The 72,089-nt window shown below is 43.6% G+C and overlaps 2 protein-coding genes across 2 annotated transcripts; both read left to right on the top strand.

Annotated features, from left to right (window-relative positions):
- The first annotated feature begins 10,502 nt into the window (after positions 1-10,502).
- ZBTB43 (zinc finger and BTB domain containing 43) lies at positions 10,503-17,736 on the top strand. Its single transcript, XM_015426070.1, has 3 exons — positions 10,503-10,650; positions 14,899-15,050; positions 15,990-17,736. Exon 3 carries the CDS (start codon positions 16,013-16,015, stop codon positions 17,408-17,410), a length of 1,398 nt encoding a protein of 465 aa, XP_015281556.1. The 5' UTR covers positions 10,503-10,650; positions 14,899-15,050; positions 15,990-16,012; the 3' UTR covers positions 17,411-17,736.
- Positions 17,737-40,434: 22,698 nt separating this feature from the next.
- Positions 40,435-50,379, top strand: ZBTB34 (zinc finger and BTB domain containing 34). The gene is made up of 2 exons (XM_015426071.1): positions 40,435-40,501; positions 48,502-50,379. The coding sequence occupies exon 2, from the start codon at positions 48,524-48,526 to the stop codon at positions 50,003-50,005; it is 1,482 nt and encodes a 493-aa protein (XP_015281557.1). The 5' UTR covers positions 40,435-40,501; positions 48,502-48,523; the 3' UTR covers positions 50,006-50,379.
- Positions 50,380-72,089: the final 21,710 nt, after the last annotated feature.

The following is a 72,089-nucleotide window of genomic DNA, read 5'->3' as shown; positions in this document are numbered from 1 at the left end:
AAAGGCTTGCTTTGAACTCTCCAAAAACAAGCCCGTGGCATTCCTTGATTACATTTGTGTGCCAGGATCTGTAGCAAGAGCTCTTTGCTCCATTATCAGTCAAGCTGGATTGCAGCTGATGCAGCTGAGCACAGCGGACCTCCAGTTGCGACAAACAGTGCTTGTCCTTACAGAAGTCAAAGCCAGCCCAGCAGCCAGGCACAAGTCTCAAATGTGAATAAGCAAATGCCATTTCTCTGCATGATAGAGAATTTCTGGACATGGGGGGGGGACACACAAGATAAGTTTCCTTGCATGGAGAGGATATTTACCGTATGTGGGGCTAAGCAGTTTAGGGGCTGAGCTACATACACAACCTGTCAGGTTATGTCAGATTCTGAATTCTTTTTTTGAAAAAAATATTTTTAACGTTTTATAGAAGAAGAAGAGGAAGAAGAGATTGGATTTGTTCCCCACCCTTCACTTGGAGTCTCAGAGTGACTTACAAACTCCTTTCCCTTCCCCTCCCCACAACAGACACCCTGTGAGGTGAGTGGGGCTGAGAGAACTCTGACACAAACTGCTCTTTCAGGAACAGCTGTGCCAGAGCTTGTGACTGACCCAAGGTCACATCAGCAGGTGCAAGTGGAGGAGTGGGGAATCAAACCCGGTTCTCCCAGATTAGAGTCCTCACACTTAACCACTACACCAAACTGGAATACAGAATAAAGAAAGGGGATAAAAGAAAAAGATAAGAAAATAAAATTATAAAAAACAACACAGATTTTCATGTAGATGAGCCTGCCAAAGACCATAGCTTTCAATTCTGACCCATGCCTTATTCTGAATTGGGGAAGCATATAAAAGTATGTATTTTAACTGCGCAGCATAATAATAATTTTGAAGTATTGGCAATCCTAATCTTCCCTATTTAGCTGGTCTATAGAGATAAAATAAATTCTTGTTCTCTTCTTGCTCCACAAAAATGAATTTAGCAATACTTGCCAGTGATCTAATTCTCTCTTAGATATTGCGATAAGTAAATTCTGGAATATGAATAAAAACTTGGGCAAAATAAATGACTTAATCGAGTTTAACTTTTCTAAAAATGTAACCATAATAGCAGTCCACTCTTGAAATGATTTTTTAATTTTAGTTATCAATGAGACATAATTACTACTGAACAGATTAGTCAAATTTATTGGTAACAATATCCCTAGATGTTTCCAGGTTTTCTCTACCCATTTAAAGGGAAATATGTTCTATCTCTGAGGGAACATATATCGGGTATATTTCTGTTTTTTCATAGTTTATACCTATTATAGCCCCTTCTTAAAACACACCTTAAATCTTTGGGATAAATTTAGGAAATCTTTAACTCCACCTTCTTCCCCAGTTATGACATTTCTGGGACAATCCGGGTTTGAGCCGGGACGCCCTGTAGAAGCCTTTTCAATCTGGAGGAAACATAATATCTATAGACTGACAGATATTAGTATCAATGATAAATTGGATACGAAAACTCAGCTGGAGAAGAAATATAAAATATCTCACCCGTGGTACCAATACTACCAACTACATAGTGCACTAGGTAAAGGTAAAGGTTCCCTTGCTCGAAAGCCAGTCGAATCCGACTCCAGGGTTGCGGTGCTCATCTCCGTTTCAAAGCCGAAGAGCCAGCGCTGTCCGAAGACGTTTCCGTGGTCATGTGGCCGGCATGACTAAACACCAAGGCGCACGGAACGCTGTTACCTTCCCACCGAAGTGGTCCCTATTTATCTACTTGCAATTTCTTGCTTTCGAACTGCTAGGTTGGCAGGAGCTGGAACTAGAGACAGGAGCTCACCCTGTCTTGCGGCACCCGGGTCTTGAACCACTGAACTACTGACCTTCCACAGCCTGCAGTTCAGCGTCTTAACCACTTGAGCCATCGCAGCTCCTACATAGTGCACTAGCTACTGTGTTATACCATATATGTTTAAAAATCATTCTTTAAATGCTTTTGAAGCCCTATTAAAAGACGGTAATTTCAATGTAAAAGGTGTAATCCCAATTATTTATTATTGTGTCAGAATCTATGGTCACAGTCTACTTCGATTCAAGACCAATGGCTAAAAGAGTGCCAGATAAAACTAACCGAACAACATTGGGACTCAATCTGGAACACTCCCTTGCTTAAATCTAGATCTACAGCTATCTGTTGGCAACAATATAAACTAATTACCAGGTGGTATTTAATGCCATACAAGTTGTAAAAAAGCAAATTAAGAACTAATTGGGAATGCTGGAAGAAATGTGGTGAAACTGGAACATTTCTCCACTGTTGGTAGGGTTGCAAATTAGTGTATGCATATTGAGAAAATATTATCAAAAAAAATTAAAGACATAACAGGAATTTTAATTCCAAATACACCAGAGTCTATTTTACTAAATCTGTCCCAAAGTTGAGGAAGGATCTATTAACTCATCTCCTATTAGCTGGTAAAATAATTTTGCCACAACAATGGAATACTAAGAATATACTGACTTTGGCACAGTAGTATGATAAAGTATGGGATTTGATAGTCCAGAATAAAATAATCTCACAATTAATACAAATTGAGAATCCTAATAGGAAAAATGTTTATAGAGACATGGTATACTTTTTTTGAGTATATGAATTAAACCACCTGCCAGAACTCCTCAATACCGAAGAAATACTTAGATTTTGTGGTTTTTTGTAGTTATAGGTTGTTTGATAGATAAAAATGAAAAATGACATTATTTGGGGAGGTAATAGATCTTGTATTAATGTAGCACGTGCATTGTTTTATATGTTAAATTAAAATATATTAAAAATTTAAAAACAACACAGAGGGCAATTTTTATAGATATTAAGGACAATCATTGATTTAAAAGTATATAAAAATATTTATATCATTGTGGCTTCGTAAACCACGATAACAACCTACTCAAAGTATTCTGCTATTGTCTCATAACATGTTTTCATTTTTGTCCTCTCTTATCAATTATAAAATAAAACATATGTAAATTCTTATTAACTTTATATATATAATTCTGTTGAAATAAAAACTGTGCAAATGATAATTTTCTTAATATTTCATATAAGACTTGACATTTATAAAGTAAACCATTCAAATATATAACTACAAAGATTGATTATAATAAACATAAAAAGCTCACCAATTGTTCTCAAATTCATCTTTCAGTCTCCGATTAATGTAATTTGTCAATCTTTTCACAACTGAATATTCTTGTATTTTGTCTATCCACTTCTCAAGAGCTGGACAACCCTGTCTTCCACTTTACTGCAAATACTACACTTGCTGCAGTTGATATGTATCTAAGCAAATCATACATTGTTCTATCTGTATTCACTGGTAAAATTCCTCATAACATAGTCTCTGGTAACATAGCAAATTTAATATTCAATAATTTTTTTAAAAAAATTCTGAGATTCTGGATTTTTACAGGATCCTGAGACCTCGATACTGGGTACTTGATAAAACTTGTCTTTACTGCTTGTGTTTATTTATTTAGGATATTTCTATGGTTCCTCTTCAGAGTCCGGCTCAAGGCAGCTTACTGTTAAAGCAACGTAGCGATATAAAAACAAGTCATTGGACATAAACATCTTTTTATTCAAGCCTTTCAAAGAAAGCAAATTAGCACCAGGTGAGCCTCAAGAGGAAGTGTGTTCCACAGGCAAGGTGCCACCCACCTCACCTCTAAAGGTGGGGGCATAGAGAACAGGACATGAGAGCAGAATTTAATTGGAGGGCTGAATAGTGGGGGAGGAGATGGCCCTTTAGGTACCCTGCCCCCAAGCCATTCAGGGCACCTTGAACTGTGCTTGGAAACAGATGGATAACCAATGCAGATCTTTCATCACAAGGGATACCGTTCCTGTAAACAACCCCGGACAATAACCTAGCCCTTGAATTTTAGACCAGTTGACGTTTCTGGACCACTTTCAAAGGCAGCCCCATGTCGAGCACATTACAGTAATCTACCTTGGATGTGATTAGAGCATGGATCACCTTTTTGAGGAACAGTTGTAGCTGTTTTGCTGGTTTACACTCCAATTGCTTAACTGTTTCCCTCCAGTCCTCTGCCTTAACAAGCATTATCTCCCATACCTAGTAGCCACCAGCCATCAAAGGCCATTGAGCCAGCACATTTGGACTTTTAATACTATAGCCCAGTGGGTTCATGATTTCCACCATTATGGCCGGGAGCTGACATGGAACAGCACAAAGGAGGGAGCTGGCTGCCTAGCAAAGGGCCCAGAGAGCCATCCCCAGGACTTGGAAAGAGGGGTGGGCAGGGTGTGGCCAGGGACCCATGCAGCTCAGCAGGGCTGACTGGAAGTAGCAGCAGTGATTGGTGGGGAGGGTGTTTCCTTAGGAGTGAGAAGGTCCTGGGGGAAGAAAGAAGGGGAGGACCAGACAGGAGCACTGGGGAGAGAGCTTGAAAGACCATAAACTGGCAGAGCCTAGGGTGGACGGAGGAGACAAGGAGCCCAAAGATGGGAGAAGAAAGTTGCCTCCTCAGCCTCCAGATTAAGGGTGTGGAAAGGCACAGCCTGTAAGTGAAGATGAAATAAAGAGGCATTAACTTTTCTTCAAGAGTCATGAAGTTCTTTGCGTAGGGAGGACAGCATGGAGTTCTGACCACCACCACCCAGTCTGCTGTGTGCCCCTACTCTACATGGAGCACCCCAACTGTGCCTATTTAAGAAACATGTTTATTTATTTGGCTACAAGCATGGACAGCTTCAAGAGGGAACTGGATAAACACATGGGGCAGAGGTCCATCGGTGGCTATTAGCCACAAGGTATAGATAGGAACTCACAGGCTGGGGCAGGTGATGCACTGTATTCTTGGTGCCCGGGGGGACAACAGTTGGAGTGCTTCTAGTGTCCTGGCCCCACTGCTGGACCTCCTGATGGCACCTGGTATTTTTGGCCACTGTGTGACACAGTGTTGGACTAGATGGGCCATTGGCCTGATCCAACATTGGCTTATGTTCTTATGCTCTTATTAGCTAGGCAAAAGTTAGGGGCAATTATCCCTTCACTTGACATAGCTGAATAGACTTACCACATGTCAGGATATGGTTCTGATGTGTTAATTCCATTTTTCTCACAATGAAGGCCTATAGGCAGCAGCAGTGCTGATGAGAAGTCTCAGCTGAAATGCTTGAACATAGACACATCCTAGAAAAAAACGTGGTTCCAAAAACATACAAAGATTTATTCACTGTCACTACCCCCCTTGTCTAAGGCACATTTGGAAACGGTATGGCCTTGAATGGTATGGAAACAGTATGGCCTCTTCAGTGGCTGCCCCATGTTTCTGGAATAGCTTTGCAGAACAGATCCGAGGTAGACCCTCTTCGTTTTCCAGCAAGGCTAAAAAAATTGAGCTATTCCAGAGAGCTTTTGGGACAGTGTGAGCAAACAGGAAGTACCCTGCTGATGGTGGCACAAGCGTTATTTAATTGGTTTTTAATGCTTTTATATCTGTTGCTTTAATGTTTGTTTTATCACATTATTTTTGTACGGTTGTTACCTGCCTTGGACACTGACATGCTCAGGAGAAAGGCAAGCACATAAATACTTTAAGTAAAAGAAATTTGAATTAATTCACTTGATGGCAAAATTTGTGGGATTTGGTGCAAAGATGTAACAACAACAACAATACTTAGTATTTGGATTTTTATGTCTTTGGCATTTTGGACTAGTGTGAATGGGCCAATCATTAGGTTTTTCCACTACAAACTTGATGCATGGGTTTAACAAAAGAAGCTAAATGGTCTTTAATGACCCACAATTTCTTCCTTAGCCTTTGGAATGCAATACTGATGAATTTGGGAGGATCGTGCCTTGGTGTTTAGTCATGCCGGCCACATGACCACGGAAACGTCTTCGGACAGCGCTGGCTCTTCGGCTTTGAAACGGAGATGAGCACCGCAACCCTAGAGTTGGATTCGACTGGCTTTTGAGCAAGGGAACCTTTACCTTTTTAAGAGACAGGTGGAAGAGGGTTGGTGGGGCTGCAGTGTGAATATGGACAGAGAGATAGTGAGCTTTTAACTGGCACTCTTTGAACTCTCTCCAACTGCAACTTGAGTGGACTGAAAATCTAGATATTAGTATTTAGTGGGATTGCCCCATCAGTCTACATACCCATTGTATTAACTTGGTTACGTATTTTATAGTATTACATACTTCCTGTGTGCAAGCTGCCCTGAACCTTGGTTGCAAAGAAGGGCGGCCTAAGAATTTAAATAAATAAATAAATATTAAGTAATCAAAATGATGAAAATGGAGGTATCTTAGGTAAGGTTGCCAGCCTCCAGGTGGGGCCTGGAGATTTCCTGGAATTACAATGGATCTCCAGATAACAGAGACCAGTGCCCACAGAGAAAGTGTCAGTTTTGGAGGGTGGATTCTCTGGCATTATACCCCACTGAGGTCCCTCACCTTCCCAAAACCCGCCCTCCCCAGGCTGCATCCCCCAAATCTCCAGGAATTTCCCAACTCAGACTTGACACCCCTAAATTCTTACAGGTATAATTATTCATTAGAAATCTGATGCAGCGACTGGCAAGAGAGAGAGGAGCGCTACAATGTCAGGGCAGGAAGACTTGCCTTCTGAGCCAGTTTGGTGTCGTGGTTAAATGCACGGACTCTAATCTGGGAGAACCGGGTTTGGTTCCCCACTCCTCCACTTGCACCTGGCTGGATGACCTTGGGCAAGCCGTAGTTCTGATGAGAGCTGTCCTTGAAAAAGAGCAGTTTCTGTAAAGAGCTCTCTCAGCCCCACCTACCTCCCAGGGTGTCTGTTGTGGGGAGAGGAAGGGAAAGGAGTTTGTGAGCCACTCTGAGAGACCTTTGGGTAGTGAAGGGCAGGTTATAAATCCAATTTCTTCTTCTTCTTCTATTACAAAGGAGGAGAGATTTAAAAGCCACCACTGAAAAGCTAACTGCCTTGAACATTCGATATAGATGGATAGGCGCTTTGAAACTACAAGTGTCGCTCAATGGGAGGAATTACTATGCATCTGATGCTGACAGTGGTCTCGGTTTCCTTCAAGCTTTAAAGATCAGTCTGCCTCGAGATGAAAATAGGCGGAACAAAGGAGGCTCGTCTCACGGCATGACATGGACCCCTCCATTTAAAGAGGCAGCGAAACAATGAAGGATCTTCACTGCAACTCTCCAACCACACAGGACACATGCACCAACAACATTATGACAGCCATCATATTATGGCAATTGGAAGCCTTTTTATTGCAAGTGCACACTATTATTGTTAAAACATCTGGTAACAGCAAACTGTTTATTCATGAGGTGTTATAAACCACTTAGGAACATAAATATTAGCTTATATACTATAAATGTTACCTTGTTATGACACGGTTATATAATTAATAATAAACATGGGGTATGTAATATACGGCTATATAGAACCATTATAATTTTCATATCAATTATACACCTTTTGAAAAACAAAACAAAAAAATCTGATGTAAGATTAACAGCTGTGTGGTCTGCCCTAGGAAACTGTTCCTCCTCCCCACAGTGAGCTCTGCGTGTATATTTGTGAATGAAAAGATAGTACAAAGATTCCATATGTTTTGTGAGCTCTCTTTCATCCAAAGGAGAATAAACTTGTGCCACTGCCATCAGATTTGTCATCCTTCTGGGATGGGTATTGCTATGTATTGGGACTGAACCATTCTAGGTATGTCACACCAGAGACTGGCTGAGCTTGAAGCACAAGAACAATAGCCTACCAGGACTTTGGAAGTAACCAATCTAGTAGTAATATTATGTAAACAGCCTATCATTGGGAGTGGGGTGTGTTTGGGTGTGGCAATTGCATGCTATTTAACAGAGCTGCGGCTCTGGGGTCTTGTCTTACTCTTGCTGAAATCACAAATAAAGTTGAGCTGATCACTGGACTCGAGCCTGCTCATCCATGGAACCCACGATTTAACAGGTATGAAGTCCTTAGTAATATGCAAAATTTTGAAATGTGGCTCATTAAAAATGAACAGGGGAAAAAACCAACAGTGAAGTCAGAAGGCAATGAAATACAAAAGCTAGAATCTGAGACATTTCTGTGCAAAGCTCAATTGTATATCATTGCCCAGTCACCATTTTCAGTGACTGGGATAGCAAAACCTTCCTAGACTTGTTAGGCTGACTTAACACCTGTAGTGTGGTAGGAATCCTTTGTCTTTAATCAGTCCCAACAAGACAATGTATATTTGTTCTTGAATTAATACAGTAATGCCATGCCAATTATTTATACGTGTACATAATGAAATATAATAGTGTAAGTTACTTTGAAGCTAGCTATTTCCTTGATGCTGAACACGTAAAGAACTCTTACAGACAGGCTACATTGTGCTACCTCTACAAACTGTTGTTCCAATGCAGTATAGTGAGTTCCTTCTGTTGGAAAAATTGGCAGAAATACTTAAATATTCAGAGTTTGCAATGGATCTTTGCTTCACTGGAGAGGAGGGAATCCTTTCTGTGTAAAAATCTTTATTTCTAAGGGAAAGGATACACAGGAAAAGCTACAAAATAAAAGAACTAAGGCTACATCTCTACAGCTTTACAGAACAGACTGACCACACAGTCTCACAACAACAACTGTAATGGAGATTATTATTATTATTGACTCCTAGAAGGAAATCACCTGAATATATTAACCCATGATTGTGAGTAAACTGATTTTGCAGGCTTTGTTTTCATTGGCTCTGAGTCAGGTTTCCCTTCCAGGTCAGTCTAAACAACAGAACACAAGGTAAACAGGTTAACCCTATAATGACTGAATTAGACCTTGCAACACACACACATTTCCAACACCACCTCTGCTCAGATGTGCCCTTTTTAGTGTTAACAATCAGAGGGATCCGACATTTTAAAGGTTTCTATTAATTTCTTAGTGTCAACAAAGCACTATATTTAATTCAGGTTCAGGTTTCAGTTTATTGTCTTTAGCCATAGGCCGTTACAATGACAGAACAATATAACAATAATATCTATATAAACTTCTAAAACCAGAAGAATTAAAAACTAAGTTAGGACACAATAAAGCATTATAATAATTCTCTCTCCCATCCAGACTTCCATTGGTAATCAAACTATGGTACACTATATTTAATTATTTATTATGTAGTCCTATCTCCCATGAAAATCAGGGACATATATGATGTACTTAAGTAGGCATTTGACCAGATGAAGACTTACATAGCTTCAATAAAGTTGCTATTACCTTAATAACATGGGATTTTAATTTAGCCACCTTTAAGAATTGTATTAAAAGTCATGTTTACATATTTTAATAACTATCATCCCTATGGTGACAAATTTTAATTACTACATGTTTTACAGAGTATAAAGCCTTACTATTTGCTGTTTTACCCATCATAGGTAACAGTCACTGATAGATCTCTCCTTCATTTTTCTAATCCCATTTAAAACATCAGGGCTGCAATCCTAAAAACACTTTCCTAGAGTAAGACAATTGAATAACATGGGACTTAGCTCTCAGTGGAGCTTCTTGGGATAGCTCCCCCCAGCTAGTAGCCATCACTAAATCTTACAGAAGTTATGTTTAGGGTGTATTTTGTACTCTGTGTTATGTTTAAGGAGTATTTTTTCTATCCTGATTGTACTGCCTGTAAATTGCATTAGATAACCTCACGTTTTGGTATTACGAGAGAGAAAAAGGAAATTTAATTTACACTTGCAAAACACATCTTTCTTCCTTTCTTTGCATGTTCTTTCGGCACAACGAGTTTACTTTCAGCTTTCCCTAAGCTTTTTCTTTAGAACGGCTCAGGCTACACCAGCCGAACGCTTGCATCTGAATGCCTGAAGGGAGGGGAGGGAGGCCGCACGGGGGACCGGACTTCACAGGCCTATTCCTAAATAAACACATTTACTTTATCGAATGTGAATTTTACTGTTTCACATTATCAGAATGTGAATCCATAAACTTAATAAAATATCCCCAAATTAAAAGTACTAAAGTTAACAAAATATAGACACAACAACAAAAGAGCGCTTTGAAATTTGCGGGAAAAACAAGAACCCTCGTTTCCTAAAATTAACAACGCGCCCTAACTGAAAAAGTGCTGAAATTAACAAAATGCTAATATTTTTTTTTAAAAAAAAACCTCGCTTTGGGCGGAAGAGATTTTATTTCATATTCTCTAAAACAAACAAAATGTAATTTTGTTTAACGGGTGCGTCTGCTTTGACCGGGGGGGGGAGAGAATAAAAGGACAGCAAACCCCCCTCTAAATAATAATATTTGGCTGTTTTGGCGGACTCTTCCTTCCGCGACGGTGCGAACACTCTGGTTTCTACCGACTCTATTCTCCTCCTCCTGAAAGTGTTCCAGTTCAAGGCGCTCTGTTCCCTTGCTTTGCCTCCTACTCTATTTGCCGTCACTTGACCCGGAAGCGGAAGCTCGGTGGAGGACGACGACGAGAGGGAGGAAGGGCTCACATTTCCGCCTCCCGCTTGCTTGTTTGCTGCCTGCCTGAAGACTGGTTTTGGTGCTGGGATAGAGGCGACGCTGGTGGCCCGGGCTGGGGCTGCGTGTGCCGTGTGAAGAAAGACCCCCTTGCTCCATCATCAGGTGAGGGGTCGCCCTTACTCGCCCTCCTGCCCACGAGGCCTGCGTGGAGTTTCCTGGGCTGGGGGACAAGTTAATGATAGCCGTATGCAGGTTCCATATCTAGAGGCAGTCTACCTCTGAATTCCAGGTCGCTGGGGCAAACAGCAGGGGAGAGTTGTTGCGTTTATCCCTTGATTGTGGGCTTCCTGGAAGCAACTGGTTGCTGTACTAAGTCAGGTCTTATCGTGGATCGGTTGACTTTGGTAGTTAAATGGGACGTCCATCTGTAGAGGGAGTTTGCCTCCGAATGTGAATTGCTGCCCTGGGAGCCTTTTTTGTGCCTTCATGCCTTTTTTGTGAGTTTCCTGGAGGCATCTGGGCTGCTGTAAGCAGCTGGACTAATGGATCTTTATCCTGATGCAGCACCACAATTCTGATTAAAAAATTGAAGTACCTGTAATGTGTGTGTCAGAAGCTATTAACTATGAGTATTAAGAATGGGATGTCCACATGCCAAGACAGCATAGATTTGAAAAGTAGGTTGGGTTACAGGATACTGGATTTCCTTCATGCTCTGTTTATAAACTCCCTGGAAACTTCTGATTGTTAAAAATAGGGTGGAGGACTAGATGGACCTTTGGCCTGATCCAGCAAGGTGATTCTTGTCTTGTTGTAAGGCTTGAGTTGCTTTCCTTGTAAACTTGTTTCTCAGCAAGTATTAATAATGAGATCTAATAATGGCGCCTCCATGCACAGAGGCAGTTTACCCCTGAGTTCAGGGTGCTAGAAATAGTCAGGTGTTGCTTTCCTGTCCTGCTTGTGGAATCATGGCTGGTAGGATGCTACACTAGATGGGTTCTTGGACTGATTTAGCCAGGATTTTCTTAACAATGATCTTGAGCAGGTCCCAGTGCTATGGGAGAGGAAAAGGGGAGAGAAGGGAGGGAAGTTATTAGTGATTATAATTAAATGTTGTTCTTGCTTTGGTGCTTACCTTCTCCTTTATTTTGGTCCACTGTTTAAAAAACAACAACCCAGGATGCTGTGCTATGTAGATGTTTGTTTCATCAAGAAGGGCTGTCCTTACATTACAATAATAAATTTTCATATAGTGTATTTTAAAAGTTCTGTGTCATTTGTGTGTATGTGTGTTAACTTAATTATTCTTACTATGACCCTGTAAGGTAGGTCAGAATACCTAGTCAATATTGCATGCGAGGGTGACGGAGAGAAAGGGGGAAAGTGTTTTGCTAGATTCATAGTAGAAGGGAGACTTAACCCAGGGACTTCTGGTTCACAGCTCAGTCTGTTACCTGTTATGCTGTGGCAGCACATTAATTGAGGAGGAAACCCAAGCTTGAATTTTCAGACCTTTTGACTTGTTGATCCCATTTGGTGGGGGAAGGGTGGAGATAATAGAGGACCACGATGTGTTCTGATTGCAGTCTTGCATTCATCTCCCTCTATTTATTATGTATTGATTACGTTTATATTCTGCCTCTCTTCGTTGAAGTCAGGGTGACGTGCCTAATAGTCCCAAGTGGTCTGTCGTTCAGCTGCTGATCAGATTTAGACTTGCTTTGCTTCATGTACCTTACAGCTATTCCTCTGACTTCTTTGTGTTCTTCTACCCAACTATGGAGCCTTCCTGAAGTGCATCCCTGTGATTCCCATCCTCCCCTGCCTAGAAATCATGGCATGTCTGTGACAGACAGAAGGCTGAACTGCCTCTGAAGGAAAAAACAGCCACTCACTTGAGCCTATGGGGGTGCTGCTCCAGCATCCAGTCACCTCTTGGGGGGGGGGGGGGAAAGTTGGAGGGAAACACCACAGGAGTTGAGTTTAGTTCTGCCTCAGGGATTGAGCAGTGAGAGGTCAGGTCTGGCTCAGGGAGAGAGCAGACAGAGTAAAGAGTAGCTCTGCTTGGTAGTGTGGCAGAGTGGTTTGGCCCTGCTTCTGACAGGGAATAGTGGACCCGATTGTTACGCATGTCTCTGCCAATGAGCAGACCTTTTGCAGTTTAGTCTGACTCTTGGGAGAAGACAGCCTGGTGTGGGTGGAATCCTATGTGGTTGTTGAAATCTAGTCTAGTGGCTAATCGGTAAAAGCCTGTTTATGCTTGGAAGTATTAAAGAAAGTTGAAACTACTCTCTACATTGATGCGCCTCAGCGAGCTTTCTCTTTTGTCTGTCTGCAGACCTCTGCTGCTGATCTGTTCCTTGAAACCTACTTGTAAATAAATAAATCTTCTTTGTTGTTCATATATAATTCCTACCTCAGTGACCTCCATACTGTGCACCACAGAACTTATCTCACAGCAGTAAACCCAAAGCCCTAGATGCTTGCTACGTTTAGAACCCCTGCCATCTGAGGGGAAGATTTATAATTTGAAATAAGTCTCTAACATAAATTGTTCTTTGGGGGCTTCACATATTTATCAGTTTGAAGAATCAGAAGGCTCTTACTTAACGCTCCTGAAAATCTTTTTTAGAACTCCTCACTGTATTTCATTGTGGGGGAGGGGGGTCCCTGTTTTGTTCCTAGAGGCGGTGCTTAATTATTATTAATGCTTTAAAAGTTCTTGCAGAAGAGTTTGCAGTCAGCAGGCCTCCATTTCACATGAGAAGCACTGAATCAAAAAGGTGCTAAAGACTTTTATTAGTACAGTCTGAGATGTTAACTCTTACATGTTATTGGAAAGGATAGTCTTCTCGTTCTGTGCTGCAGGCAGCTCTTGTTAGAGGTTGTGGAGGATATGGTAGATTCATAAGGGAATTAGATAAGCATATGGAGCAGAGGTCCATCAGTGGCTATTAGCCACAAGGTATAGATAGGGGCTCTGGGGCAAGTGATGCTCTGTCTTCTTGATGCTGGGGGGGGGTCAACAGTGGGAGGGCTTCTGATGTCCTGGCCCCACTGCTGGACCTTCTGATGGCACCTGGTATTTCTGACCACTGTGTGACACAGGGTGTTGGACTGGATGGGCCTTTGGCCTGATCCAACATTGGTGTCTCTTATGTTCTTATAATTATGCTACCAGTTTCTCTGAGCCTGTGGGATAGGGTGGACTATAACCACAAACAAAGCATCAAACAGTAACTGAACAAGAAATGCATCTACAAAATACTGTATGCTTCAATCAGCAAAAGGGTAGCCACTCCAGGAAGATGTAGATTTCTCAACCAAGTGTTCAAAAGGATTTAAAGAGCCAGCCTTTAGTCAGCACTGGAAGAGACTTCCATATTCCTCAGTATCTACATCACATTTGTTGATACTTGGGGGAGCCAGGCAGGTGGGGATTTTTCCAGCCCTTATCTGGGCGGTCCTGAATAACTGCAGGATACAAACAACCCAGTATCAGAAGAACATCCCAAAACATCCACACAAAGAAAGCAGTTCGACTCTCTGGTTCCTTTCTCTTAAGAACAGTGATCCAACAACATCCTTACTTTTGCCCTATGAAGCATTAATGATATTTACAAAGCACTGCAGTCAACGCTCAGTATAATGGGTGTGAGTCACACTCACACACACTTGCAAGAATCTGAGGCCAGTCAGACTAGAATTAAATTTATGTATATCAGAACAAGCTGATTTCAGCTATAGGTTGAGCATGTCCCGGTCTGAAATAGCTCAAAGGATAAAAAAGGGAAACCCCAGTTGGTCTGCACACTAAAGCCCAGGTTGCACCTAAGGTACATGCACAGATCCAAAAATAGCATACCTTAGGAACCTCCTAGTTTGAACAAAAATATCGTATAGTCCCTCCAGGTTTGGCAAGTGCCCAGGAGAAGACATTTTTTCCAAGATTGACTTCAGGTGCCTGACTGGGTCCCTGAGTGTGTTTGTGTACCTGACTGAATGTGGAAATTGTTCCCTATCAGCCTTAATGGCTGTGGTGGAGGAAATCTCTTTGGTATGAAGAACTTGGTCTGTTTAGAGCTTTGTACATTTCCACCAACACTTTGGATAGCAGTCTTGGAGGCTGTATGACACCTGTGTGTGCGTATGGATGTTACCTGATGACCCAGCATTTTAGAAAGGGGGCTGCGATGTTGTGTACCATTTGAAGCTCCTGAACGATCATCACCTTGCATGTGAATCTAACTGCAACCATCACTAAGGGCTGCAACACGGAACAGGAAACTGATGGAAGAGGCAAAGCCAGTTGGGGTGCAGGCTAAGGCTCTGTCATGGTTTAGAGGTTTCTCAAGTTGAGCAGTAGCAACTATGATGTGCTGACCCTTTTCCCACCTCTCTTTCTCCTAGGTTCAGGAAGCAGAGCTGCAAGAGCTGCACCGTCAAGCTGCCCAGCCATTTCTTCTGCCTGTTCCCCTCCCAAGACCATCTGATCAGTCGTAGCCCAAACATGGGCATCTTCAGCAGTGGCGTCATCCCTGTGGAACAGCCTTCCAGAGGAGGTTAGGAGGGTGCCCGCCTCAGCAGACGGCAAGAAGCACTGCAGAGCAGTATTGTTTGGGAGGGGCCATTGGTGTCTGTTCTAGGGAGTTGTGCTCTATGAGCTGTTTAGTTACTATTCTGTTTTTAAGAGCCAGTTTGGTGTCGTGGTTAAGTGCACGGACTCTAATCTGGGAGAACCTCCACTTGCACCTGGCTGGATGACCCTGGGCAAGCCATAGTTCTGGCACAGCCGTTCTTGGAGAGCACTTTCTGTCAGAGCTCTCTCACAGGGTGTCTGTTGTGGGGAGGGGAAGGGAAAGGAGTTTGTAAGCCGCTCTGAGACACCTTTGGGTAGTGAACGGCGGGGTTTAAATCCATTCTCTTCTCTTCTTCTTTTAACTGGTCTTGCATTGTGCCTGTTTCAATTATGTATACTGTTTAGATTTCGTAGATATATATTTAGATATGTTTTATTAAATTAAACTGACAAACATAGAGTAGACTTGCAGATGTATCACCTGATCCGAACTCTGCTTCAGATATGTAAGTAGCCACTTGCCTGCAGTGAGGCATTACGGCCTCTGGGCAAGCAGGCGAGGCCTCCCTGCATATGCCAGAACAGGGTTGCTCCTTCCCCTTCCCTCTCATTTATGGGGTGCCATCAGGAACTAATAACAGTCCCCCCCCCACCCTAAGTCTGTGATTTTTACTTTTTTGTTTTCCGCGCTTTGGTTTCCCTTTTTCTGTTGAGGTGCTCAAAGCGGTTTAGTTTTCAGTTCTAAAGCAATAAACAGTAATACATGTTGAGGCCACTGGTCTCTTCAGGAGCTGGTCTCATGAGCATTCTGGCCTGGGTGTTGTCCTCCTTGGGGCATGTGGGTCTTATCAAGGTCCCCCGCTTTCTTGGCAAAGCTGGCCTACTTCCATGCCATGACATGCCGTTTTCTCTTCTCCTGCAGTGCACTGCTAAAGCTGTGATGAGATGGAGCCCGGGACAAATTCTTTCCGAGTGGAGTTCCCCGACTTCTCTAGCACCATTCTGCAGAAACTGAATCAGCAGCGCCAGCAAGGGCAGCTCTGCGATGTTTCTATCGTAGTCCAGGGTCATCTCTTCCGTGCTCATAAAGCTGTCCTGGCAGCCAGCTCCCCTTACTTCTGTGACCAGGTGCTCTTGAAAAACAGCCGCCGAATCGTCCTGCCCGATGTCATGAATCCCAGAGTGTTTGAGAACATCCTTCTGTCATCTTACACGGGGAGGTTAGTGATGCCGGCTCCGGAGATTGTCAGCTATCTGACGGCCGCGAGCTTCCTGCAGATGTGGCACGTAGTGGACAAGTGCACAGAGGTGTTGGAGGGAAATCCGTCCGTCCTTTGTCAAAAGCTGAATCGCAGCAACGACCACCAGTCTCCAAGCAGCAGCAGTTACAATGGCCTCGTTGAGAGCTTTGAGCTGGGAACTGCAGGGCAAGCAGACTTCCACAAATCCCAGGAACTGAGGGATGGTGAAAATGAAGAGGAGAACTCTAAAGATGAGCTGTCGTCTCAGCTAACAGAACATGAGTATCTTCCCAGCAACTCTTCTACGGAACATGACCGGCTGAGCACGGGGATGACCAGCCAAGACGGGGAAGAAGGAGCCAGCGACAGTGCGGAATATCAGTACACCAGGCCCGTCTATAGCAAGCCCAGCATAATGTCTCACAAGCGGTGGGTCCACGTGAAACCCGAGAGATTCGTGCAGGACTGCGAAGGGGTGGAGGTGCACACGGCTTACGATGAGCACCAGGTCTCCGAGTCCATGAACGCCGTACAGGTGGACCACTCGATCCAGACTTCCAGCTCCGAAGACTTCCATGTCTCTGTGAAAAAAGTTGAAACCGAGTTTGAGCAAGCCGATGAAAGCAACTACGATGAGCAAGTTGACTTCTACGGCTCTTCCATGGAAGAATTCTCTGGGGAAAGAACCGACGGGAATCTAAGCAGCCACAGGCACGAAGCTGCAGCCACTGCAGGTTATGGAGAAAGCCTTGATGTGCCCTCAGGAATCAAAGAAGAAAATGCCCTTTCTGGGTTTTCTACAGCTGATAAGCTCTACCCTTGCCAGTGTGGGAAAAGTTTCACACACAAGAGCCAGAGGGACCGCCATATGAGCATGCACCTCGGCCTCCGGCCTTATGGGTGTGGCGTGTGTGGTAAGAAGTTCAAAATGAAGCATCACCTGGTTGGCCACATGAAAATCCACACAGGCATCAAGCCTTACGAGTGTAACATATGTGGGAAAAGGTTTATGTGGAGGGATAGTTTTCATCGGCATGTAACGTCTTGCACCAAGTCGTACCAGGCCTGTAAGGTGGAACAGAACACTACTGAAATGAACTGAAAGGGAGAGCGCATGCAGAGTTGTTCAATAGAGTTGACAGAATGGATACATTGCACAGAGCAGCCCAGGACTTGCTATTCAGAATGGTTCGGTTTAAAATAATTTCTGTGGCATAGATGGGAACACCCATAGAAGTGAGCGGGGATGTCAGCCTCCAAGGCAGGCTTATAGGGCCCGCTGCCAAGACTGCAGATTGCAAAGCCAGCTGGAGCGATGGTACTTTAATGTGGTTATAAATGTTGCTATTTATTGTTTGCGTTTCAATAGCACTTGGGCACTCTCTTCGAAGGGATGCTTGGGACACTGAAGGTTCGCAGAGGCGATGTGTGCGCAGATACTTTGAACACCAGAATTCCACAGCTGGGTGGAAAGTTCATGAATTGCGCTGCTTGGATCAGCCATCCATGATACTTGCATTGAGTTGGCAAAATAGGTGTGTGAAAACAGGTACCTGTCTAGAACCAAAAGGCCGATTAGGTATCTGAAACATGAGCTGCTGAGCGACTTTCAGGTGCCGACAGCTTTAATGAGTCACTGCTCTTTGATCGGTTGAACTTTGAGTTCCATTGATTATCTCTGTTTGTCTTGGCACAGAAGGTCTGCTTCCTAGTTTCTAAAAACTTTTTGTATAGCACTTGGGCTACATTGTGATGAACACTAGGGGACGGAATAAAACATATGCTCATGATTCACCACCTCCCCCTCCCCCCCCCGCCGCTCCCTGTCCCGGTAGTGCCTAATGCAATAGTCAGTCAAGTTTAGCCGTTGCTTTTGGCTGCTACAATAGCAGGTATCATATTTGTTCCCATATAGGCACAAATTTACTTTTGTGGCACTTGAGGGTTAAAGCAGACCTTAGTCTGGTTTAGATTTTTATGCTGTTTAGGGAATCTGCTAACTCGTGGTTCATTTGCCAGTACTTCAGAAAGAGAATCTGTCTACTGATTCTGCCCCAGGGTTTGCAGAATAAGCTAGGGGGAGTACTAAAGTCCTTGCTCCTTTCTCAGAGTTGGAGCCACACGTGGCCTGTTTGTCAGATCTGGGGGATCTACTTGTTGATCAGAAATCAAAATGGCTTTTGCTGGATCCTCCTTGGCGGTGCTGTGCAGACATCTCTGATCCTGAGAGCAGTTCCCGAGCATGGCACTTATCCTCTGCAGAGGATACATTTTAAGCACTGGATTCTTTTTATAACCAGATATGGTTGCACATCTTTGTTTTTTGTGAACTGCAGAGGCTTTTCACTCCCTCTCCCTTTCCCTATCCTTGCCCCAGTTATAGGCTGAATTCACAAGATGGAGGCAAGCTGGTATAGTTAAAGCTTTTAATGCTGCTATTTGATTTGGAAGAAATCTCCCCCCTCCCCTGCCTTTGTTGTGGACAAAAGTGCCATGGGTGGCATCAGCTATGTACATTACCTGGCAGAGCAGTGTGGCTGCTTCCTTAGCAGAATAATTAGCCCGTGCCAAGGGGCCCATCCAGCACCAAGCATGACTTATCTTTCCAATCTGCAGCTTGTATACTGTGAATGGGAGAAATTCAGCGGACCTTTGCATTTTCAAGCTATGTGCATACACCGAGGCAAACAAATGTTTCTGAGGTTGTCATCCTTTTAGCTCAGCTCCCCAGGTTTTAACTGTCTTTTTGCAGATATGCCGTGTCTACAGTATCGAACACCTGACACAAATAGGGGTTTGCCGGAGAAAGATGCTGCAGCTTTCCTTTTGGTGCTTTGCTTGCAGGTTTTGGATTTTGTCCGAGTCTTAAAAGCTCCTCCAGATTGACCAGTATACCAATACTGAAGATATTTTCCTGCCCCTTGGAAGGCAGCTCCCTTAATTTGTCTGCTTCCTTTGCACAACGAATTCCGTTGCTGGCAGTGGGAACTCACACACAGTCAATTGGCAGCACGGTGCTCTTGTCCCCCCTGCCCTGAACTCGGCAGTAGGCCAAGGAGGAAGGGGCAGTTGCTGAGTTAGCCCTGGTGATCAGGGTATCTCAGCACAGGGGTTCTACTTGCTAACACTGTAACCTGCTAAATGTATAGAAGCACTTTGTATTTAAAGACAAATAACAAAGAACCTTTATAAATGTTTTTTTTAATGTAAAAAACAAAAGCTTTATCTATATATATATTCCCTCTGGCTTGTCTTATTCTTGTTGTCTGCTCAAGTTTTGTTTTGAATCTTGGAATTTTAAACCATAAGGGGCTCTTGGTTTACATGAGCATCGAGGTGGAGGGAGCTCTGCTCACAAGGGATGACGTCTGATTTTTAAAACTCCTGCCTGCCTTAGTGTCCCGAGAGGCTGGGTTTTTTGCAAACTTTGGGCTCTGCTGGGGGGGGGGGGATAGGGTTCTTATTTCCGCAGTAATTCCCAACTGTGGCCTCGCATAAGCTTTCCTACACTGCCAGTCTAATGCTAACAAAAAAGAGGCTCATCTCACCCCATTCCGAGTGCCAGCTTTTTAAAGAGAACCTCACTAGCTCTGCACTTGTGCCTTTTAACAGTTGGCAGGAATGTAGAATTTAAGCTGCTGAAGCTTGTTTCTTGCCAGGAAGTGGGAATGACTGGGGAAGGGGAGGGACTTTAAATCCAGTGTGTCAGGTATCTGTCAGAGATGCAGGAGCAGAGCCAGTGGTAACACTGTTACCTTAAGCCTCAGTTCCTCAAAGCCTGCCTCTGAAGACCTTGGGAACAACCCCGGGGGGATTGCTAGCCAAACCAGCTCAGTGCCCTCTTCGAAAAGGACATAAAAAAGTTTTCATTGAAAACTTGAAAATATAGTTAAGGTTGGTTCAGGTGGGTAGCCGTGTTGGTCTGAAGCAGCAGAACAAAGATTGAGTCCAGCGGCACCTTTAAGACGAACAAAGTTTAATTCTGGGTATAAGCTTCCGTGTACAAGTGCACTTCTTCAGATACAGTGAAACAGTTTCCTCAGCCATTGCATATAGGAAGAGAGGGGGGGTGTTAGTTGCCAGGAAGGGCTAGTTAGAGTCAAGATGCGTAAGTAACTCTGCAATTATAGCTGAGATTTGGTTAAAGCGATTGTTAAGGTCTGTGAATGGCAGTAAATTAACATACAAATACAAGCGTTAACAAACAGATGTAAGAATGAAGTTTGAGTCCAGTGGCACCTCCAAGACTAACAAAATTCAATTCTTGGTATAAGCGAGAACTGAGACACGTAGCATGTGTAGATGCACACTCCAGATACAGGGAAACATTTCCTCAAATGTTACATATAGGTGGAGGGGTTTAGTTGTCATGAAGGGCTAATTAGAGTCAAGATGCATAAGTAACTGAGCAATAAATACAGCTAAGATTGGAATAACACATTTGATAAAATGTGAAAGCCACATATTGGCATACAGGTAATAAAGGAGTTAACAACAGATGTGAGAACTAAGTTTGAATCCAGTAGCACCTTTAAGACCAACAAAGTTTAATTTCTGGGTATGTGAGAACTGAATGACTTAGCATGTGTACTGAGATAAGGCGGTATCTCTGTTAAACTCTGGGGTCCTGAGTGTTGTAATAACTTGTAATTCAGCAATCTCCCATTCCAGTGTGTTTCTGAAATTCCTTTGCAATAAAACCTTGATGTTCCCCACTGAGTGCGCTGGGAGGTTGACATGTTCTATAGGTTTCTCAGTTTTGTGATTCTTGATGTCAGATTTGTGTCCCTTTATCCTTTGGCATAGGGTTTGACCTGTTTATCCTATCTAGAGAACTGAAGGGCATTGTTGGCATTTAATGGCACATACAGTGTTAGGAAATGAGCAACTGAATAAGCCTGAGATGGTGTAGTTGAAGTTGTTAGGTCCAGTGATTGTGTTGTCTGGGTGTATATGGCAGCAAAGTTGGCATCTGGGTTTATTGCTAGCTCTTGTACCAGTGTCCATGTTCAAATTAGATGTTGTATTATTGTGGATGAGGAGTTATTTGAGATTGGGGGGCTGTCTGTGCGCAAGAAAAAGTCCCCCCCCCCATACTTGTGAAAGACAGCTGTCATTATCTGGTAGATAGATCCAGGTGGGTAGCCATGGTGGTTCTAAAGCAGTAGAACAAAGTTTGGGTTCAGTAGCACCTTTAAGACCAACAAAGTTTGATTCAAGGTGTGAGCTTTCGTATGCATGCACACTTCTTCAGTTCACACCTTGAATAAAACTTTGTTGGTCTTAAAGGTGCCACTGAACCCAAACTTTGTTCTACATTATCCAGAAGAGGTTGCCTTCCTGGCAACTAACCCTCCCTACCTATATGTAACATTTGAGGAAATCTGTTTCATTGTGTCTGTAGGAGTATGCCTCTACACATGCTAAGTCTCTTGGTTCTTGCTTATACTCAGACTAGCAGTAAAGCCCGTTGTGGAAATAAATACAACGGGATCTAGAAAGAGGCTCTGGGGGAGTGCTCTGGCTTTGGGCAAACAGTGTCATTTTGCTGTGGTGACCTCAGCAGGGTATAATGGCAGAGTTCACTGTTTTCTCCAGAGGAACTGATCTCTGCTCCCTGAAGAGCAGTTGTAATTTTGAGTGATCTGTAGCCCTCACCTGGAAATTGGCAACAATTGTTACCCAGGACGAAATGGCTGGTTTGGAGGGTGGAGTCTATGGCATTCTACCTGTCTGATGTCCCACCCCTCCGCAAACCCCACCCTCTCCAGGCTCCACCCCTCAAATCCCCAGGAATTTGCCAGCCTGGAGTTGGCAACCCCATCTCCTTCGCAGCTAACCATCAACCTACCATTATCTGCCCCTTTGACTTCAGCTGACTTCCGCCCTCCCTTCTGCAGAGCAATTGTAATTTTGAGTGGTCTCCAGCCCTCACCTGGAGATTGGCAACAATGGTTCCCCATGAGGGACTGAGTGGTTTGGAGGGTGGAGTCTATGGCATTGTACCTGTCTGAGGTCCCACCCCTCCTCAAACCTCACCCTCTTCAGGCTCCATCCCTCAAATCTCCAGGAATTTCCCATCGGGAGTTGGCAACCCTATCAGGATTGGCCCCAATATGTTTTCTCCCAAAGGCCAAAGTAGGTGACTGGACCAAACTAAGTTGCCTACCATCAGGCACTGAGGGGAAAGTAGGGTTGCCAGCTATAAGGAGGGAAATACCGGGAGTTTTGGGGGGTGGATTCTGTAGAGGGCAGCATGGGGGGGGCGGGGGCGGAAGGACTCAGCAGGTATAATGTCATAGGGTCTACCCTCCAAAGCAGCCATTTTCTCCAGGGGAAACTGATCTCTGTCATCTGGAGATCAATTGTAGCAGTGGGAGATCTCCAGGTCCCACCTGGAGATTGGCAACCCTAGGGGAAAGTCAGCTGCACAGCAGGGGGTTGAAGAGAATGGTTTGATGGGTGCTGGGCCAAGATTGGCAACAATAGTTCCCCAGGAGCAAATAGCTGGGTTGGAGGGTGGAGTCTATGGCACTGTAACCTGTCTGATGTCCCCCTCTCCGGCCTCCACTCCTCAAATCTCCAGGATTTTCCATACCTAAAGCTGGCAACTTTATCTCCTCCCCTCTCAGTAGCCTCTTATTTTGCCTTAAATTGGTTTTGATGCCAGCAGAGTGAGAAAATGCCAGAGGCTCTGGGTGGGTGCCTCATCGTAAATGCACCAAACAATTCCTAAAGATTTGCCAAAACACTACTCTGTCGACAAATTGCAGCACTTTGAATTAGCACCAGAGCTTTAAGAGCTCTCCAGCTGTCACCTGGAGACTGGCAACAGCTTGTTTGGAGGGTGGGGAGTATGGCATTGTATCTGTCTGAGGTCCTCCTCTTTCTCTTCCTCCTCCGGGGGAGTATGAGGTGTGGAATGGAGTGAAGTCCAGCTTCCATATGCAAAAGACCTTGAAGGTTCCATATGCAACTGACATTCCAACTGCCTTGCGGGGAGGGGGGTGAGTTTGAGGTGTGGAATGCAGTGAAGTCCAATCAGCTTCCATATGCAAAAGACCTTGAAACGCTGGGCGGGACTGCACAAAGCAGCCAGTCAACCCAGCCAGCGTCTTCTGACTGACAGTTCAAGCGTCCATACACTAAAGGGGCCAAATTTAGAATGTTCATATAGAATGTTCTTACTCAATTATATATAAGGAGAGATTTGACCTTTGTTGGTCTCGAAGGTGCCCCTGGACTCAAACTTTGGTCTCACACCTGTTTAACTCTTGTATTTGTATGCTAATTTACTGCCCTTCACAGGTCTTACCAACTGCTTTAATCTAATCTCAGCTATACTTATCTCACCCAGTTATTTATGTATCTGGACTCTAATTGGTCTTTCCTGGCAACTAACCTCCCCCCATATGTAATAGTTGAGGAAATTCTGGTTTACAAAAGCTTATACCTTGAATAAAACGTTGTTGGTCTTAAAGGTACCACTGGACTCAAAACTTTGTTCTGTGGTTAATGTAATAAGGGGATCTCACAGGAATGGAAGATATAAAAGGGGAAAAACCCTCTGGAATATGGATGCTTGTACCACACTCTTATACCTTTTGGCCACACTCATGTCATGCCCTGTATTCTCTAGCAACACTTCCAAGCAGATTTACTTGTCTGTGGTCGCCAGGCCTGAAGAATCGTGTTCTCTTGTCTTGTGTGAATAAGACAAGTGGGGAGCTGCTACAGTGAAAGTATGAGTCTCAAAGTCTGGAGTGCACACATACGTTGCTTTTACCATGGGGCCTAGCATCATGGCTTTTGTGTTGGGGGGGGGGGTTCCATTTATCAATAAGGGAGTGCAAAAGTTGCTAGCCATGAGTTTTTACTAGATGGACTGGCTACCTTTCCATAATGATCTCTGTCTGCGGCCTACAAAAAGCAGCTTTTGCAAAGTTTTCAACCACTGGGTACGTGAAGGCACTTGGAACATAGTTACACAGTGTGCTTGCAGCACTTCCTACTCAGTGTGCACTTAGATTTGTGATTGAGTATCTCATGAGCTGCGGTGGCTCAAGTGGTTAAGACGCTGAACTGCAGGCTGTGGAAGGTCGGTAGTTCAGTGGTTCAAGACCCGGGTGCCGCAAGACGGAGTGAGCTCCCATCTCTAGTTCCAGCTCCTGCCAACCTAGCAGTTCGAAAGCAAGAAATTGCAAGTAGATAAATAGGTACCACTTTGGTGGGAAGGTAACAGCGTTCCGTGCGCCTTGGTGTTTAGTCATGCCGGCCACATGACCATGGAAACGTCTTCGGACAGCGCTGGCTCTTCGGCTTTGAAACGGAGATGAGCACCGCAACCCTAGAGTCGGATTCGACTGGCTTTCGAGCAAGGGAACCTTTACCTTTACCTTATCTCATGATGCAAGGGTGACTTTAAGGTCATTTTTGATCTTAAATCCGTAGGGAATGACTTGGAGTGAGACCATATTCTTCTCTAAAACTTTGAGAGCAGGTGAGACAGCCTTCCTGGAACTGCAATACCTTTGATTCAGAGCTAAAGCATGGAAAAGTGGGTGCTGGCTGTTGTATAAGGTCAACCCTACCCAAGTGTACAAGTGGCCAAAAGTTACTCTAGGGTGAAAAGAAGGAAGCTGTTGGGTTGTGAAGACTGATGTAATGTCTCCTTGTTTGAGTTTCCCTTTTTCCCAACCATTCATTCTAGTATTCTAGTATTACATTGCCATGTCAATGTATATGCTATGGAAGAGAACTTCCAGTTTGGTGTACTGGTTAAGAACAGTGGACTCTAATCTGGAGAACCGGGTTTGATTCCCAACTCCTCCACATGAAGCCAGCTGGGTGACCTTGGGCCAGTTGCAGTTCTCTCAGAGCCATTCTCTCGGGAGCTGTTCTCTCAGTCCCACCTACCTCACAGGGTGTCTGATGTGGGGAGAGGAAGGGAAGGAGATTCTAAGCCACTCTGAGACTCTGACTGAAGGGCGGGGTATAAATCCAACTCTTTTTCTAACCATTGTATGCCCCCCCCAATAGTCAAGAAGCTGCTAGCTTCTCAACATTTTCTCTCTGGAATGCCAAACTACTTCAGTTCAATAGGACTAAACTTCCTCAGTGTGACTGGTGTTAAGACGTCTCCTCCAGACCTTAACGGGTTTACAGCTACACTGTATAAAGAATTGCAGATGAGAAGTATCTGGCTTGTTAATGTCAGCAGCCAGGAACCAAAGAACCAGTCAGTTCATTCTGTGAGCCCAAGAAGAAGTTAAAAGAAACACTCCTAAACAGGGGTCTTGTTGTAGAAAAAGAGCTGCCGGAGCTCATTAGCATAACTCATTAGCATAACTTATTTGCATATGCCACGCCCCCTGACATCACCGGAAGTGACAGAAGGCCACACCCCCTGACATCACCGGAAGTGTGTCAGAAGGCCCGGCTACTTACCCTCCTGCTTCATCCTCATTCCCAAACGGAATGAGGATCGAAGCAGAGGGCGGGGTAAAGAAGGGGGCGGGGCTTCACCCCGTGACCGCCCCGCCCCCTAGAGGTTCTCTTCCGGAGCTCCGTACCTGAGAGCTCCCCCCCGACTAGAGCCCTGCTCCTAAAAATATCCCCATGCCATTAAGCAAATCACTCTTGAAGTTCAAGGGACCTTCAAACGCAGATTTTGGTATGGCCTAGGGCTTTGCTCTTCGTACCAGAAGTGAGATTCAGGTGGGTAGCCCTGTTGGTCTGAAGCAACAGAACAAAGTTTGGGTCCAGCAGCACCTTGAAGACCAACAAAGGTTGATTCCGGGTATAAGCTTTCATGTCTATCTGGGAAGGGTGCATGCACATGAAAGCTTATACCCAGAATCAAACTTTGTTGGTCTTAAAGGTGTCAAATTTTGTTCCACAGCAGAAGTGGTTCAACATCTCACTGGGGTATGTCCAAGCCTGGATGCTGGCCATTACTATGACATCAGGCTGCCTTACACTGAGGCAGACTATTGGTCTATCAAGGACGGTATTGTCTAATCTGACTGGCAGTGGCTCATAGGCAAAGATCGTTCCCATCATCTACTACCTGGTCCTTAAAAACAAAAACTGGAGATGCCAGAGAACTTGGGGCCTTTTGTGTGCCAAGCAGATGCTTTACCACTGAGCCTCAGGCCTGCTCCCCCCCCCCCCATTGCTGTCTGGCGCTATATTCATACTGAACTGTGCAGATACAACTGTTTTTGGAAACTGATTTCCAGCTCCTTCAGGGATTTTAGAGGAGGTGGTCACAGACCTATGAGAGTTCAACAAGCAACTGGTTAACGTGTGGCTAACACAGCATGCTCAACGAGTCAGAACATTAGGTTACATCCAACCAGCCCTAGGGATGATGAAAAATTAAAATAAAACATTTAATTTGACTGTCCAAAATGGCTAAGCAGGGAATCACGAGGCCTGCATGGACAGCAGCCATGTGGGACAGAAGAAAAGAGCACAAGCTGGCTGGTTCTGACTTGGCACCTTCTGTGTTTTTAAATGGGAAAACAAAGGTCCATGCAAACAGGGTGCTTCAGAATATGTTTTTCCTAAACCTGAGATCCTATTTTTCTTAAGTACTTGTTAGAGCTAGGGAGCAGAACACGAGCATTTTATAACGGTCCAGAATCCCTCCTCCACTCTCTAATACTTCAGTACTACTTACTTTGGATATAGTCTTTCAGGGCCTCGACCACACAGTCAGGAAAATGCGGGGGGGGGGGAGGCGTGGCTGTTTGCCCCGGAGCAAACTAACGCACGACTGCGCAATCAGGCATCGGGTTGAGGTCCCGTCGAGCTCCCGTGGTTAGGGGGGAGGTGCCGATCACATGACGCGGCAAAGAAGCGGAGCAGTGCGGCAAACAGGGTTGTTTTTTTAAAAACTGAAATGTGCGCATTCTCCGTTGGGTGCTTGTAAGCATCTGTGAAGACTTGGGGGGAGGGGAACCTTTTTGCGAGGGAATATGGGCGGCCGCCGGAACTACCACTGGAAACGCGATCAGACGCCCGCCCTTGCCCTGCGGTTTCCGGAAACTAGTACCTCCGAGGTACTAGTTTTTTACCCCGCATCTTTGGCGGGAAGCCTCGGGTGCGCCACGGGAGCTCTACGCTTCCCAGATGTGGCGGTGAGATCGAGCCCAGAAAATCCGCCTATCTTCCGTCTCTCTAGCGTGCCTAATGCTCCCAGGTCTAGTTATTGGAACCTCTGAAAGCGGGAAACTGGAAAAGTTAATTTCATGTATTTTTCACGTGATGATGCTTGAGGGCTGCATCCTAAGTCAGCGACTTCTCCTTTCCCCTTTTGAGTTCCATTACATTTCTGCTATAAATGCAATCAGTTTATGCGAGTCAGGCGAACATTCCTTATTCTGCTATGAAGTTTTCCCAAACAAGCATTGTCTTGTTCATATTACAGTTCCTATCTTACTGACTTGCTGCGAGGTATTATGCCTATATCGCAAAGGCTGAATAATTTCTTAGCACTATAAGATTGCTGCCGTGATCATGTACAGCATTGGCTTTATGTGATGTTAAGATTTCATTCTTTTCTTCTTATAGAAGAGTTCCACGATCTTTTGTATAACATGTTTTAATAAATGTTATCTGTCATTTTTTTCCTCTGGATATTTTCTTTTCAGTTCCCTGAAAATGCCAATGTATTTGATGTTAGACATGCCCTCTTTAAAACAGCAACACACACACACACACCAAGTTCACCTGCCAAAGCTTGTACCAAAAAGGCACAGGGATTCCTAAGGTTCTATAGCTACCATTTCCTTCTCTTACCTAACCCAAAGGTTGGGTGGAAAAAACGTAAGCTTGCAGAGAAATGTAGACATGCTGTTTCTAGGCTCCACTTATTTATTTATTTATTTATTTCTTGATTCACTTGGATCTACTTGATTCACTTGGATCTACCGTAATTGTCTGGAGAGGTCCTGCTTTGAGTGCCACCATTATTGGAGGTTTGGCAGGCTGTGGCACGTGATGGTGTCTTCTTGGAGTACTGTCCCTTTTAGCATTCAGGAAGGCTGCTAAACCATATGTGTTTTACCAAGTTTAAGGCAGATTTAGTGCCACCGCATCTCTCCAGCTGTTAAGTTGCTGGTTTTGTTTTTTATTGTGTGCGTATAGTAATGGGTTTTTGTATTGTTGTGTATCGGGGTTTTTTTTGGGGGGGGCATTGTGTGCCAAACAGCAGAAGGGAAATGTTGCAATAAACTATCTCCTTGGTTTTTACCCTTAAATTCAGGAACACCTTCTACGGCTGTTTTTTAAAAAGCACACAGAGCCACCAGTTCACCTATGCAGCAATACTGTCAACTTTTCTTCACACAATACCCATTTATGCTTGTCATCTGCCTTGTCTGTTGATCAGTGCATGGGATTGTAGTGATTAAAAGAATTCATGCATTTCAATCTGTGTGCATCTCAAGGGGAGTTTTGGTAATGCTGCTTCGTGTTGCTGCTTTCCCGATTTGCCTGCTTAGTATTACATACATCAAGTAACTGGAGCCACTGTGGACTAGTGCTTAGTGTTGTGGATGAGAGCAGGGAAATCTGCTTTGCCTTAGCAAGGGATGGTGTTTATGGAGATAAACTGGTTGGATGGAAACAGCTAAACTGTGAATATCTTGCGGGGACAATAATGAATCCCTCTGATGTGAGGAGCACCTTGACCACTGGCTGCTGCTGTCTGATGGATTCCAGCAGTCAGCATTTCAGCACCCAGATTGGCCCATGATCTTGGATGCACCTGGGGAAGGGAAGATGAAAAACAGCTATTCGGGGGGGGGGGGCCCTCCAGAGAGCTCCCTCTCCACATACACCTGTTTGCTGCAGCCCAGGATTGGGGGCGGGGGGAGAATGCCAAGGTGACTGCAGTTTTCCTAGTTAGATTAGGACCAGAGTTAGTGTGAGCTAGCTCACAGTTTTGTAGCCTCCGGCTCACACATTTTTGTCTTAGCTCAGGATGGATGGCTCCAAAGCAAACTAATTTATGCAGTAGCCAAATCGCTCGCTCACAACTTTATTGCCAGTAGCTCACAAAGTAGAATTTTTCCTCACAAGACTCGATGGCTTACTCTTTCTGTTTTTATTTCCTTAGAACCTGCGCCCTCGTTGCTGTGGCCTGTGAACTTTTCTAGAGTTGATAGTGGAATAAAGATTTGTATGGTTCAAGGGCTAAGGAGACTGCCTTGATTCCTACCCACATGCCTTGCCCGTGTTACCCAACAGCCCTGTTTGATGATGGTCCTGGCATCAAAGCAATGAGAGGGGTATACTCCAGGAGGTGGGGGGTGGGTATCAATGGAAAAGCTGCCAAAACTTTTCAGAGAGTTGGGGAGCATTGAGGGATTCTCACAGGGAGGGCTGGGTTTTCCTCCAGGTGTCACCCTAGGATCTGGGAAGTTTGTTGGGTGACCTTGGGCCGGTGACACACCCTTTCAGCCTCACCTAGCTCACAGGGTGGTTTGTGAGACTAAGAGGGGAGGAGAATAATGTAAGCTGCTTCAGCTCCCCATTAGGAAGAAAGGCAGGGTAAAAATGCCAAATTGTCAAGCAGAACATAATCTTCTTGATGCCCATATAAGAGCAAGCAGTTACTCCAACATGTCCAGTTCAGGACCTTCTGATAGTCAGCATCCTCCCAGCCTGATTGGACATAAGTCCCTTTGATTTCAGAGGGAAATACTGCCTCATATTTGTTCATGAGATTGCAGTCTTTGGGTGATTTAACTGGCGAGAGCCAGTTTGGTGTAGTGGTTAAGTGCGCGGACTCTAATCTGGGAGAACCAGGTTTGATTCCCCACTCCTCCACTTGCACCTGGCTGGATGACCTTGGGCAAGCCATAGTTCTGATAAGAGCTGTTCTTGAAAAAGAGCAGTTTCTGTCAAGAGCTCTCTCAGCCCCACCTACCTCACAGGGTGTCTGTTGTGGGGAGGGGAAGGGAAAGGAGATTGTAATCCACTCTGAGACTCCTTCCGGTAGTGAAGGGCGGGGTATCAATCCAATCTCTTCTTCTTCTCCTCTAAAGCTGCCATTTTCTCCCAAGCAATTGATCTCTGTTGCCTGGAGATGAGTTGTGATTCCAGGAGAACTCCAGCCCTCACCTAGAGGTTGACAACCCTGCTAGAGAAGTATTTCTTGACAGCAAAATTTTGTGCAGTCCCACCTGGTTATAGTTTTGTCTTCTAGGTGCACATCAATGTGTTGTCAATAGAGAGACTTCTAAAAACCTGCAGGGGTTAATGTTCAACGACTATGAAATGTTCACTTTTATAATAAAACATTAACAGAACTTGCTAATTGGAGCACTCGATGCTTTGTAAAAATGCACTGACCTTTTCCCATTTGTCTAATAATAAGCATGGTGCTTTATATAGAACAAGAAAATGGGTCCCTGCGCTAAGGAGCTTACAATCTAAAATGTCAGACATGGGAGACCATGGAGGGAGATGCAGATAAATGTGAATAATACATTCATTCCAATTAAACCTTCTCTGATACAGTAGATCAAGATAGGTAGCCGCATAAGTCTGTCTGTAGTAACAGAAAAGAGTAAGTGTCCAGTAGCACCTTAAAGCCTAACAAAATTCGTGGTAGGGTATGAGCTGGACTCTTCTCTTATATAGTTTCAGAATGGAAGGGATTGTTCTTCTGAGGGCTTCATATGCAAGGCATGTCTTGAGAATGGATCTGGAGAAAGGGTGTGAGAGACCAACATGGGTGGCATGGGAGAAAGGGGGTAGAGTTGGAATCGAGACTGCTTTGGATAGCTGCGGGTAGTGGAAACAGGATGTGGGCAAACCAGAGGTCAGTTTCTGCAAAATAAAGCAGGGAGGACGAAAACTAGATGTCTGCTCTCTATCTGCACAAGAATGCTGTCTGGTGCCAATACTGCGAATAACATGGAAACTGACTCTACAGATGTCTGTTTTCATCCAGTCACACTGAGTTGGAACATGGAAAAAAGCATTAGGCTTGGTGGGGTCCAGCATTTTATTATAAGAGTGTAAAAGAGAAGTAATTTAAGCCTGGAACCACAACAGAAGGAATTCAATTGCCCCCTTTTGACTGGAGTATCCAAACTCCAAACAAAATTTCTTCTGAAAACAAAAAAATTGATCCGGCTTCAACATATTTGCCCTCAGTACAGCTGTCACAACTGATACTTGTTGCTCCAGACCTGGGAGCTTGTTTGCTTTCCAAACAAAGAGTTAATGTTCTTCACTTTAAATCAGGTCGTTTTGCTAAATCCCCAGAAAATTCGATATTCACACATAAGATCCTCCTCCTTTCTTTGAGGATTCCAACCTACATTAGCAATGCTGATTACAGCTTTTCTCAATGTGTTTTTCAGCTAGTTTTACTATCAGATTGTCTAATAGGGAACACATAGATTAAACTGTGGCTTATTCAGAAATGGAAGACAGCCACTGAACTCATGTGTCAAACCATTCAGCCCAACACAGATCAAACTCCAGAATTAGTAGTAGTTCAGCTGTTGTTGAAATTATGCAAATTCAAATACCTATTGTTAAATGCTTGGCTTTTTTCATCTTTGACCCATCTATGACATTTCATGTTTTGTTTCATTGCATCGACCTGTTAACATGCCAAATTTCATTTTTATTAAATATATTGCCGGATAATATACAGAAATGTGATAAATATCTGATTATTCATTTGTTAACTGTAGCAAGGATGGTACTGGCAAAATTTTGGAAGAAAGAAGAGCTGCCAAGGAAGCAAGATTTTATTAACAAAATTACTGAAGTGGCTGAAATGGACAATTTAACCCAAAAACTTTGTGGAAAAGATGATGTTTTTCAGAAAATATGGTCAAAGTTATACATTTGGTTAGATAAGAACGGTTACGATGAATAGTTGAGCACTGAGGTGTGTCATCAAATTTTTGTTACAAGGCTTAGGATTCATTGTATGTTTCCTGTTTGTTTGTCAGATGCTCGTTTGTTGGAAAAATTAATTTAAAAAAAACATGCCAAAGTTCAGGGGCAGGAAGAGGTAAAATATAGGATTTGGTTCTTAGCCAAAAGAGTTCATGGCTGAATTTAGTAGTGCACATTAGGGTATAGATCAGGTTGTTCCTGACATAATGCCGCTGTTATAAGTGTATGTGTGTTTTATACTAGGAAGCTACCAATTCAAATGCTACCTCATCTAGGGTTGTCAAACTCCAGGTGGGTCTCCATACTACAGAGATCAGTTCCCCTGGAGAAAGTGGCTGATTTGGAGGGTGGTCTCTGACATTATCCCCCCCCCGAGATCTCTCTCCAGGCTACACCCCCCCAAATCTCCTGGAATTTCCCAACCCAGACTTGGCAACTCTATACCTTGCCCCCATACTCACTGGTGTGGTTTGTTAGTATGTGAAAAAAAGTCCAGGTGACTCGAGCTTGTGTAATAAAACACTTCTGCTTTTGTGGAAAACTATATTTTGTCATTACATATCAAGCACTGGTTAAGATTTGTCTCTTCCCTCTAAGCCAGAGGTAAACTCCAGTTAGGGATCCTAGTTTGAAAAGCCAATCAGTTTCTGAGTCAGATGTAATGATGAACTACAAATCACTGTGCTGAATTATCAAGTCTCATTCAAGGGAGGCCTCCCCCCCCCACTCTATCTCATGTAACAACTAATTGGTTTACTGCTATGTCTGAGCTGAGCAACTGACAGTACAGTCCTAAACAGAGTTACACCTTTTCAGATCTGTTGACTTCGATGGACTTGGAAGGGTGTAGCCATTTAGAAATGCACTGTGAATGGTCTTATGCAGTAGCCACTATTCTCCCAGTTCTCCGTTCGCAGTAAGAGGATGATGATACTCATCTGCCTTACAGTTAGTTTAAAGGTAAAGGTTCCCTCACTCGAAAGCCAGTCGAATTCAACTCTAGGGTTGCGGTGCTCATCTCCGTTTCAAAGCCGAAGAGCCAGCGCTGTCTGAAGACATTTCCATGGTCATGTGGCCGGCATGACTAAACACCAAGGCGCACGGAACGCTGTTACCTTCCCACCGAAGTGGTACCTATTTATCTACTTGCAATGTCTTGCTTTCCAACTGCTAGGTTGGCAGGAGCTGGAACTAGAGGCGGGAGCTCACTCCGTCATGTGGCAACTCGGGTCTCGAACTGCTTAACCACCCAAATTCGTTTACGGAGTACAGAAAGGAAAAAAGTGATTACACAGTATAGGATGTCGAATGAACAATCCAATAGAACTTGGAATACAAAAATTGAAAGACAGTGTGAGCAACAATGTGACCAGGCAGTATACAAAGAATAATGTCTTGCTTTCCAACTGCTAGGTTGGCAGGAGCTGGAACTAGAGGCGGGAGCTCACTCCGTCATGTGGCAACTCGGGTCTCGAACTGCTTAACCACCCCAATTCGTTTACGGAGTACAGAAAGGAAAAAAGTGATTACACAGTATAGGATGTCGAATGAACAATCCAATAGAACTTGGAATACAAAAATTGAAAGACAGTGTGAGCAACAATGTGACCAGGCAGTATACAAAGAATAATGCCGCAGGAATACAAAATTGAATGACAGTGTGAACCAGCAAAGTGCCCAGGCTGGCATAGTGGAATGCAGGCAATGCAGAATGTGGGATTATGAAGGTACGAGCCAAAGCAGTATCCATTCCCTTCTCCTACATGAAGGCTGTCTCCTGGACCATTCTGTCCCACTACAGATCTAATTCCATTACAAGAACGCCCCCCCGGAATATTCCTGTTTGGCACATTTTGTGGAATGACAGGACTGTGGGAGCCTTCCTGGGGCTCTCAAGCATTGCTGATTTAATTCATGTGAATCTGAAACAGTAAAGTGCAAGACAAATGCTTGGTTTTGTGGTTACAGCGGCAAACATTTGACATAGAATTTTCCCAGTTATATGAATACCTATATGAAATACTAGTAACCCCCTCATATTCTTACCATTGGCCTTCCTCTCCTTTGCTAACTTGGTCTCTAGAAACATTGTGTTTCTTCTTATTGTTGCCACATGGTTAAACCTGAGCAGTGTGAAAAGTTCGCTTTACACTCCATAATAATGTTTGTTACTGATGTGCTTTAGACTGTTCTGGCACCTTGCCCTATACAGCAGTTGTTAACATTATTTATATACAGTTCACGGTTTTTAAAATAGAGGAATTTCTAAAACTTGCAAAGACATATTTTACCCTTCGTGCCAGCTGTAATCAATGCTCCCTCTAAGCTGTGGAGCCTTGTGAGCAAACATTCTACTTGGTGAGCTACCAGCATTAAAGTTGTGAGCGGGCGATTTGGCTACTGCATAAATTAGTTTGCTCTGGAGCCATCCTTCCTGAGCTAAGACAAAAATCTGTGAGCCGGAGGCGAAAAAACAGTGAGCTAGCTCACACTAACTCAGAGGAAACACTGGCTGTAATAGGAAGGCAGTGTATTTTATTCCTTTGTTCCCGAAGGTGGGAAGAAATCTGCATCACTGAGACCCACAATGTAAACACTTTCAGAGGTATTAATTGTTAAGTATACATCAAGCCAGAATGAGTGGTGATCTTTACTAACCTCATGTCCCCTGAGACACTATTGAGACATGATGAGTTTATGATAAGAATCTGATGCTGTGCTGAATCAGTTCCTAAACTTTTGACCTAGTCAGTAGAAACCAGTGGTAGAGAGGGAGGAGAAACACAGTTTAACATGGCAACAGCAGTCCTAAATATTTACGCCTGGAATGCTGTGTGTTTATGGAATTAGCTTAGCTTATCCTCATTGGTGCTACCGTGATAGTAGGCACTTCTTGGAAATTCATCCCAATACAAGATACCAGTAGGGTTGCCAGCTCCAGATTGGGAAATACCTGGAGGTTTTGGGGGTGGAGCCTGAGGAGGGGTGGGCTTTGGGGAGGGGAGGTTCCTCAGTGGGATATAATGCCATAGAATCCACCTTCCAAAGCTGCCATTTTCTCCAGGTGAACTGATCTGTCACCTGGGAATCAGCCGCCACCTGGAGGCTGGCAACCCTAGATATCATAGAGTTGCAGTTTTTGCTCTCTCTACTGTTTACAGGTGTAGCCTATGAAATGTAAAGGGCCGATTCACACATGCCAGCCCCCCCCCCTGCCAATTCTCAGAGCCAATGGGGTGATCATAATTTGTATGCTTCATGCTGAGATAGGGTTGCTGGGGATCTCCCAGAACTACAAGTGATCAGTGGGACTTACTTCCAAGTAAATGTACAGATTACAGCCTTTGATTTAAACTGCCCTTATCTACATTTTCTTGCATTTGGTCAATGTCAAAATGTGACTATAGTGATAGTAAAGTTTATTGTGTAGCCATTAGCCATTACAATTTTTAAAAATGTACAAATTAGACAACTTACAACCTCTAAAAATCTGCTCATTCAGTATTTAAATTAATTAAAATCTTAAATATAGATACCCATCTCCAGAAACAAATACACAGCCTCAAACATTGCCGTTTTACATCGCCGTTTTACAGTTGAATTTCATTTTACTATGTTCTTGGCCCTGATTTTACTAGCCGCTAAGGCGAAGAGTGCTACCCTATAGGAAACTGTAGGGTCTGCGTCTGAGAGCAGAAATATTAATTTATCGATGTCAGAAAAATTCTGCAATTGATCTATTATTGCAGTCAAGAATGTACATCTCGGTTCCCAGTACAATGGGCAGACCATGACATAATAAAAAAGATCCTCCACGGAAGTTTTACAGATACAAATACGTTGTTCCTGGGGTATTTTTAAATATCGTCCCAGGAGTAGTTTTGTTGGCATAGTCTGGAAATGCAATGCTGTAAAAGCTGATCTAAGCTTGTATGCAGTAATATTTATCAGGTATGCTGCTTTTAAATGATCTTTCTTTATGTCTTTGTACCAGGGAGCAAATTTTGACTGAATGATTAAAGAATAATCTATTATGGCATCTCCATTAAACACCCATTGCCTCAAATTGCGACTCTTCAGGGTCTTCTCCAGTGAGTGCTCCCTTCTCATTTGGTGGCCAAAGTATTTGAGCTTCAGTTTCATTATCTTTACTTAATTACAAACAATAGCTAAGTTTACCAAGAGATTCAGTTTGCATCAATTGGTATTTCTTCCATGATTTTAATACAGCTAGATGAGTGCAAGCCCTGATTGAGGGGAGGCCAAGTTCTGCCCTTAATAGGGCTGCTGGTGTCCCTTTTGGAAGTGCCAAGATACGCCTTAAAGTGTGACTAGGACAATAGTTGGGATTTATGCCACTTCCTTCTACAACCTCTAGTGCCCTGGCCTGGCTGATCGCGGAAGCTAAGCACCGTCAGCCCTGGCTAGTATTTGGATGGGCAACCTCCAAGGAATACCAGGGTCGTCATGCAGAAACAGGCAATAGCAAACCACCTCTGAAATATCTTTTCCTTTAAAAACAAGTCTAGCTCACCACCTAGTGGTGCATAATGCTAAAGACCTAGAACATCTGGCTGCTGAACAATCTTCAGATCTCCTGGCTATACTACACACACTGCAATACCATCATTAATCAAATAACAACCTCTGGCAAGTCTCTTCCCAAGCAGCTGTGGCTGCAGTCCTTTAAAAAGACTTACTAGCTTCATTGAGATTGGTAAGTATTCATTTGATGTTTCTAGGTCAGTATTTCTATTTCTAATCCATTTATATTCTCGAAGGGGGGCTCAGGACAGCTGACACAGGCTTCCCAGGTCTTGCAGCCCAATTTCGACCAGACACACAATAGTGTTTCTTATGTTATTAACCGTATCTTATTTCCACAGCTATTTACGTGGACCTTGCAGTAGTATTTTTATCAGGTCCTTCTTCTAGTTATACTTTTCTATTTCATCATTATTTATGCCATGTTTTTATACTCTTATCAACTCAACTGCTTTAAAAAAAAAAAAAGATCAATAGCCTCCAACGCTCTTTTCGTCCTTTTTACACGAAAGGAGATTCAAAGGTGGGGGAAAGAAGCGGCAAACTGTCATTGGCCGTGAGGAGGAGGAGGAGCGCGCGCCTCTCCCACCCGGCCACGCAGGCTCGAGGGCCGCAGGGGACAAGAGTGGGCGTGGCCGAAGTGCCGAGAGGGCGTGGCCGAAGAGGGCCTCCCGCTGCCTTCCAGCCCCACCCGCCGCCTATGGCCCCGGTAGCGGAAGTGGCTCTTGGAAAGAGAAGGAGTCGCTTCCGGGCGCTGCTGGCTGAGGGGCTGCAGCGGAGGCGCCGGAGGGAAGGTGGCACTCGGGACGGGCCGAGCTCCCTCCGGCGGACCCGCCATGTGAGGAGGCCCCCAAGCCCTGCAGGTGAGGGAAGGAAGGAAGGCGGGGGGGGGGGGGGGGCACGTTTTCACTTTTTCGGCTCCCCCCCGCCGCGCCCCCCCCCCCAATCTTGGGAGCACCCGAAGTCCCAAAGGACGAGGGGGAAGGCGGGCGTCTTCTCGGGCCGGAGCAGGAGTGGCTTTCTGTTTAAGCACAGGGGTTGCCTCTTTTTCTGGGTGGTCAGTGTGGCTCTTTGCCTAGTTTGGTCGCCGAAGTGGATGTGGGCGTCTGGATAGGAATAACTCCCCTGGTCTCAGTTAGCGACAGCCCCGTTCGCATCTGGCGAAGTCGCCTGCGTTAATCGTCCCCCAGGAAGGTTAGTGTAAAAACTGCCACTGTGGATTTCCTTCAGATCGGTGACGCCTCGTCTGAGTCTCAGGGAAGAGGTGTTTTGTGAACGATCCTCGCTTGATATCAGCGTGTCAGGAAAGCTCCTCGCCGTTTTTCATGACTGGTGAACGACGCAAGACGTTTTGTGCCGGCATGGCGATGCTGAGCAGAAAGTGGAAGGGACGGGGGAGGCTTAAGGGACGAAGCTTTTTTGCTGCGGTGTATAATATTGGAGGGTTGTCAAACATACCCCGTGAAGGTTTGAAGAGGGGTATTGAGAAGGGGAAACATTAATATGTGTTGTATGTAAAGTAGTACCCGAGCGGGGCTGTGTCTTAGCACGTGCCTTGTTGTGTGGGAGATCCCAGATTTTGGAATCTCTAGTTAAAAGGTGGACGGTATTGAGCCACTGCCAGAGTTAAACAGTCTGGAGGGATAATGATCTGATTTTGTGTAAGGCAGCCTTTTGCTTTTCAGTTGCTGGTTTGACAATAAAATGTCAGGTGTTTTTTAATTTACACAACTTCTCTGCATATATACATATATGTGGTGCTTTGCAGACCATAAGGGGGAGAGGCTTCCTTTCCCAAATTTACAATCTGCATTTTGCTGTTGAGAGAGGTGGCAGAGGAGGGAAGCTTTGTACCTGTAGGAAACAACGGCACCTGGGAAGAAGGAACAGATGTGAAGAGATGTAGTTACAGGCATGTAAGTTGAATTTCTGTTGATGCTGAGGGATTGGGGCAGCTAAGCCAAAGGCTTTATCAAAGGAGAGGATTTTAGTGAAGGATTTGGAGGAAGAGGTGGCTCTGCACATATAGTCTCAGGGGCTGAAGTCTGCCTCCGGTTTGCATCATCTGCCCTTTGCCTCCCCCCTGACTCTCGAAGTATGGTGGCTGTGGTGACTTGATGGTGCAGGAATGGAACACACTTTCTTCATAGATGCTCCATATTTTCAGCTTTCTTTTCTGTGCTCTAGGACTGTTGCTTACCTTTTAATTGAAACCTGGCTGAAAGGGATATGGAGGCTGTTTGGATTACAGCAGAAGCTTTTTGTTTAGTTGAAAGAAGATTGTGCTGCTAAGCGGTGATCTTTGAAAAACGTTTATTATTAGGGTAGTAGTGCCTTCGATAGGATTCAGTGCTCTTTCATATGCCAGTTGTGCATGAGGGAAGGGTTGTGTGAATGTGCTATGTGCTGCATTCTGTGAGGGACTCTTGTCTTGGGAGGCAGATGGGTGTTCTAAGGTAAAGGTTGCTCAAAAGCTAGTCGAATCCGACTCTAGGGGGTGGTGCTCATCTCCATTTCCAAGCCGAAGAGCCAGCGCTGTCCAAAGATGTCTCTGTGGTCATGTGGCCAGCATGACTAAATGCTGAGGCGCACTGAATGCTGTTACCTTCCCACCGAAGCAGTACCTATTTATCTACTTGCAGTTTGTTGCTTTTGAACTGCTAGGTTGGGCCAGAGACGGGAGCTCACTCTGTCATGCGGCACACTTGGGTCTCGAACTACCGACCTTCCAGCCTGCAGCTCAGCGTCTTAACCTCTGAGCCACCACGACTCCAGAATGGGTGTTCTGCCCCCCTGCAGTCTGCTGTTTTGTAGAGATAATTGTCATTTCTTGAAGACCCTTTCCTTTTTCAAGTGAAGGGTATTGTGGTTATTACCATAGCTTAGTGCCAGAGCACATACATTGTGTGTAGAGCAGTCCCTAACTGCTCCAAGCTTACCCCTTGAGTTTTATAGGGATTTGAACCTTGGTGTGCTTAGTACTGATACAGCATTGTAACCACGATACCACTGTGCCTCTTAGTTAAAGTACTTCTGATAGGAGTGCTTTGAAAGATTCTAGCTGGAGAGTTTGGAGGACTTCTGCCAGTCAGATTGCACAGTAGTGGGTTAAAAGGTCTGACAGTATAAGGTAAAGGTAAAGGTTCCCTTGCTCGAAAGCCAGTCGAATCAGACTCTAGGGTTGCGGTGCTCATCGTTTCAAAGCCGAAGAGACAGCGCTGTCCGAAGACATTTCCATGGTCATGTGGCCGGCATGACTAAACACCAAGGCGCACGGAACGCTGTTACCTTCCCACTGAAGTGGTACCTATTTATCTACTTGCAATCTCTTGCTTTCAAACTGCTAGGTTGGCTGGAGCTGGAACTAGAGACAGGAGCTCACACCGTCTTGCGGCACCCGGGTCTTGAACTGCTGAACTACTGACCTTCCACAGCCTGCAGTTCAGCGTCTTAACCACTTGAGCCACCGCAGCTCCTCTAGTATAAGGTAGCTTCATATATTTACAGGGAGCACGTTTTTAGGTAGATAGGCGGCAGATGATTGCTGAAGAAGGGACATATTTTATGGATGCCATGATCTGTAGTTGTAGGGAAGAACAGTATTATTGTAGCTTGATATTTTAAAAAAGTAATAAAGCTCTTTTTTCTCTCCAGGCCACGAATACATTATTAACAGACTTAGTGAAGCTGTGCCTGGCTGAACTGTGCTCAAGAAGTGAGTTTTTCATTGCTTTTGGCTTCCCAAACCTGTTGGGTGAAGTATACCTTTGCAGCTATTTGATTTTACTCTTGTGCTCTCTTTCTTCCTAGTAAAGGGAGGATGTTGACTGGGGATGGGGTAAGGGGTTGAGCTTGTCAGTAACAGGGATAGATGTAAATCCCTGGGCAGAGCCTGCCAAATGAACTAGCAAATGAGTCTGCAAGTCAGCTCTCGCCACAGTGCAATTAATTGTACTCCCATTGCTAGTGACCTCACAAATACCCACTGAGACCTCTCTTGTGCTAAATCCATACCTGCATCTTTTCCTGCCCTCCTAAAACATTTAGTCTATAATTTCATTTTGTGTACTTAGTCTTAATTTTGACCTGTGAAGTGGGAAGGAAGTTGAGGTAAAAATGAGCAAACCTGATTTATATATAGCAAATCTTTGAGTGCGTCTGTTGGGTTATTTTCATAAGGCTCCCCGAAGGTTTCCTGCATATTTATAGTAACCCAAAATGTTCAGTGTACCCATGTTTTGAGTACATTGTTTAGAACATTTGCAACTGACTTTATACCTTTACAATCCAAAGAAACTGTGTCATGATACGGTCCATGACTTAAATATAACCATGTCTGTGTCATTAGCAGGAGCTGGGAGGGGCCTGTGCAGTCAGTTTTGTTTGATGTTTTTCCTGATGTGGTTTTCCCTGCCATAGAGACAAGCTCCCTTTTGAACTGAATATCCAACACCACAGGGAAGACCAGGCTGGCATTTTACCTTTTTGCTTAAATGAACTTTTGTTCATTTGTAAATTGTAAAAAAACGAGTTACCCGTGCAGCCCCTCTAGTTCATTTAGAACCATTCCTTACCTGATCAAAATGACTGAGCAAGTTGCTGCTTGCAAATTTGATGTTGGGGGCTGTTTCACTCAGCACTGATATCTGGATGTTCAATAGTCTCTCTAATCTATAGACACATTTAGAAGTCATGTTTACTGACTTTTAGAATGTAGTTTCCTTCTAGCTATGTCAGAAGAGTAGAGTCAGAACCAGGAGGCCTCCATCCACAGTTGTTTTCTTCACTATCTATATTTATTTCTTATAGTCCTGATGATGCCACTACACACAGCTTTGGAAAGTGTTGATATCTGCTCCAGAGCTGTGAGGCTTGTTGTGGAGGTGTGAGCATGTCTGTTCCTATAACAAATGTTGCTCTGGTGATAAGGCAGACAGAATTATGTGGGATTAACAGTTCTGATCATTTCTAGCTGCACCCACATAAGGCAAGATGAGAGACTTGAATCCAAGTGCCTTAAAATGCTTTGCTACCAGTTCATGCATTCACTGGGTGGCAGTGCAGCAGCAGTCCTGACCCATTCACTACATGGCTGCTTGTGTGATGACTTCCCCATGTGAATGGTTGATTGCATGCAGGCCCTGCTTGTGTGCTCCCCCCCCCCCCCCCGCTTTTCTCACAGGGGAATGAGTTGTGCATCTTGAGACTCTCTGTATTCAGTTGTTTATGTGGAGATCTTTGGTTACACAGACAGTTTTATCTGACTGGAGGAGGGAAGGGTGCTTGCTATTCTTCTGCCATGTTGTTCCATCAGAGTTTTGCAATGTGTTGTAGGGAGATAAAAACTCACTGCTGTTTTGAAGTTAAAATATAAATGTCAGCACTTTTTAGAAGAGGGCCCTTAACTCTGTGGTAGAGCACATCCTTTGCTTGTTGATGGTTCAATCCCTGCCATCTCCAGTTAACAGCAGGACTGTTTACTGGGCTAGGAAAGCCTGCATGAAATGTTAGAGGCTGGTGCCAGCTGGAATAAACAGCATCTGGCTAGATGGATCAGTGGTATGACTTGGTATAAAGTAGGTACGTGTATTTATATGTTCAGCTGCTCTGGAAATCAGAAGTAGACTGCAAGAAACCAAAATATGTTCTTGTACTTTGTTCTTTACACAAATAAGCCAGTTCTGGCTGCCTGTAACCAGTTGGCCTCCACCATAGATAGGAGAACTGTTTTATTCTAAGGATGAGTTCATACACTGCATTACAGCCAGGAATTTGTTTTTCTCATTTTGCCTCCCAGATTACTTTCCCAAATGAGAGTGACCTAAATTGGCAGTTTAATGCATTCAAGTGGTAATGGGAAGGATGTGATAAATGTGATGAGTGAACTTATCCTAAGGAATCTTGAGAATTTTGCTTGTATATGGGAATAACTGTAGTTTTAGCTCTAGCAAGGGGGACGTGTAAGAGATTCCTTGATGAAATGGGAACCACACACGCAGATCAGATGCAGGTACCCATTCAGATAGGTATCTTTTGTGGTGATCTTGTGTGTTTGGCGCCATATGGGTCAGGACGGGCTTTCTTAGGCCACTGAGTACCCAAAGATGGATTGCACGCAGCTGTTTATGGGTCAGGTTTGGCCTCAGAAAGCTGCGCCTGGCATTTGTCTCAAAACAAACAAAAATGCTGCTAGGCAGCTATACTAGTCTGTTTTCTTGAAGCAACACACACATAGCTAAAGTAAGCATGGTACATTAGGATCACTACGAAGTCATGCAATAGTTAACTGCCTTTTATATTTCATGGAATTCTTCAGAGAAGATGTTGGGGAGTTGTGAAGAGTGAAAAAAAGGACATTGCTGGTGCGGGACGTGGAGGCCAGTCTGCAATATGTGACAGTGTTAAGATGGGTAGTAAAAGAGCCTCTTGAATTGCCATTAGAAGAACATCACATGTTGCAGATAGGCCTCTGACATGTTCTGTACCAGCAGCCACCCCCCAGGTTTTTTTACCAACTTCCTGCCAAGAGTTTCATGATACCCCAAAGCTTGCTAACTTTTTTGCATCTCTATGGAATGTGTAACTAACGTTCTCAAATCATTAGATTCATCTATGTAGTGTAAATTATCAGTTTAGTGGTGGCGAGTATAAACAGTTAAAGAACCTCAGATTGTATGAAACTGCTTTGAAAATAAATGGTATCTCTCCTTCCTATTTTAAACAGGGTAGTTAAGAGTGCTTTCTCTCTTATACTCCTTTTGAAGCAAATTGCAGATTAAAAGAAGATGATTATTTTATCTTCTAATTATCTGTGCTGCAAGACTAGGAACCCATAACTATCTTGACCCTCAAGAGAGGTTTCCTCTTAATTCACTGGCTAAAAATTGACTCATGTAGGGTTTCTGTTACCGCAATCCAGGTTCTATAATACTGTCGAGGACTGCTAGGAAGTAATTCCCTAATCCTTCATGGTTAAATTAGGCTAGGAAATTATCCTTTTTGGTCATGATAACTTTTATAAATAAGATGACCATATTGATTTTTGTTCCTAATATCCTTTCTGGAAGTGCAAGTGGCTGGTTGATACAGAGTGCAGTAGGGAGTCTGCAAGTAAACTGCTTCCTTTTGAATTTAACCATTCAGATGTTGTTAAAACAGATGCAGCATGTTGTATGTTAAAGCTGAGCTGCTAATACTCTTAAAGTACCAGCTAAAATGGTCATTTTAGACATAATAGGTAATGTATATAGCTATATATTCAACATTTGATTTATTTTGTGCTGTTTTGGTTACCATGGCCTCTCTAAGCATGAGAGTGGTGTAGTGGTCAGAGTGTTGGACTGGAACCTCTGAGACCTGGGTTCAAATTCCTGCTTCACTATAATAAAGCTCATTGGGTAGCCTTGGACCGGTTATTCTTTCTGTAGCCTAAGCTACTTTAAATTGGAATAGGGGAGAGACCGATGTACGTAACCTTGAGCTCACTGGAGGAAGGGTGGGATAAAAATGTACAAAATAAATAAATATCTAATTGGGTAAACTGAAGCAGGGGTAGGCAGAAAGTGAACTGCTGGCCACTTTACTGTGGGCCACCTTGAACCTGATGGGTCCTGGGGTTATTGCAAAGAGGGCTAAACTGGAAAGGCTCTTCATGATCAGGATCACTTAACACCAATTAGGACACAGATTCTTTTTCGTTCAAACAGGCTTGTGCAAGTGAATCTGCAAGTGACAAATATTAAGAGTGTGTGTTCTTCCTTTGTAAATTTAGCACACAGCAGAGGATCACAGTCGTTGTAACTTTTTTTTTTAAAGGATAAAACTGAATTTGGCCTACTTTTTAGTTTATGCTTGTCTTAAATAATTGTTATGCATCATACAACATAACCTTGCATGTGATTCTGGCATCTTGCATAGAATCACGAGAAACCAACAAATATAAAAGTTCCTAGTTCTCATGACACTGAAGTTTTGTTCAGAAGTAGTCCTCCTGTGAGGCAAGGTGAGGGGATTGCCAGAGACTGCAGTTTCCGGACACTGAGGCAGCTGAGTGTGAGACAGTTACCTGACCCTTGGAGGGTTATCTAGCCAGAGGTTCTCCTTTACAATGAAGGGGATAGGAGCTGTGCAAAAGCTACTTCTCATTATTTCAATGAGGATTGTGCAAGTGAACTATTTCTGCATGGCCTGGAGGTTATTGGAAAATAAATCAACAGGTGTCTGCTAGAGGCTCCAAGGCTACTGGTATGAACCGCTGCTGTTATAGCTGTTTTGTCATGTTCCCAATGACCCCCACTTTCTTATGATAATTTTTTATTTGGGGTTGGTTGGTTGTTTATGTAAATCTCACTTTTCAAACAATTGTCTTCCAAAATGGCCCCACCCTGAAGCTTTAGAAAAGGCAAGCTACAGAAGGAAAGGGGAGCAAATGGAAAACGAAAGGGGGAGGGTTTAGTCTGATAAAGTCAAAAAGGAAGTGACCATTTATATTCCCAGGTGTTCAAGTGAGTCTCCCCTTGGTGGTGGCAGTGGCTTGTATGGAGGTTATGGTAGTAACTATTCTGTGGCTTTTTGGTGGCAGAAGCCAGAGCATTCTTCCCTTCACAGAGTATCATTATCACTTCTTTCTATAGGATTGCATGGCTTACAGAAAGAATACAAATCCTACAGATAAAGCAAGCCTATTAAGTGTATTCATGTAAAATGAGCAGGTGATTTGCATATGTAAGGCTGGCTTCAGAATTTGCATTTTCAAGCCCCCAAATGTGGGATTCCCTGGTGTATAGTTGTGCCCCACCCCCCCCCCCCCCCCCCGTCTGTGCCCTTTTGGTTGTAGCAGCTGAATATTTTTGCTGTTACAGCTAACCCAAATAATTCTGGCTTTAATGCATCCTTTGTTCAACTGTTGTATACCTGTGGGGATCGCGTACACACACTTTTAATTCCTAGGCAACCAGATAGCTCTTGATACCACATGGTTTGGAGGGGGCAGTAGTTAATATGGAAGACGGTACATACGCTTCATTCTTCTAAATCTGTTTTACTTGCTTTCTGGAATTCTGTCTGTGCCTTGGATTTTGTGTGTGTGTGTGTGTGATCAGCCATTTAAGGATTTATGTTTTCAGGAGTCAAGTTCAGTGATGCCTTACGTGATGGAGAAACAGGAATGCGATCTTACTGCTTTGGTCTTTACTCAGGAGATCCAACTTAGACCCAAATAGCTGATTTTTTTCATTAGGACCAACCAAAATTTGAGAGCTTTCTTTTATAGTTGGCAGTGTAGGCTTTGCAACACTACTTTTACAGCTCCTCAGACAATGAGTTGCAATAGAAAAGGCATTTCTGAGATCTAGTTAATTAGTCTGACAAGATGGCAGCGTTGTGCTTGCCCCCCCCCCCCCGGCATTGTGCTTCCCCCCCCCCCCCCCCGGTAATATTTTATTGTAACAGGCACTTATTTGCCTCTTGCTGTAGTTTTTGGAATCTTTTCTGTAGTACAATATAATGAAAAGCTTTGCGTTTTTCCAGTTCCTGAGAAATAAAGCATGAAATAATGTGAAGGTGGCTGTTTTGCCAGAAAAAGAGGAAACCCCAAATCTTAGCAATATATACTTTCAGATTTTTCAGTTTGAAGCCTGAATCTGCATTTTGCAAGTTATGGTTGTGGGACAGTGTGTTTACACAACTGCTTATGACCCATAGAGTCAAATGCAGCCTGGTAGCCATGTGGAGCAGCCCATCAGGTGATTGATAAACCACCTATACTAGCTGCCTACCTGACACTGCAAAAGGAAGCTGGCAAGCACCTGTCAGGCTGTGACTCATTATGGCTGGTGGGCTGCATATGACTTTGTGGGTCATGAGCTATTTAATCTGTAGCACAGAGTACTTTGCTTATAATGTATGAATGCTTGGGCTTAGGATTCACCAGCTTGCCACTGGCAGGTGATTTTTTTAGTTTGATCAGGACCACAACATGGGCAGAAGCCTTCTTCCAACTCTCAAAAAGGATGGAGGCTCCTTGTACTGCCTTTCCAGGCACTTGGAGAACTTGGGGAAATCTCACTGGTTTCTGAGAGTCTCTGAGTCTCAGAGCGGCAGTTCCCTGCTCCAGTTCAGATCTGGGGAGAAGGGCAGTTGCTTTTGGCTTTTGAAATCAACGCGGTTGCCTCCATCTGGTGGAGAACATGGGGTTACAGAAAACAGTTTTTTTGGCTGGCTGGTTATGCCAGCTGAGATTTGTGGACCTCTGTTTATAAATCCTTTAACTTGTATTTCATCAAAAAAATCCACATGACAGGGCCAGCCAGAGGTAAGATGTAGGCTTGCAAGAAAATACAGGTTGTTTAACGAAACAAAATGGGTGGTAAGTCTTCCCCAAAAGTCAAAAATGTCTGTGCATGCCCCACCCCATTCAGGTGACATGCTGGATTGCTGGAGCCTTCCTCTCCCCTCCTATTTTGCCATGCCAGCAGGACTACATAGGTGAACCAGCAGATAAAGTGGGTGGAGAGAGGCATGGGTGGATGGAGGGAAGATCAGGTGTGGGCGAGCAGAGTGAGAGTGAGAGAAAGGTAAAGGTTTCCCTTGCTCGAAAGCCAGTCGAATCCAACTCTAGGGGGTGGTGCTCATCTCCGTTTCCAAGCCAAAGAGCCAGCGCTGTCCAAAGACTACTCCGTGGTCATGTGGCCGGCATGACTAAACGCTGAGGTGCACGGAACACTGTTACTTTCCCACCGAAGCAGTACCTATTTATCTACTTGCAGTTTCTTGCTTTTGAACTGCTAGGTTGGCAGGAGCTGGGACCAGGGAAGGGAGCTCACTCGGTTACGCAGCACTCGGGTCTCGAACTGCCAAGCTACAGATCTTCCGGTCTGCAGCTCAGCGTCTTAACCTCTGAGCCACCGTGGGATTTCTCTTCCCCAAGAAATCATTGCAGGTTCCCCTTTTATATTAACAATAGGTTATAGTAAATAGTTACAGTGACAGTGACAGTAACTAGACGGTTACATCAACAAATGACTTTTGGGGATAAGTAGAATAGGTTCAGGCATTTCTTTTTCACTGAAGGAGACTAGCTAAGAAAACAATTGAGAAACCCAAACTTAGAACCACAAAAGGAAGGAACTTCAGTGTGTTGCAAACTTAGCTGTAATTTTACATTGCATGGTATGCTAATTTGCATCAGCAGTGCTAAAGTTCAGCTGTGCAGCTTAAAACATTTTTTCAAAATGCATTCTCTTTTCTTTTGCATGGCCAATTTTTTATTCTGAGTATTTTGAGGGTTCTATTTAATGGTTTAACCGGCGAGTCATTAGGATAAGGAGCCTTGGCATACCTGATCAATGCAAGCATTAGTAGCTGAGGGTTCTCTTAAGAGACAGTCAAATTGAGAGTTGTATTTCCACAGATTTTCACTGACTTAATAGCAGCCTGTGATGCTGTCAGTTATAAGATCAGTACGTGCAACACTGAACCAGCCACATCTCACATAATTTTAAAAACTTGTACCCTTTTTTAATGCATTATAAAAGCGAGAGACTCACTGCTTGTAAAAGAGTTGCCTTGTATTTTTGTTCTCATCAACGTGCAGATCAGATGCAGTGTAAATTTAAAGTTGAATTAGCATGCGTGGCAGTGAACTGCTTGCCATTTTAAAAATAGCTTTGTGCATTTCAGGTTCCTGTCTAAATACTGTGTTTGTGCCATTTACAGGTTATCGTTGACGCCAGAAGACATGGACAGCGGCAGTTTCATCCAGTTTGATGTTCCCGAATACAGCAGCACTGTACTGAGCCAGCTGAATGAGCTTCGCCTGCAGGGGAAGCTATGTGATATCATCGTGCATATCCAGGGTCAGCCATTCAGAGCCCACAAAGCTGTTCTAGCTGCCAGTTCTCCATATTTTCGTGACCATTCAGCATTAAGTACCATGAGTGGCCTGTCGATATCAGTTATTAAAAATCCCAGCGTCTTTGAACAGTTGCTTTCGTTTTGTTACACTGGAAGGATGTCCTTGCAGCTAAAGGATGTTGTTAGTTTTTTAACTGCAGCTAGTTTTCTACAGATGCAGTGTGTCATTGATAAGTGCACACAGATTCTCGAAAGCATCCATTCGAAGATCAGCGTTGGTGAAGTCGACTCTGTCACTGTTGGTGCTGAGGATACTGCAGAAAACCACAATGGGGTTAAAGACAGCAGCTACTTTGCCAATCCAGTTGAAGTCTCTCCTCCCTATTGTTCTCAGGTGCGGCAGTCAACATCCGGCAGTGATCTACGAATGGAAACTACTCCAGCCAAGGTTCTGCGTAACCGACTGCAAGAAGAAGGCCAATCAGACCGTGGAAGTAGCGGAAGTGTTTCGGAATATGAAGTTCAGATTGAAGGGGATAATGATCAAGGGGAGTTGGTAGTAAGAGAGAGTCAGGCTGCTGAGGTGAAAGTTAAAATGGAGAAATCTGACCAGCCAAGTTGCTCAGATAGCTCTTCGCTTGGTGATGATGGGTACCATACTGAGATGGTAGATGGGGAGCAAGTAGTGGCCGTCAACATTGGCTCCTATGGCTCTGTACTGCAGAATGCTTATTCATATTCCCATGGTGCATCCCAGTCCGCCGGTGTATTTGAGGGCTTTGGCAGCCTCAGAAACTCAAGCTCGTCAAGGTCCATGCTAGGCTCTTTCCGAGGCCGTGGGCGTCAGAAACGGGTATCTGCTAGTCACTTGCACAGTGATGTTCCAAGCCTGATGCAGGGAGTCGATGGCGAATCTGCAGGAAGCCATCTTGGCTATGAAAGCGGTCCACGGGAAAGGAATTCAAGAGGTCACTTGTATGCGTACAGTGAAAGGTTAATCTGCATATACTGTGGGAAGTCTTTCAATCAGAAAGGGAGTCTCGACCGACACATGAGGTTACACATGGGAATAACCCCCTTTGTGTGCAAGTACTGCGGGAAGAAGTACACGCGCAAGGACCAGCTTGAATACCATATCCGTGGTCACACAGATGACAAACCTTTCCGCTGTGAGGTCTGTGGGAAATGCTTTCCTTTTCAAGGAACTCTGAACCAGCACCTGCGAAAGAATCATCCTGGCGCAGCTGAAGTAAGAAGCAGGATAGAATCCCCGGAAAGAACAGAATCTTATATGGAACAGAGAGATGATGATGCGTCAGCCTCTGAAACGTTGGATTACAGTGTGGACATGCACACGTCTGATTAAAAGACTGTGTCCCTCCGTGCAGCCCAAACAAAGCACATTGATCAATGCATTTCTTTTTTGTTGCTTTGGTAACTTTCATAAAAGGTATAGCGGCATTTTAGCTTTTCCTTATTTTACAAGTCTTGTCAACGTTGTTCCTGGGTAGAAGGCTGCTGTTTTGTTTTCTCATTGCTTTGAAGGAAGGAAGGATAGATTTACTCCTTGGAAAAAAGGGCCGAATGTTATAGAAGCAATGCACTTGAGGGGTGGGGTTGGGATTCCAACAGTGAAAGATTGGGGAGTGGGGAGGAAAAAGATATTGCTGGCTGATACGCCCAGGGAGTGTGTTGTCTCGTGTTGTGCTTTGCGCAGCCCAGTCCTATGCATGTTTACTTAAAAGTAAATCCCACTGAATTCAATGTGACTTACTTCCAGGTTGTGTGCTAGGATTGCAGCCTTAACCAAACACGTTACTTAGGAGCACAGAAATGCCTCCTAGAGTCCCATCCATGTGTCATATTGAGTTGTGGGGGTTTTGTTGGGTTTTTTTTTCTTTTTGTAATAACTATTTTGATAGCTTTTGAATTTTATATAATAATATATATTATATATAAACTATATAAAATGTTCACTTTTTCTCTTCTGGTTGGGGTGAATGTAGGACTATCTCACAATGGGGGCGGGCAACTCTCTCTCTACAAGGCTTTCCTCTATTTAGGATTTTTGCTGAAGTTTTTCTGGGTTTTTCTATCACAAAGTTTTGGACATTTTCCACGTTCAAATATTGTGTCCAAAAGTGAGCAAAGTGTATTGTTTAAACACCTCTGCTCCAATAGCATATACAATATACAAACCAAATGCCATAAGCATATTAACTTACAAATGAGGATTTTTTTTGTCTTTTTTGTCTGGAGTATAAACTGGACAATGTGTGGTGCTGACCCTTTTTTTGATATAGACATGTATTGTTATATTAGCCAACCCAAAAGTAGCATTGTGGTTTTAAATGTTTTTACTGTCCTCAGAATCTACCTTCATCTTGTACTGTAGAAGCATACCAGGTAAACCAATCTTATCACGTATTCAGCGTAATTAAGGTTGGTTTAATAATATGTTGTTAAGGATGTTGTAGTTGAATCTACAATATTTCAGAACAGTGTTTTAGCAGATCTCTTCCAGAGAGCTGTCTTCAGGTGCGCCATAACTTCCTATTTACCATTTTTAAGTGAAACTGAAGCACTTCTTATTTTTTACTTCTTTTGTAATAATACTAATATGGGAATAATGAGCAATATGTCTAATTGTATTAGAGGGGCTTTTTGGCTTCTCTACAATTTCAGTGGCTACTCAGTATTTTTCCATAATGAGCCACTAACAAACATCACAAATTTGTAAGAGCCCCCCCCCCCCAGTGCTTGATTTTTAAAAAAAATGCGGTGCTAATCTTTTTGCTTAGGTCAGTATAGCATTTTTTAAAATGTGAAACCTAACAGTAGTAAAATCATCTTTCAAGTTAAGCTTTTTTTATTTTCCTGAAACAGACCTCAAAAGTGTGAGCTGGCAAACATTACTGTATCAAAAATCCTACCAAGTAAACAGATTATGGCTTGGATCCTAACTACGCTTTTCGTTGGCAGAAGGCATGTCTGCTAGCCAGGGAGGATATTCTGTCCCCCAACCAGCAGATCTTCCCTTTTGTCCCCATGTTATTTTGGGGATCTGTTTGTCTCCAGAAAGCATGATTTTTTTGGAAGGCAGAGCAGGCCTCAGTGGTGGTAGGGAGGCTCGAAAGTTCACTTCTGTGAAGGCCACTCCGCTCATACTGAACAGCATCCGAGCCTATATATTTTGTTACCCATTCAGTATATAAGCATAAGATGACACTTAGATATATTTAGGCTTAGCAGAATGAGATGCTTTTTTTTTTTTTTTTGGTAACTCTTTGGTCTGGATTGCTCCCCTCCACCCCTGGGGCACTCAGTCCATTTCTGCATCACTTAACACTGCTAGGACTGGGAGTGGTGCAGAAGTTCAGAACCAAGGTGAGGATGGTGCAAACAGGCCTGAAGGGAGGTGGCTTGAGAGCCAATGTGCTTGCTTGGCTGGTGGCCATCAATAAAGGTGCCCCGGGCAGGTGGATCTGTAGTTCTCAAGACCCCAGATTTCTGTTGCAGGTGCTTTCAGTTACAGGTGGCAGCATGCTCTTACTGTTCTTCAAACTGGACCTTTCCTTTTGTAGACCCAGAACAGAATAGGATAATGAATGCTGCATAGGAATATAATTGCACCTGTGCCAGTCAATATTTTGAGAGGGTGTGAATGTTTTGCTGGCTTCGGTGAGATTTGTTTGTATATTTTTAATGTGATGACTCTTGAATCTGAGCCTTTTGTTTTAGTTCTTATGATTCCCAACTTGAAGTTTTAATCTGATAAGAAATGTGTGTTTTTTTCCTTATTTTGAAGTTTAATTATCTCTCCAATTCTCATTCTGCTGAAGTTACTTATGTATTTAAGGAATATTCTAGAGTAAACACTGAAAACACAGCTGTAATGGCTGATACGTAGTAACGGGCTTGTGAAAAAAAACAATATATTGTATGAAGTATTTCGGCTGGAGTGCAAGCGACTTGCTCCCCCCCCCCCAACTATGTTGTCCTCTTCCAAGTTATTGGTAAAGAATTAAGTTTACTGCCTTACAGTGGTTTTTGAGGGCTTACAGCTTTGTATGAGATTTTCATGATTATAAGCATCACAGAGAATAGACTTGTGCAGTATTTTTAGCCTAAGTTTTTCATTACTGTTATGAAAGCTAGTAATAAGGATTAACCCTACTACAAATCACGGTGAATCAGGTCTGCTCCATAAATAGGGCCTTAACTTAAACTGGGTACATAATCAGCCCTTTCCTCCTAAAGCTGCCTAAGAGATTCCTTCCCCCGCCTCTTCTCAAGGAACACTAAAAAATAAATAAATAGTTTCTATTACTAGAAGCCAGGACTGGGATCCGAAGGGCTGTGCACAACTCCCCCTTCCCCCTCCCAGCCTCTCCTGAAGGTCAGGAATTTTCTGGAGTGACATGCAGTGGGGGGGGGGGTTTGAACACACATGCACAGAGGATGTCTGTGTGTTTGTGGGTGTTTTCCGCTTGCACACACAACTCCTTTGGCTCTCTGACCATCTATGCGCTCTAAAGGGAGGTTTACATCTCTGTACATTTACCCTCTTAACACAAGGCGGTGTGTTATCAGTTTGATAAAGCTTTTTGCTAAAGTAATGAAGTAGATTTGATTGCGTTTTGAAAGGCCCTCTAGCAAAAGGCCAGGCACGCAGAGTTACATTTTTACCCTTTGCCATGAAACTGTGCTGTGGTGCCTTTGCAAACCACTTGGCTTACTCCACAGAAGAGTGAGTTAAGGAACGATGGGAAAGGCAGTCAACTTTGTTTCCTGGCTTTTGCTCCTCTGTCAGTCTTAAACGTTATTTTGCATATGCTTATTTTAACTGTAAGCTTGTTTGAGCTGGTTTGAGTTTACCAAAGAGTGACTTATCCAAAATTATACATCCTTTTTGATTGTACAGGTTTCAGGTTCAAAACATTGCGGTGGGACTGTTAATGGGCTAGGAGTTCTCTTCCCCAACAATACCCTAATTTAAGAGATTTTGAATTCTGTGTACTCACTTGTGTCAATATGTTTGTTCTTTCCCACTGCCTGGTGGGGTGAAGAATTATCAAGCCATAATATAGTACTGTAAAGAACACAAAGCTTTGCAGGATGTTTAGGCCAGCTCTTAGGGGGCCTGGTCTTGAGAACGTTTGCATGCTTATATTCCATGGGTTTTGCTGTGAGGCTTAAACGTTCCTAAGGGATGGCTCCCACCAGATATTTTCCTGTATTTACCACCTATCCCTGGCTATGTAGTCTCATGGGCAACGTAAGATGCAAAATTAGACAACCACAGGTAAAGGGTGGAACAGCAGAAACAGGCGTGCCATTGAATTGTGTGTTTTCCTGCTCCTGCTTCACATTGTTGTCTGGTGTGGAAATGCATAATTTTACATAATCAAACAGGAAAATTCAAGAAGGGGACGCTATTTTGGGCAGCAGTTCTGTGTCTTTGAGCCCCTAATCAACACTGGGTGTGGCTGCTGGAAAATGTGCTTTTTGATTGAAGGACTTGCTGCTGCCTTTATCCATGGTTGCCCATTTCACACATTACGGTTGTCTGTATGCGCCTTCAGATGCTCGTGTATGGCTTGGGACTACTTCTGTGTGCAGCAAAATGTCTTGTGTGAAGCAACCCTTATGGCTGTAGAATTTTGCCCTAGAATCCTTGGGTTGGATCCAGCACAGAACTTCTGCTTGCGTTAAAGCTCTTGCTGGAGAAGTGCAAGGAAAAGACTGCTTTAGTTGCTTGCACCAAGTCAGATTTATTGTATTCCCACATGGCCTTTCCTCTTGCACAAGATCTTGTGCTACAAATTTCCTGGCACTATAATGTACAAGGAGGAAAGTGATTGTTGTTGCACAAGATCTTCTGCAAACAGAACAGTGCTAAGTCTGTTTCCGCTTGCGCATCGCTGAATCCAAGCCCTTGTTCACATGTCACAACAAGACAGTCTGGCAGACAATGAATTGCAGATCTGGCAGCATCAGCTAAACTGTGCCTTGTCACATGATGGTACCCTATTACCATGGAACGATGTTCTTATCCATTTGAAGTTCATATCTCATGTCTCTGAAGGTGCAAAGCATGCAGTGAATTGCTTAGGTGCTGTACAGTACTGATATTGTACAGTTTTAGGGTAGTGCAGAACTGTTAATACATTTCACTTAACAATAAATTTAGAAGTTAAGAAAAATCAGTGATATATGAAACATTGGATTTAATATATGAACTCATACAGGCTGGTTCATAATTGAGTCTCTTAATCTACCTTTTAAAGCCACATATAGACAATGTGAAAAAAAACAGTGACAGTGTCCTTTTTTCTTTTCTAGATGTTTTAACCTATTTACAGACTGTGAAAAGAAAATTTTTATACTTTTTTGCTAATGTACGTGGTTTTAAGCAGCTGTTAATTTTTCCTAACTGATTTACCTTCCGTATAATTTCTATTGAAGTTGTAAATAGACTAAAAAATGCTTTGTAAATAAGTGTTCATTTTCTAGCAACGGAGCGCCTCACAGGTTGGTTCTGTATTCAAGTGTGAATGCTTTTAAATGCAGAAAGGATACTGTCTGTTCACTGTTTGGCAGAATTTACTGTCAGCCAAAACTTGGAGATGTTTGTCCTAAAGGAGAGAATCGTGAAGTTGCAGCAGCCTTCTTCCAGTCCTTCTCTGATCCATGCTTTGTCCTGAGCGTTAGAGCATGAGAAATGACTAGAAATTACATAACTGGCTTACAGTGCCATTCTGTGCAGTTATTCCAGTTCTAAGGCCATTTAAATCAGTGGATTTAGGCTTGAATTAACTCTGCATAGGATTGCACTGTTGATCTCCTAACCACAGGAAAGAAATTGGGAGCTGCAGATTTGTGTGTCTTTCCAATGAATTCCATACCCCCTCCTCTTCTGCTTTCACTTTGGCTGTGCACCAACCTCACCAATTTAATCATGGTTCTTAATCAGATTTAACACCTGACAAAGGACTGTGGTTGAGCTGGTAACCTACTTAGGCTTAACCATGGTTAAGACTGGTGGAGGAGGGTACAGTCCTAAAGTCCAGCAATGGCTAAGATCTGGCCTCCTGTGTATGCCTCAGCCAATATTGACACAGGCAGCAGGCCTTTGGGAGTGTGTTGAGAATGAAATCAAAGGCAGCATACAATCATTTACATGACTGAGCACTCCTGACCAGAACTGAAATTTTAAAGAATCATCATAGAGGCAAACTGACTAAATTTGTCCTGAAATCGTCCACTTATTTCTAGCCAAAATTTAAGTTCTTCCAATGCAGATGTTGTGGACTGACCTTGAGAAGGACTGGAAGGAAGTTGTAAATCAAGGACTGGGGTAACTGAGCTTTACCTTTTCAAATAAGTATCTTTGAAATTTTGTTAGTTTACTGTGACTTCTTACTTTGGTCATCATCTGAAAGGGTTTCATGCAGATGCCACTGAAAAGGGACTCAAATATGCAACACCTAATCTATTTTCTAAGGGAATTTAACCCTTGAATGGTGCTTTTAGAATGGTCAGGGTTATTTATTAAATTTTTATATATTTTAAAGTATTTGGGAATTGTGTAAATCATTTATATATATATATATACATATATATAAAAATATATGAATCTATTTAGTTCATGAATTGTAAGCAACAGTAATACTCAGCAACTGAACCCAAAGTTCAGTGAAGTCATTCAGAATGTTCAGAGTTTGACTGTCATGCACCTCTCTTTTTATCAGCTACCACTCTGCACCCTGTTGTGCTAAATCATGGCTGAAACAGCATTCTTATCCAAGCTTACATAACAGTGCTAAATAGGAGTTGGATCTGGGAAAGGACTGTTCTGTCCTCATGTGGAGCAAGGTCTCAACAGCAAGGCTGTGGCCGTGGCCGCTACTTCGAAGGCATGGGCCATGTCTCTTGGTGTGCTCTTGTGGTTTTCAAACTGGGACCTGCAGAACATGGAGATTCCTTGGAAGATTTTGACAAAGAGAAGATGCTTACCATCACCCAGGCTGTGTTTAGGCATCACAACAAACTGTTTTAGCCATGATTTGTGCCACAGACTTATCTGGAGTAACAAATCAATTTTGTGTGAACCCTGGTTTGTCTAATTCTTGCTTCCTCTCACGCCTCCTGGCAGAGAGGGCATCTTTGCTAGAGATGGTGCTTCTCAATAAATTGATTTGCAAATTCAGACCTCACTGCCAATCACACTTAATATAAACTGAGAGCCAATGTGGTGTAGTGGTGACGAGTGTTGAACAAGAACCTGGGAGGTCCCAGGTTCAGCTATGAAACTTGCTGGGTGACCTTGGCCTGGTCGCTTTCTCTCTGCCTAAGCTACCTCATGGGGCTGTTCTGAGGATGAAATTGGGGGGAGGGGAAATCATGCCTCCCTGAGTTTCTTGAAGGAAGAGCAGGATAAATATCAACAAACCAGTTTCCAGCTCTGATTTGAAGTCTTTTTGATGCTGACCCAATAAACCATTTTCTTTTTTGAACTGTTTGCAAAGATGTGTATCAACTAATGGGGGTTTGTTCAGTCCACTATTTGTCATGGTTTCCAAATGTAGCCTAATTTCCCCCTCCATCATGCAGCCACAGAGAGCGGTGTATTGGGTGTGAGCCCCCACTCTCAGGGTACGCATGATCTGTAGGTCTGGCCTGTTTTGAACTGAGAGAGCACATCTAACCTAAAACATCTCCGAGAATTCAGCAGACAGGACTTCCCTGCTGACTAGCTTGAGGTGGATGATAGTAAGCTTGGAAACCACTGGTGTGTGTTTGGAAGTCAGTCTCTGGACTTTCAGAGGGCACGTTTACACATCTTTCGATCAGATGCGAGAAACCTGGCTGATTTGCACGCTGTGACTGCATTTGTTTTACCAGGAAAAAAATGGAATTTTTAAGTAAACTTATCATGTATGGATAGCTTTTTGTATCCCTTCATAAATATTTGAACACTTTGAATGACTTACCTCAGTGTCAGTATCTTGCAATATTTAAACCGGTAACCTCACAAACTCCACACTTCATCACCATATGAAGTAAATGAAGCTAGCTAAAGCGGATGCTGTTAAGGCAACTAAGGAATGCCATTAAGGATTATTTTATAGCATGAAATATTTTAGAATATTTATTCAAATGATATTTTACTCTTGTACTCATTTTTTTTAGAATTTGTGACATGAATATTTCTGTGCTGCTTTATTTTGTTCTGATGGATTTCTTGTTCCTTGCTTGTAAATTGCCTTTTTTATGGTATAAAGTCAATGGGAATTGCTGTTTATAAATTAAAATGCTTCTGAAGCACACATGCTATCTCTGAATTCTGATGTTTTTGGTTGTGAAAGCTTCACTGGATTTTCTTCTCCCCCTCTGTATGCCAAGCTTCAGTTGAAAAAAAGTTGTCAGACAAAATCTCGTATGTTAACAGTTCAGTCTGTTAAAGTGAGCAAAAGAGAATTTCATCGGGAGTTTTTTCTGATCTTGTAGGTGGTGTGTAGAGGTTTACATGGTTTCGATTACTTTGGGGTACCTTACCGGCACGCATCTGTACTCAGAATGGAATAGCATAAAACCTGCCTGGGGCAATTTTCAACATTGAATTTTTTGATGCTTCAAACATGACGTTTTCCCTACATGAACAGAACTTCTTGCAAACAAAAAACACACACAAACCACATGTTGTTCATATGTGACTTTGCTGCCTATTGACTGATTATCTGCCCCATTCCTTTCTCATACTACACACACTACCATTAGTGATCTGAACTGGTGTTCAGGGAGCGACCATGAGTACTGGGCTGAGTACAGTGACCCATCTCACACTTGCCTACACATTGAATACCTGGGCTTCTTGACAAAGGTAGGATGCTTCTTCCCAGAAACCTGTCACTAGTGGGTGGTTTTTATATACAGCCTGGGCAACACTCCTGGCGCCCTGAGAAAAGGCTGCAAGCGTCATCATGTTACCGCATGACTAAATCTGACTGCTGTTGCTATCTTAAGCTTGCTTTCAGCATTTTCATGAGTGAGATATCCCACAGTAAAATAAGGTAGCTGTCCCTGTGGAGAAGTGTTTACTGTTAATCTTCTTGTTCCTTGCTGTATTATTGTAACATCTAAAGAGCCATGAGAGTAATTGTGCCTGGTACCCCAAAGGTCTTTGTACTTGTGTGGTGTGACTAACAGCCCCATGTGCTGCTCTTGAAACAGAGGGGAGTTCTTGGCACGACACCTATTTTCTGTTCAAAGAATGCCTTTCTAAAAAATCCCACTGCCATGTGCCCAGCTAGCTTTTGGGGCTGATTTCTCAAATTTATAAGTCACTCATTTTGATCCAAAGAAAAACCAAATGTTGAATAAGAGTTAAGAGAGACTCAAGCATTCTAATATTGAATACTGATGTCTAATATCATGCTTAACATACAACAGTAAACATTATCAAGAAGGGGCCCTAGCATTTTGGGCTTTTTAAAATGTTTCCCTCTTTAGTTCTTTCAGAAATGAAGAAGTGCTGTTGCTGTTTTGTAAAAGAGATCTGCCTTCCAAGTAGCTTGCCTAACGGCCCAAGAGATTGTTTTGGAGTTGGGAACTGAAATGGAAAGATGCATCTTTCTATGTAAAATTATGTTTTTACTAGGTTGGATTGTGAGTAAAGTACATGGCTGTTCCCTGACATCTTCACTGAAATTAAAACAGCAGGGGTCGAGAAGGACCCTGCAGCGCTATTCCCAGCATACAGTGCTGGGCTAGGTGGGCCAGTAGTATTATTCAGTAGGACAGATCCATTTTAAATTGGCAATAATTCCCACCCCCGTCCACCAAGAATAGTATTTCATGGAGAAGTGGGAAAGTTCATTCCCACTAATGGAAAATTTTACTCTGGACCCAATCCAGTATAAAGTAGATAAATAGGTGGGAAACAGCTTTTGCATTGTGTTTGTATTGGGCTGAAAGACAGTTACTGATGCAGTCATTAAATAGAAATATGTCCATCTAGCATTATGATCCTGTGTATGAAACTAATTGCTAGGTGGAGCCCTCATCCCATGGCAGAGGAGAAAGATTTTCTGCCATGCTGTGGGCATAGTGTGGTACAAACTCATTTGTGGCCAACACTCTATTGCTGTTAACAGTTTGTTTCTGTTACCCAAAGGGGGGGGGGATTTAGTTCCTTTTGCTTAGCGAGAGGAGGGTAACTGCAAAGATTTCCACCAAAGTTTATGAGGATTTTTCCCTTAGAGAAACTCTCAGAAATAAACTAGGCTGTAGCTCAACCATGAAAGGTTATTTTTATTGAAAGAGGAAATAATAAAATAATACACAAAAAGAAATAAATGCACACTGGAACACAAGCTAACAGAAATACAAGGAGGAGTGGGAATATAAAAGGGTTTTTTGGAGGAATTCTAGTTACCAGTCCAGAAGAAGCAAGGTCCATGGAGAATATAATGAAATGGGTAGTCCTCTGGGTGTGAGGTATGGTACCAAATGCATGGGGCAGAATGCTCCATTTTTATAGGGGAAAACGTAGCCCAAGGCAAGGCTAAAACAATACTATGGTTGGCTTCTTGGGGGATAAAACAATGTGTTGGAAGAGCTTTGATGGCTTTCCCATGGGTGGTCAAAGTGTTAATGGTTTTCTGATGGCCCTTGAGTACAGGATGGGAGAGGCTATCAGGTTATATGAGTAGCCTATCAATTAAGGTGAATGGGAGAAGGGGGGGCATGACAAGGTGTTATGAGGTCAGCCAGGGCTGGTGATTGCTTTCCTTAGAAATCCATTGTTGAAATTAAGTATCTCTTAAAAGTGGGGAGAGATCTATTAGCAAGTCAGTACCCTGAGTCACCTTCCCAAAATAGTTTCCCAGGCTCCTCTGTGGCCAGCATCCATTTTGTTTGTTTCCAACTCCCATCTTGGTTCTATTTCCAGGCCAAGTTGCCCAGTACATTCATGATTTTGAGGGTGATAATTAAAGGGGGGCCAACTTAAATCTGCCCTTCCGTAGGAGGGGTCTGGGTGCTAACCTTTCCACTGCCCGCAGCAGTTTGCCTTATTCATATTGGCTGGAGGAGGCAGCCTTATTAAATTTTGAAATAGTGCTAAAAGGAAGCCAAAGTTGGTTGGTGATTCCTTCCTGTCATTGTAAGAACATAAGAGATGCCAATGTTGGATCAGGCCAAAGGCCCATCCAGTCCAACACTTTGTATCACACAGTGGCCAGAAATACCAGTGCCATCAGGAGGTCCACCAGTGGGGCCAGGACATTAGAAGCCATCCCACTGTTGCCCCCCCCAAGCACCAAGATGACAGAGCATCACTTGCCCCAGAGTCCCTATCTATACCTTGTGGCTAATAGCCACTGATGGACCTCTGCTCCATATGCTTATCTAATTCCCTTTTGAAGCCGTCCATGCTTGTAGCTGCCACCACTTCCTGTGGCAGTGAATTCCAAGTGTTAATCACTCTTTGGGTGAAGAAGTACTTCCTTTTATCCGTTCTAACCCGACCGCTCAGCAATTTCATGGAGTGCCCACGAGTTCTTGTATTGTGAGAAAGGGAGAAAAGTACCTCTTTCTTTACCTGCTCTTTCCCATGCATAATCTTATAAACCTCGATCATGTCACCCCTTAGTCGTCTTTTCTCCAAGCTAAAGAGCCCTAAGCGCTTTAACCTTTCCTCATAGGGAAAGTGTTCCAACCCTTTTATCATTCGAGTTGCCCTTTTCTGCACTTTTTCCAAAGCTATAATATCCTTTTTAAGGTGTGGTGACCAGAATTGCACACAGTATTCCAAATGAGGTCTCACCATTGATTTATATAGGGGCATTATTATATTGGCTGATCTGTTTTCAATACCCTTCCTAATAATCCCCAGCATAGCATTTGCCTTCTTTATTGCAGTCACACACTGTCTCGACATTTTCAGTGAGTTATCTACTACAACTCCAAGATCTCTCTCTTGATCTGTCTCTGCCAGTTCAGACCCCATCAATGTGTATTTATATTTAGGATTTTTGGCTCCAATGTGCATCACCTTGCACTTGGCCACATTGAACCCCATTTGCCATGTTGACGCCCACTTGCGCATCTTTGACAGATCCCTTTGGAGTGCCTCACAATCCTCACTGGTTTTCACCACCCTGAACAACTTCGTATCATCCGCAAATTTAGCCACTTCACTGCTTACTCCCAACTCCAAATCATTAATGAACAAGTTAAAAAGCAGTGGACCAAGTACTGATCCCTGCTTGGTCCCAGTGGACCAAGTACTGATTGTAATATTCTGTATAGTTCTGGCTTCAAATATTTTTGCACCTGGAAAAGAGATTTCACCATGTCCCCCTCTTCTGCCACTGGATCCATTCCTTATTACAAGACAGAGGGGCGGTGCTCTCCCTGATGCTATTTAACATCTATATGCGCTCCCTTGCCCAGATTGCCCGGAGACATGGGCTAGGGTGTCATCAATATGTGGATGACACCCAGCTCTATCTGTTGTTGGGTGGTCAGTCTGACTCCACCCCGGAAGACCTGGACCGGGCCTTACAAGACATGAATGGATGGCTTAGACTGAGTTGATTGAAATTGAATCCAATGAAGACGGAGGTCCTATGCCTGAATTGGAGCGGTCCGGGGGTAGAGATCCCACTACCAGCCTTTGATGGGGCACTGTTGGTGCCAGCGCCGAAGGTCAGGAGTTTGGGAGCGCTCCTGGATGCTTCCTTAACAATTGAGGCCCAGGTAGCAGCTGCTGCCAAGGTAGCCTTTTACCACCTTCGGCTGATTAGGCAGTTGGTTCCCTTCCTCGAACACAATGATCTGGCTTCGGTGATCCACGCAATGGTCACCTCAACGCTGGACTACTGCAACACGCTCTACATGGGGCTGACCTTGGTGCAACTCTGGAAGCTGCAGCTGGTGCAGAATGCGGCAGCCAGGCTGTTGATGGGTCTCCCTGTATGGGAGCACATCCAGCCTGTGCTAAAGACACTGCACTGGCTGCCAATAGCATACCGGATTCGCTTCAAGGTGCTGGTTTTGACCTTTAGAACCCTTTATGATCAGGGACCAGCCTACCTTTCCTCGCATGTTCCCCAGAGAGCACTGAGATCAGGATCACAAAACCACTTGACCCTCCCTGGTCCAAAGGACGCCAGGCTGACATTGACCAGGACCAGGGCATTTTCTTTGGCAGCTCCGACCTATTGGAAAGAGCTCCCTGGCGAGATCAGGGCCCTGTGGGATCTCTCACACCTCGGCAGGGAGGGCGTGGTAAAAGTTGAAATAATAAATAAATAATGGAGGCAGGAAAAATTTACAACCCCAGCCCAACTCTTGAAGCTGCTGTCTCCATATCTCTTTCTGGTAAGGCTGGCCTTGATTCTATACAAAGTACATTTGCCGATATGCTTGGTGTTATCCAATGTATACATGTGTTCGTAGACGTTGTTTGTGTGCAAAGGCCAGCAGTGCAGTAGCAACAGCTGCAGCCATACATGATATTCTCTGTCCTGCTGGCAAATAGAGAGGCATGTATGTACAGTTTTCCACTTCATGTGTTGAATGTGCCGTGTAAATTATGTACTGCCTTGATAAAATGTTACACAAAACCCTTGTGAAGTAGGTCACTCATAGGTAAAGTAAAGGTAAAGGATTCCCTTGCTCGAAAGCCAGTCGAATCTGACTCTAGGGGGCGGTGCTCATTTCCGTTTCCAAGCCAAAGAGCCAGCGCTGTCTGAAGACTTCTCCGTGGTCATGTGGCCGGCATGACTAAATGCCAAGGCACACGGAATGCTGTTACCTTCCCACTGAAGCGGTACCTATTTATCTACTTGCAGTTTCTTGCTTTCAAACTGCTAAGTTGGCAGGAGCTGGGGCCAGAGATGGGAACTCACTCCATCATGCGGCACTAGGGTCTCGAACTGCTGACCTACTGACCTTCAGGTCTGCAACTCAGTGTCTTAACCTCTAAGCCACCGCGGCCCCCAGGTCACTCATACTATTTTACAAATAACACTAAGATTCCCAAGTAACAATAACATGCCCAAGATTGTTCATCTACAGGGTTGCTATGGTTGTAGTCATGGCCATGCTGAAAGATGCATCTGTTGAATTTGTCTGTTGCATAACTGTTAAAGGTACAGAACCTCTATTGGGGTGAAGGGAGTTTGCAGCCTTACTCAGCTGAGCTCTGCTTAGGTCTTTCTGGGTACAGGTACATGGGATTGCATCCTGTGACTTCCTTCCATTAAGCTGAATCCTATGCCATTGCCAATGTAGAAATGACTCTTTCTGATGGAGAAATGATTCCTCTAAAGGAGATAAGTTTTCTGTTGGAGAAAGACTTGGTGGAAGGGCAGGGCTCTTTTTGTAGAAAAAGCCCAGCAGGAACTCATTAGCATAATAGGCCACACCCAACAGCAGAAACTCATTAGCATATTAGGCCACACCCCTGCCAGCAAAGCTCATTGGCACATTAGGACGCACCCCCATGTTACCAGAAGTGTGGTTATCCAGCCACACCCACCTTTTGCTTGTTATTCTGTTTACCTTGTTTGTTGTCAAAACCCAGGGCTTTTTTTGTAGCGGGAACTCCTTTGCATGTTAGGCCACACACCCCTAATGTAGCCAATCCTAATGAATTTCTGCTGTTGGGTGTGGCCTATTATGCTAATGAGTTCCTGCTGGGTGTGGCCAACTTGGGAGCCAGCCGGAACTCCGTTCCTGTGCATATTCAGCTGAGGGCCCAGAGCACTTTGCTCAATTTGGTGCCATTTTTATCTGGATGCCAGTTGCTATAGAGTAGCTTTGACGAGTGAAGTATGGCTGCTGAAGTTCTGATGTGCCCATTCTTGCATGTTTATGCAGGCTGCCTTTTGCTGGAACAATTGATGGGATGTTCTACCTTTCACAGGTGATGACAATTTCTAATCCATGGTAATCCAGCTGTTCACGATTGACACCCTCTGAGTAATGAATTGCTCGAGTGAGAATTTTGCAATACTTTCAAACTAATGGGAGTATGTCGCTTAAAAAAAGCAATGTGAACTTCACTCAGAGGGTAGACCTTGGCCTTGGGAATTCCTGTTTGCTTTTGGAATATGCCCCAATCACACTAGAGCAGTTAGACTTCAACCCGGCTGCTGCTTTGAATTTGTGTTTGCCTTTCATGATGCAGCTTTATACATATTTGGCTTCACTTAAAAGTCCCGTGAACTCTTCCCAGAACTGCTTTGCTTATTGGGATACAGTGTGTTCAAAGTTATTCCTGTAGCAAAAGAGGATCAATATTTCCTGAGGAAAAAGTGCACTTTTTAACAAACCACAGGACCAAGTGTAGCAGAAGAGCACAGATGTGGTTCAGGTCAGAGCACAGAAAAAAAATCCATATCTCCCATTTAATTTCTTCTGCAAATAGAATATCATGCATAACAGTGGGCTCTGTATCACACTCACGCTTTGGGCTTTGAATACTTTGTTCTCAGTTATGCACACATGTATTTTGCATAATGGGAGGAAGGGCTAAGATCCATAGCACTGAAGCCTGGTACCCATCTGTGATTCTTGCTCAGCTGCTGGACAGCTTTTCAGTTCTCCCTGTTGCCTTTGATCTCTAGCTTGTCTTTGTAGCCATAAGGACTAGAAACTTGCTGCTACTTGACCTTTTAAAAAATGAAAGCTTTTTTAAAATAAGTGTTTTTTATTATTCTGAACAATATATTCAACAGTACATTCAGAACACATATTAATACCATGCAATAATCAACATTCTCAACCCGTAAGAGCCTTTTAAAAATATAACAGGACTTTGTAATAAGAGTTGTTTGGAATCACTTCTTCTTCTGCGAGATATTCCACTGCTGGGAACCAAGTTGCTTGAAAATCTTTTTGGTGAGAGACTATTTTACCATATACAAAGTGTTCCCAGATTTTGTTTTGCCAACATTGCAGAGTAGGTTGATTTTTGTTTTTCCAATATTGGGCTAATGTTATTCGTGCAATTGCTAACAATGTTGCTATTAATTTTCTAGTGACTTTTCTTTCACAGGTATCTGGGATGACATCCGACAGGACCATTTCAGGTAGAAAAGGTAAGTTAGTTCCCGTAATTTTGTGAATTTGTTGAACAATTTGTGTCCAGAATTGTTGAGCAGAGGGACAGGACCACCAACAATGCATAAAATCTCCAATCTTCCCACATTTTTTCCAACAGAGTTTATTTATTTTTGGATCTATTTTATTTAGCTTTTTTATTGCTGTTGTTGAAGTCTGATGCAAGATCAGTAGAAAATCTGAATACATGCAATGCCAATTAAGGCCCGCAAACGTTGCCTCCCCATATTGCTTTATTTTTCAGCTTGAGCTAGTGGACAAGGAATGCTTTGTTCACACTGGTCTTCAGATTGCCAGTATGGGAGCCTTTGCTGTTCTTCTGAAGTTGCACAGAAGACTGGCTACTGCATCATGTCTTCCTCAAGCTTTCTGGAATAGTTGTGGCAGTAGGTTATGCTTGGGGAAAGCATTGCTTTAAAAGGTGACTGGTTGTGTTTTTTTTCAATTCCTTGATTGGAGCTATTTTCATAAATATCCAGGAATATGGTCAATTTTGACTAAACATAAAATGTACATTGCTGGATCAGACCAAAGACCAATCTCATCCACTCTCTCATTTCCTTGAGTGGCCAGCCAGATGCCTCTAAGAAATGCACAAGGAGGTTCTACGGGTAGCTGCCGTTCCCCGGTTTCCCTCCTCAGTAACTGGACCTCAGAGATATGCCACCTCTGAACATGCGGATTCCATTTTAGCCCTTGTGCTCTACCAGCAGCTTTTGTCTGTGGATTTGTATTTATTACAGTTTATTTCTATACTACTTTTCCTCAGTGTATTCACCTACGCAGTTTTCATACTAATGGGGGGGGAGGAACTAATATCAATCTATATACTAATAGCGAAAGGCGCCCCCTGCATGCGGATATCTAAATCCGCACATCGGGGCACCTGGGGGGCAGGCAGATTTTCCTGCATACTTGGGGCAGTCCCCAGGTGTGCACAAAAATCTGAAAAAAATATCGGGGGGATATTTAAATCCCCTCAAAAATAAAAGAGTGTCCCCTGCGCATGCGCAGGGAACGCTCTGCAAACTGCCTCACTGCCGCCGCCACAGAGAGAGGGATAAAGCTTGGCGGGAGAAGGCTTGGCGGGCCGGGGGGAGGACTGGCGAGGCCCGGCAGCTGCAAGCCGCGCGGGTGGGTGGTGGAAGGGGGGTGGAGGAGACGGGGGCAACCGGCGGGATGGGGGGGAGCTTACCTGCTCCTGCTGCTTCCTCCTCTGCCTGCTCAGTGTGGAGCTCCCTCCCCCCCGCGAGTATCGCGGGTCCCGCCTCTTGTACAAATATAACGTTAAACATTAGAATAACAATACACCCAAAGAAATAACATAAAACAAGTCATCAAGCTGTCTTATCAAAATCCATACAGTCATAAAAATCAACCACCTTTCACAATAGCAGCAACAGATTGTAAAGCCACCTTGTCATAAAGCTATGCAGTTGTAAAATCTTTTTGCCAACAAAATCTACTTTTAATGCTATCTAAGCCAGTGACACTAAATATCTCATAGCACTGAATATTTTATTTGTGTTTGAACATAGGAACCAACCTGAATGTTGCCCTGTAGAAGAAAACTCTGTGTAAGAACAGGCCTGAAATAAGATCATTTATCGATATAAATTTATTTTCCTTCCTACCAGTAGAGGGAGTAGAAAGAACTAATTTTCACTCAGTACATGAAGTTGTCCACTAGACCCTGTTATCTGCCCCTTAGTAACTGAGGCTTGTCTGCAGAAATGGTGATCATCATTTTGGTAATGGGCAGGCTGGCACAGTGTCTATGGAAAGCCTCTGGGAAAATGTTTGCAAATGCGTTTTTGTATCCCTTAATCCTTCCCAATGTATTTTCTGTGGTGCTGTATTTACTTTGAATATATAAAGCTGCTCTGAGAACCTAGCTTGATATTACTTTGTCTGTGTATTATCTCTCTTTCCCCTCTGTCCATTGTTCTGCTGACCCTTAACCCTTCAGAGTGACTTTTTCATCCATGGGGAGATGGATTATTGGGTTAAATGTAAAAAAAAAAAAAAGCATTTGCCTTGGAAGCACAGAACCTTTATGCAGTATCCTTGATTCTCCATGTTTCCCTGTTAAGGGGGAAATGCTACTCAAACAAATTACAAATCTGATCTGACTTCAGTGCTGACAACAGAAAGAAATTTTACTTACAAAACTAGTAGCACATCTTACATGACATATTCATGTAGGTACAGTTAACTTATTTATTTATTTTTTATATTTATACCCCGCCCTCCCTGCAAGCGGGCTCAGGGCAGCTTACAAGGGAGCACTAGTGCTCACACATAAGAACACAGTAAAACAGAATAAAACAGTAAAACCATTTAAATCAACAAAGAATAAAGTGTTCAATAAGGACAGGATGGTCTCCATAGTTTGCAGGGGAATATCAGGCTGCTATTAAAGGCGGTATTGCCTATAGTTGGTACATAGTCCAACTATAGTTGATACATAGTCCGGTGGTACCAGTGCTGTGTAGTATTTTGGCAGATCTTCTGTGGCCGTTACTAACCACATGATGGTGGTAGTGGCGGCCCCTACGTAAAAGCCTGTGAACAGATTAACTTCAAAAAGGTTAACTTGCTACAGCTCCAAGTCCAGGTAAGAAAGAGAAGAAGAGAGGTCCTATATAAGATGAAGGCAATCAATGGCCAAAGAGGCTCAGCATCTAACGGATGAGTGAGAAAGAATTATCGTAACCCTTTCCTTCCCAGATCTTGCAAGCAGAGTTACAATATCCAACGTAGATAAATGTATTCCTACACAGCAGTGCTCACTAGAGGCTTAGGCAAAGGTCTGTTACAGTCCTGCTATCCAAGATATTTCTACTGAAGAATCTGAGGATGGAACCTGCTGTGACCTTGTGCACACAAAGTAGGCGCTTACAGCTATATGTCCCTTTCAGTATATTATTTGGATTTTTTGAGCCTGTGTTATCCAGAAATGTTTGATCAGAATCCTTTATATATCTCCCCCCCCCCCAAGGCCAGTAGCTAAGGAACATCCGGATCATCTGCAGCCATTAAATGCTTGGCTAGACGTTTGCACTGTTTCCAGAAAATATTCTAAACAGCTTTTCCCTGAAAGAAGAAAATCCCAAAGGTAAGAAACAACCCCCTCCCTTCCAGTTTGCACATGGTGCGGGCCGTACCGGACACCACTACGGGACAGCTCTAGGCTGTAGAGATCATCATGGGATAGACGACAGAAGATCTCAAAGGCATGTGATACATAAATCAAAACCTGCCCTCTGCAATATGACAATGGGTAACTGATAAACACATGTACACCCACAAATCTTTGGCTGTTAATTAATAACTCTGTGGCCAGCTGGTATAATAGCATCCTACTGGCATTTTAATAGCTATAGTTTGAAGTAACTAGGAGCACTTCCAGGATTGGGATTAGTGGTTTCTCTCTTTCTTGCACTGTAATGTCCTACTCTTAGACTGCCTCTAACACTGGAAGATTGAGAATCGTAATGGCCAATTTTACTCTGGGCTTATCCAAGCAGTCATTTCAGAGACAGCTTGCCATAGTCCAAGGCTACATCTTAATAGCATAATATTTTACCATGCTATTAAATATTATTCTACTAATATGTTCCTTTGGTCTTTTTGTTCCCAGCTGTTGCCCTGTAACAAATGAGGAACCAAGTTTATCACCTCTGAAACTCTCTCCTGCTTACAGAGCACACCCATCAGCCTTTACCCAGACACCACTTTTAGGTGTTATGTGGTTCTTGAAATAAATGTTACTGTTCTCATAACACAGCAAGCTATCTTCGGAACCTCTGCTAAAATGGGAGAACTGTTAATTGAGTTTGCAGAGCTTAGAAGTTTCTGGTTCAGTTTTTAAAGAATTGTTCTCCACATCAGAGGTGTGAGCCTCCACTTAATCCAGTATTTCCCCAGTGTTTCTGGGTGTCTTTATTCGGCGAACCATGGTCAGCAGCAAATTTAATGGGAGGACTGCTTTGAGAAAGGGCTGGAGGGAGGGAGGCTATGCCCTCCCCCCCGTTGCCAAGTGGAATGGAAGCAACAAGATCTGTTATGTACTACTTTGTGGGGCTATGGACGTAGGACCACAAGTAAAGCTGGCTGGATCAGACTGGTGGTCCATCTAGTCCAGCATCCTGTTTCACACGGTGGCCAATTGGTTGTCTTAGAGGGCCAAACCAACAAGACGTAGAGGCTGGGGCCTGCCCCTGATGCTGCCTTCTAGAATTGGTATTCCAAGGTTTGCTGCCTCTGTATATAGATGTTCCTTTTAGTTATAGGGATGGAGGCAGATTTAGCTCTGTGGTCTCCAGTTGCTGAACCTTGACATGCACCACCCAACCCATGAGAACATCAACACCCTGCCCCATTGTCTCAGTGAAACTGGGCAGTGGCTAATCTCTAGTGTTTTGGAGGCTTAGTGCCGCCCTTGTGCTTCAGGACTGTAAATTAGGTGGTGCCCTTTTTACTTCCCTCTCCCATAGATCTGACTTGCTTGAGGCAAGCAGCAACAGGATCAGCCAAGCTGTCAGTCTGTGTTAACATTCATCATGCATCAGGAAGTTTTTTTAAAAAACACTTTCACCTAGGGTCGTGCAGGTGCAGTGAGTTCTTATTTATATCTGGTCTAAAGTATGCCCTGTTTCTGGAGTATTTCAGATACAGATTGATAAAGTATGCAGTTTCTCACGCCCAGAAAGCTCATGTTCTAGACCATTGGTTTTCAGACTCTGTTTGGTTGGGGATCCCTGGAAGGCCCGGTCTGTATTTTGTAGGAACAGTGTGTGCCCCTTCGTAATCCTGCACACTCTTTCAATTTGGAAGTGTAGAAAACCTGAAAAACCACTGCTCTAAAACCAGATATGGAGGCAGAAAATGACGCACTGAGCCATTTCCTAATAACTAACTAGGGCAGCCAGCTCTGGGTTGGGAAATCCCTGGAGATTTGGGGGGATGGAGCCTGGGGAAGGCAGGGTTTGGGGCGGGGAGAGACCTCAAGCAGGGTACGCCATAGAGCCCACCCTCCAAAGCAGCCATTTTCTCCAGAGGAGCTGATCTCTGTCACCTGGAGATAAGTTGAAATAGTGGGAGTGGGCAACCCTAAACTAATCTGATGGAAAACAGTAAGTGAACTTGCCTGATTGACTTTGTGCAGTGGCTAGCAAAATGGCCAAGTTTCTTAGTGACAACTGAACTGGATGGCCTGTTGGTCAACGCCTGTGCTGCCATGGGTAGACAGAACAAAATGGGCCATATTAATAAAGACCATTTCTCAGATTCTTTGGCTGCATGCAAATGTGGTGGTTATTAATGAAGACAGAAAGCATTTTAAACCCATCTTCATATCATTTTAATATCAAAAATAATTTTCCACTTGAACTCTGTAGCCCTGGCACAGAATAACAAAGGCTTTTTACTTTTTTGATAGCTTTTTTCCCGTTTCTCAGTTTCAAAATGCTGATAACAAATATGAAGATTAGAAAGTATAAGAACAATATAATCACAACCAAAGTTCCCTCTAAGCTGTGGAGTCTTCTGAGCAAAAATTCTACTTTGTGAGCTACTGGCATTAAAGTTGTGAGCGAGCAATTTGGCTACTGCATTAAATTAGTTTGGTCTGGAGCCATGCTTCCTGAGCTAAGACCAAAATGTCTGAGCCGGAGGCTAAAAAACTGTGAGCTAGCTAACTCAGCTTAGAGGGAACACTGATCACAACCCACTAATTAAAGAAAAAAGGCATGGGATGGGAATAGGTCAGGAGAGATCTACGATAAAATCCCGATCCTGCCAATATGCTCAGTGAGAGATCTTGGACCAGTTGGTCTCAGCCCATTCTCCTTCAAGGAGAAACTGAGAACATGAAGTGGGGGTGGGGGGGTAGTATATGCTGCCGAGATCTCTTTTTTTATATATAACTTTTTTATTTTTTATAACACTCATACAAAGACAAAAATACAGAAATACACATATGGGGAATTTTGTTTGCATCATTTAAGAACATAAGAATGTTGGATCAGGCCAAAGGCCCATCCAGTCCAACACTCTGTATCACACAGTGGCCAGAAATACCAGTGCCATCAGGAGGTCCACCAGTGGGGCCAGGACATTAGAAGCCCTCCCACTGTTGACCCCCCCAAGCACCAAGCAGACAGAGCATCACTTGCCCCAGAGTCCCTATCTATACCTTGTGGCTAATAGCCACTGGTGGACCTCTGCTCCATATGCTTATCTAATTCCCTTTTGAGGCCGTCCATGCTTGTAGCCGCCACTACTTCCATCTTTAGTTTGAATTTTAC

This window comes from Gekko japonicus, unplaced genomic scaffold (assembly GCF_001447785.1).
Source record: "Gekko japonicus isolate JY-2015 unplaced genomic scaffold, Gekko_japonicus_V1.1 scaffold22, whole genome shotgun sequence".
NCBI classification, from domain to species: Eukaryota; Metazoa; Chordata; class Lepidosauria; order Squamata; family Gekkonidae; genus Gekko; species Gekko japonicus.
Note: the sequence above shows the minus strand (reverse complement) of the source record. Positions and strands in the feature narration are given on the sequence as shown.

Bases quoted from the DNA above. Each gene is read 5' to 3' on its own strand.
- ZBTB43 (XM_015426070.1), top strand. From the start codon at position 16,013: ATGGAGCCCGGGACAAATTCTTTCCGAGTGGAGTTCCCCGACTTCTCT.
- ZBTB34 (XM_015426071.1), top strand. From the start codon at position 48,524: ATGGACAGCGGCAGTTTCATCCAGTTTGATGTTCCCGAATACAGCAGC.